Below are 72089 nucleotides of genomic sequence, written 5' to 3'. Positions count from 1 at the left end.
TCTTTTGCCATCTGCAGGTGTACCTGAAGAAATGAATCAATTAAATTTTACCCTGCATCTTAGAAACCTTTACAGTTATTTAGAAATGTGCTTAAGAGGAGTCTGAAACTTTGTGACTGGTCACATGATTCCACCCCGAGGAAGTACCAAATGAAAACCTTTTGGCTTCTTCTAAATGCACAAGTGACTAAATCAAAACAAAATAGCGTAACCCTCTCACTGGGCTCATGTACAAAGTTGGCTTGTTAGCCAGCTCTGCTAAAAGCCTCGTGACTCAGCGACAAGAATGCCACTTTTCATAAGCAATATACGTCTAGGGTCGGTATGATTTGGGGTTCAACCAAACAGGAACGTAGGGATATTCCAATTAAAGGAACTTTGGCGTGAGCGAATGCTGTGTCAATACTGCTGATACGCAATATTCAGTCAGCAGATCGTGCATCGCGTAAAATTATAAAGAAAGTATATTTACCAATTTCAGCTTTATCAAACAGTAAATAGGAAGAAAAAAAGAAAAAAAAATAAAAGGGCCCATTCCAGCTAACCCAGTTCAATGTGCATAGAGAGTTGGAGTTCATACTGGAGTCATCTTTTACTCACGCGCTGGACACATGGTTTGCGTGAAAGCACTCACCATATTCCAAACTTCCGTCAAAATCCATCTCGGATCATTTGGCTCTCTCAGGAGCATCGTCCCTTCCTCCTTGGAGCCATTCATCTGCACAACGCACTTCGTGCAACAGGGACTCTCCTTCCAATGGCATTCTGTGGCATCTTCCCTCGAAGTCCCGCACAGCGCTCCCAAACCAGACTATTGTCCTTCAGAAAACCCTTCACCAGAGCTCTCTAGAACCTTCTCTCACATCCCCCAAACCTGACTGGATCACTCACATTCCTAAGTTGTACTTATCCTTAACACATTTTCCAGCATGGCACACTGCTTTTTGAGAAAGCTGCGAAGATAAACTACCTCACAGCTTAGCAGTAGAAACCTTAACCAGGGTATTACAATAGATTAGCTAAAATTTTTAACTTTAAATGCAGAGAGTTAAGATTTATATAAAAGTATGAAGAGGATAAAGAAGTAATAGGATAATGGGCAGGTATCTTTATCTTTTGTTTTGGCATTTTTCATTTGATAGTTTAAGTTAATATTATACTGGGAATACTGCATTTCAGTTTAAATCTATTTGGTCAGGGAGACAGGTTTATCCATGTATCTGAGAGCAATGTAAAGTTTACTCAGTAAGATAAAGTGGTGATACTTCTAGTAGAATCATTGACATTCCAGCATCAATACATACTCTGAGAAAATGATTCTATGTGCAGTGACTACAAACACTACAGCCCTTTGATGAGCCAGATAATCATGTTTACTTACTTCATTCGCAGAGCTGCTGCGCTATTATTAGGAATATTGATATTGACAGTCCAGGAACAATTCATATACTTTCTAATTTCAAAGATCAAGTATCTCAGAGTGCATGATAAGACTCTATCTAGAATGGTGGCATGCTTGGTATGGTGACCATCCCTTCATCCAAAGTACTGGGTGATCCAAACCACATCTAGATTTGTGTCACATTTAAATATTGTTGACAATCTGCTGTGGCAAATGGGTGTTTTTGTACTAGCTTGCTAGGTACGGAAAAATGGCCAAAAAAATTGGTTTAGGAGTGTTTGAAAGTCCAGGAGAGCCTCTCACGTAATTGGAACAACTACCGCTCAATGACAATGAGGAGTCAAGTGGTTGAGTCTGGGGTCACTGGTCCTGATAATCCTGGTGAATGAAGTGCTGTACATACAGATTACTGGCCATTGATTTAGAACAATGTTTACTCTTCCTTCAGGCCAGTTTCTGGAGAGAGGTGCGATTTTTTAATCAGGCCAGGAGAAGTGGCTCCGAATCTGAAAATTGTGAGGTAGCAAATGGGAAACCAACTCAAATACTCTTCAATTAAGTGTGGATTTATCCTCATGGAAATGTCAGTCATATCAACCTTAAACATGGAAGTGACAAGAGAAAAAAAAGTGCAAAACAAAATCTCAGTAAGTCTTATTGATGCTTCATCCAATATCTGAGGCCACTTCTAACAAATTACAATCAATAACAATCTGGAGTAGTTACAAACTTGGAATGACAAACTTGGTTTGGTTAATGGTTAATGATTTGGACTTTGGAAATCCATGTGTTTGTGACAGATTATGCCATATACCAAGAATGTGTTTATGTTGATTAAGAAAATAGATTGCAAATGGATAATAGTATACTTGCAACACACACAAAATGCTGGTGGAACGCAGCAGGCCAGGCAGCATCTATAGGAAGAAGTACTCTCGACGTTTCGGACCGAGACCCTTCGTCAGGACTAACTGAAAGGAGAGATAGTAAGAGATTCGAAATGATAGGAGAAGACAGGAGGGAGAGGGATGAAGCTAAGAGCTGGACAGTTGATTGGCAAAAGGGATACAAGGCTGGAGGAGGGAGAGGATCATGGGACGGGAGGCCTAGGGAGAAAGAAAGGGGGAGGGGAGCACCAGAGGAAGATGGAGAGAAGGCAAGGAGTTATTGTGAGAGGGACAGAGAGAGAGAGAAAAAAGAGGGAAATAAATAAACAAATAAGGGATGGGGTAAGAAGGGGAGGAGAGGCATTAACGGAAGTTAGAGAAGCCAATATTCATGCCATCAGGTTGGAGGCTACCAAGACGGAATATAAGGTATTGTTCCTCCAACTTGAGTATGGCTTCATCTTGACAGTAGAGGAGGCCATGGATAGACATATCAGAATGGGGATGGGACGTGGAATTAAAATGTGTGGCCACTGGGAGATCCTGCTTTCTCTGGCGAACAGAGCGTAGATGTTCAGCGAAACGGTCTCACAGTCTGCGTCAGGTCTCTCCAATATATAGAAGGCCGCACCAGGAGCACCGGACACAGTATATCACACCAACCGACTCACGGGTGAAGTGTCGCCTCACCTGGAAGGACTGTCTGGGGCCCTGAATGGTGGTCTTCAACCCTCCTCCTCTTCATGGACACTCCACTCTGGTCTTCTGCCTGCTCTGGATCTCTTTATTTCTAACTGCCAATGGGACATCAACCGTCTCGACTTCACTGCACCTTGTTCCAATTCCAACCTCACTCCTTCCGAACGCTCTGCTCTCCATTCCCTCCGCACCAATCCTAACCTTACTATAAAACCTGTTGATAAGGTGGGGGGGCACTGTTGTAGTCTGGCGCACTGATCTCTACCTTGCCGAGGCACAGCGACAAATCGCTGATACCTCCTCTTATTTACCCCTCAATCATGACCCCACTAAGGAGCACCAGACCATTGTCTCCCACACCATCACCAACCTTATCAGCTCTGGGGATCTCCCATCCACTGCCACCAACCTCATAGTTCCCACACCCTGCACTTCCCATTTCTACCTCCTTCCCAAGATCCACAAACCTGCCTGTCTAGGTAGACCCATTGTCTCAGCTTGCTCCTGCCCCACCGAACTCATTTCTGCATACCACGACACTGTTTTATCCCTCTTGTTCAATCCCTTCCCATCTATGTTCATGACAGTTTTCACGCTCTGAACTTTTTCAATGATTTTAAGTTCCCTGCCCCCACTGCTTTATTTTCACCATGGATGTCCAGTCCCTATATACCTCCATCCCCCACCAGGAAGGTCTCAAAGCTCTCGACTTCTCTTTGGATTCCCCTCCACCACCACTCTCCTCCGTCTAGCGGAATTAGTCCTTTTTCTTAATTATTTCTTCTTTGGCTCCTCCCACTTCTTCCAAACTAAAGGTGTAGCCACAGCACCCGTATGGGTCCCAGCTATGCCTGCCTCTTTGTTGGCTTTGTGGAACAGTCCATGTTCCAAGGCTATACTGGTATCCGTCCCCCACTTTCCCTTCGCTACATTGACGACTACATTGGTGCTGCGTCCTGCATGCATGCTGAGCTCGTTGACTTCATTAACTTTGCCTCCAACTTTCATCCTGCCCTCAAATTTACCTGGTCCATTTCTGACACCTCCCTCCCCTTTCCTGATCTTTCTGTCTCTATCTCTGGAGACAGCTTATCTACTGATGTCTACTATAAGTCTACAGACTCTCACAACTACCTGGACTATTCCTCTTCCCACCCTGTCTCTTGCAAAAATGCCATCCCCTTCTCGCAATTCCTCCGTCTCCACCGTATCTGCTCTCAGGATGAGGCTTTTCATTCCAGGACAAAGGAGATGTCTTCCTTTTTTAAAGAAAGGGTCTTCCCTTCCTCCACCATCAATTCTGTTCTCAAATGCATCTCTCCCATTTCACGCACATCTGCTCTGATCCCACCCTCCTGCCACCCCACTAGGAATAGGGTTCCCCTTGTGCTCACCTACCACTCCACCAGCCTCCAGGTCCAACATGTAATTCTCCGTAACTTCCGCTACCTCCAACGGGATCCCACCACCAAGCATATCTTTCCTTCCCCCCCTTTCTGCTTTCCACAGGGATCGCTCCTTACGCTACTCCCTTGTCCATTTGTCCCCCCCATCCCTCCCCACTGATCTCCCTCCTGGCACTTATCCTTGTAAGCGGAACAAGTGCTACACCTGCCCTTACACTTCCTCCCTCACCACCATTCAGGGCCCCAGACAGTCCTCTACCACAAAATGTTTGCCTTATTACATTATAATTAATTATCAATTCCTAGGAAGGTGATACACTGATGTCAGAATGATTGGATTGTTGCTGGTTCCAATTGGTAATGGTCCATTTGCCAAGAGTTTAAGACACCCAATAATAACTTTACAGTTTGTAGGCCAGTTTGAGATTATAACTGGAATCTAGACATGTGATTAAATAAAGGAATAAATGAAGTTTTATTGTTCAATAACACTTAAAAAAGAATTTTAATTCAATCCATTTTTTCTGATTATCGTGTATGCTTGGAAATGAGTTTTGTTCATTTTAATGTAGAACATTTTTTCGAACGTTAAAATGCTGCAAAGAGAATTTGATGTCAGGTTTATATATTCCATGAGGTATAGAAAACTTAGTTACTATGGAAGCTGTTTGCTTTTCTGTATTTTAAGTCCACACTAATTTTGATTCCATGTTTAATTTTGAAGTCACAACTGGTTTCCTTGAGCATTTTATCTTAGCTTGATATCTTCTGTGCTTTCACAATAAAATTAGTATCCCTTGAGATCCTGGACCAAAGACAAATATTCTGTGAGGTTTTTTGTTGATGACAGTCATCATATGCTCTTAATCATCCTGATTAATGGACTAATTACACTCCAACAGAACATATTCCTCAGGGTGAGGAAAAAGGTCAAAACGAACAAGTGAAAGAGTTGATTTTAACTAAACCACGGAAATTATTCTATACCTCACAAAATTCTAATAGACATTTAAATTGTCATGTTTTGTAGGGTCAAGTATCTAAAAGAGTTAGCAATACTTTCTGATCTTCCAAAATTTGCTAGATTTTACGAGGCCTCAGCAGATAGAAAGGAACTAAACACAAATCTACTCTTAAGAAAAGAGGAAAAGAGAGACCAGTATTTTAGGCTAGGTAATCCAACATGAATTAAAGAGACAATTTTAGAATTTGTTATTGGAAACACAATAAAAAAAATAATATGATTGGGCAGTGTAAATACAGAATGAACAGTGAAATTAAGTTTGGAACATTTGTTAAAAGTTTTATGAATTTATAATTAGCAGATTGACAGGGAGGACTCAGTGGATGGACCATATTTCATTTTTCAAGAGATTTTGATGTAGCTCCATGTACAAGGTTAATTAAACAAAATTAGGTCTCATGTGGTTGCAACAATTGGGAAATCACTAGATGGATAAGAGGACAGGGACGAGGGATAAGCAGGTAATTTTCAGGATGGCAGTCTGTAACTAGCTGCTCTGTGCCTGGCCCACATGAGTGATGAAGTGTAATATATTCAGATTTGTTGATAGCATAAAGCTAAACTAGGGGGATGATGCAACAATATAAAGTCCTCCATGACTGGGCAAGAAATTAGCAGATAGAATTTAGTATGTTGCTTGCAAAAGTATAAATGTGGTAAATAGAAAGGAAGAAGAATTTTTAAAAGGAAAATCCTGATGCAGGGTTTCAACCTATAACGTCGACAGTTTATTTTCTCCTACAGATCCTGCCAAACCCGTTGAGTTCCTCCGGCAGGATGCTTGTTGCTGAAAAGTGGGAAACATTGGCATACAGAGGAACCTGATTATCCCTGTACCTGTAAAGTAGTTTAATAACCAGATACACCAAGGAAGTGATTGGAGTATATCAACAATGAAATGTTATGGTACTGTGTGTAGATCTGGCCCCCTTGATAAGGGTGGAATCAAATGTCAGAGATAGAACAGGAAAGTAGAATTATTGCATATCATCACTGAATGACAGAGCAGGCTCAAAGGGACAATTAAAAAACACAAGAAATATCCACTCATAACATTTTTCTCAAACATTTGCAGAATCTAACAGCTAGTGGAGAAATTCAGAAATATAGGCACTATTTTGATGCACAAAATACAGCAAGAAAGTTACATTGCTCCCACAAACATTAATATAATCATGACTAGATTTTTTGAGTGATGCTAATTAAAGTATAAATACTAGAAAATTCAGTGCGATGACAACCTCGCTCTTTTTCTGAAAATTGTACTCACGTTATTTTGGGGATCTGTAATGTGGTGTTTAAATGCAAAATTAGATGTTTATACAAGTACAAAAGCAAATGCTGGAAATTTATCTCTAGCTAATTGTATGTTTTCTTAAACAGGCAGTCACTGAAATAACCTTGATCTGGGGCAATGGTTATAGCATCTTTGGTCTTTGAAGCTGGAATCAGGACAATGGAAGATAACATAAAGATAACCTAATTGCATTTCTCTGAGAGCTAAAGCAGTGTTCAACAAACTAGGAACTCTACAACAGGTTTTTCTTCAAGCAATGTTTATACTTGGATAATAAAATTTTTGATATGGGGGTGATATGCTTCTTGACTTGGGTACAGCCAGATGGCAGTCATCTGCAAAACTTGCTGATCAATCACTTTATCAGATTCAGACAATACCCTTTGAAGTAACATTAATGCAGTAGTCCTGGAGTCAACACTATAAATGGAAGATATTACCTAAGATAATTAGGCTAGAATTCCCTGCACTTTCTGTATTTGTTCTTCACACTCCCAGAATGTTTACCATAAATCCACAATTCAGAAATGCCTGAATTTGTCACTTGGAAAGAAGCAAACCTTCTCCCTAAATGGAAATAAACTAAGGACTCCAGAAATATGATTATCATCAGCAATTGGCTATTATTTTCAATATAATATAATCATAGCAGTATAAACCCCGAACTTTGCATTTTACAAGAGCACACAGGGGAATGTCAGAGGTAGGTTTTCGCACAGAAAGTGCGAGGAGCTTCCAGGGATGGTGGAAGCGGAAAATATATTAGGAAGATTTAAAAGGGTATTCGATAGGCAATGGACGAAAGAAAAATTAAGTGCTATGTGAGAGGAATGGTTAGATTGACAGTTCATTAAGGTAGGTTAAAGAGTTGACACAATACTGTACTGTTCTATGTTCTATGTTTTGTGTTCTACATTAAATTGTAAATGTTTAATATGAGTTTTTGTCTGTAATTATCAAAATATGTGCAAAGTTTAATTTAATATCTTCCCTATTCAATGTTACTCATTCTAAATACAATGTTATTTAAGGCTGTAGACTGTTCAAAGTTTGAAATGTTCAACTTTCAAACTAAATTTATTATCAAATTCATTATACATCACCATATACATCACAACACCTGAAATTCATTGTCTTGTGGGCATTCATAATAAATACAAGAAGCAAGTATAATAGAATCAATAAAAGACTGCATCCAACTAGACGGACAAACAATCAATGTGAAAAAAACAACAAACTGTGCAAATACAAAAAGAAAGAGAAAAAAAGGAATAATAATATTAATATATATTTATTTTTTAACATATATATAATTACACTTAGTTATTATTAACTCCATCAGTTAAGCTAAAGCAATTAATTCAAATAGTGGAACTATTTTCTAAGAATATAAACATGAACTTTGGACTGGATAAGTGCAGAACATTAAACATAAAGAAAGGTGCAAAAGAGCTTGCAGAATACTGAGCAACAGGATATAATACAACCGACAGATGAAATGAACCTTGAAATGAAGCTATATCAACAAGCAAAGAAAACGGATCATAGTGCAATAAAGGAAAAACTTTTGTTAGAATTTACTTCAAGACTTAAGAAAATCTGCCAAACAGAGCTCAACCGTAAAAATATAACATTGACAATAAACACATTCGTTATACCAATATTAATGTTTTTGTTTGGCATAACATCTTGGTCCAAAAATGATCTGGAAAATTTACAAAGAAAAATAAGTACTGAAGTGACAAATTTCAGAAAACAGTATGTACACTCGAATGCACAGAGATTAACACTATCTAGTATAGAAGAGGGAAGAGAAATAACAGACATTAACTATCCACACAACAGTCAGATAAAACATCTGAAGATATATTTTCATCAATGGAAACAGTATTCAGTACTCCACGTGAGCATATGCAATTCTGATAAGAAGTATGCACTGCTAAGCTTAAGTGAGAGGACAACACAGAAACATGAAGAAATTATCACGATTGAAGAAGTTAACCAATGGAACAGCATGATCATGGAAGACATCCCCATGATCGGAACAGAGTAGGTGTCGACAAGGAAGCATCGAACGCCTGGCTTAGAGTTGAAGACCTCTTTCCAGAAACAGAAGGGTTTGTTTTTGCAATAAAAGGCAAGGTTGTTAACATAAAAAATTATTTTTAAAAATACATAATAAAAGACCAAATTATATTTGCTGATCACACCACACTGATTGGCCTAATCTCAAATAATAATGAGGCAGTCTACAGAGAAGAAGTCATCAATGTGACACAGTGATGTCAAGACAACAACCTCTCCCTCAGTGTCGCAAAAACAGAAGGGCTGGTTGTGAACTACAGGAGGAATGGAGACAGGGTAACCCCTATTGACATCAATGGATCTGGGGTTGAGAGGGTTAAATGTTTCAGCATTGATGCACTATCAATAACTCCAAAAGACTGGAAGTAGAGTAAATACTGAAAGGCTTTTATTAGCAGTAAAATGTGACCTCCACCATGCTGAGTATCTGCTCCTGGACTGAGAGGAGGAGCAATGGCACAATCGCCTTTATTCAGGGTCTGTGGAAGGAGCCACAGGAGCAGTCAGCAGAGGGACGTGTCCAGATAGGTAACCCATTTACAACATATATATATGGTTTACCACAGGTATACACATCACCGAGGATCTCATGTGGTCTGTACATACTGGCTGTGTGGTGAAAAAAGCACAACAGTACCGCTTTCACTTCAGACATTTGAAGAGGTTTGGTATGGGCCCCCAAATCCTAAGAAATTTCTACAGGGGCACAGTTGAGAGCATCCTGACTGGCTGCATCACTGCCTGGTATAGGAACTGTACTTCCCTCAATTTCAGGACTCTGTAGAGAGTGGTGCAGACAGCCCAGCCCATCTGTAGATATGAACTTCCCACTATTCAGGACATTTACAAAGACAGCTGTATAAAAAGAGCCCTAAGATTCATTGGGGATCCAAGTCACACCAACCACACACTGTTCCAGCTGCTACCATCCGGGAAATGGGACTGCAGCATAAAAGCCAGGACCAACAGGCTCCGGGAGAGCTTTTTCCACCAAGCCATCAGACTACTTAACACATGTTGGACACAACTGTATTTCTATGTTATATTGACAATCCTGTTGTACATACTAGTTATTATAAATTACTATAAATTTTACATTGCACATTTAGATGGAGATGTAACATAAAGATTTTTACACCTCATGTATATGAAGGATATAAGTAATAAAGTCAATTCAATTCAACTCATATTCAAGATAATGAATGTATAAAATGCCAAGGAAAACCAGAAACAATCCAACACATCACAGGATCCCATTGCACTTTAACGTAATCTGATTTCTCACACAGGCACAATCAAGTAGCAAATATCATTCACCAAAATCTTGCTTTAAAATACAAACTCAAAAGAAATCATACCTTACTATAAATACAAGCCTAATCCGGTTTTAGCGTTAGAATACCAGAAATTATGTGACAACCAATCCATTATTACAGTCCAGAAATAATAACACAGGGTAAACAAGCAAGAACAACTTACGTAACAGATAAAGCCGTTCCAAAAATACATAACTTACAGAAACAGGAAGGGAAAAACACCAGAAATATGCTGAAGTAAAAGAGGAAATTGAAAGACTATGGAATATGAACCCAATACGTCCCAATAGTAATACCTACAACTGGTATCATTCCAAAGTCACGACAAAATAGCATTAAACAATTAGGGCTACACAGCAATATCTATGTAAATCTTCAAAAAGCCACAATACTAAACATCACTAGAATAGTCTGAAAATTCCTAGCAACTGAGAAATGAGGGTGCATGGCTACGTCTGTACCTCAGGTTTCACAAGCATGAGCTGGGAAAAAATAAATTTAAAAAAATGATAATAGCTATATACAAAATTGTATCATGCATCTTGCAATTAATCTGCACTCACTTAGATAACTACAATATACTTACAGAAGAGGAGAAATTATGAAGTAATTCTATGAAAGGATGTAAAGAACAACTGATAATAGATTCTGTAATTCTAAATCAAGCCCAGAGGAAAAGCAGAGATCGTTCGTGTTCTCATATTGGCTACCAAAAAGCATTTGATTTTATTCCACACTCATGGTTAATAAAAGATCTTAATATATATAAACTATACCCAATATTTGTAAAATTCTTTCAATATCTGATGAAGCATTGGCGTACTATAATCAGTGTCTCTGTTAACACCTATAAAGGAGAACCTCCATTCATGAAATAAACCAAGCATTTTCAAGGGGATCACTCTAAGCCCACTATGGTTTTGTCCAGCCTTAAACCTTCTCTCTAATTTAGTGAATCAGATTAAAATTGGTTATCAAATCAGAAACAACCAAACAAATTAAACCCTGGATGATTTGAAATTAAATGCTCCTTCATCAGAAAAGCTAAAGCAATTAATTCAAATAGTATAACTATTTTTTGAAAGATATAAACTTGGACTTTGGACTAGATAAGTGCAAAACCTTAAACATAAAGAAAGGTGCAATAGAGCTGGTAGAATATTAAACAAAGCAGCAGGATACAACACAACTGATGGTTGAATATGAAACATACAAGTATCTGGAATATTAACAAGCAAAGGAAAATAGATCATAGTGCAATAAAGGGAAAACTTTTGACAGAATTTATTTCAAGGCTTAAGAAAATCTTCTGAACAGAGCTCAGTGGTAAAAATATAACAAAGGCAATCAACAGTTTTGCTATACCCATATTGACATATTCTTTTGGCGTAATATCTTGGTCTAAAACCACTTTGGAAAATTTAAAAAGAAAAATAAGAACTTAAATGACAAATGTTAGAGTACACTATGTACAGTCATTGAGTCATGGAGAAGTACAGCACTGAAACAGGCCCTTTGACTTTTATAGTCAATGCCAAAAGCATATAAACTGCCTACTCCCATTAACCTGCACCGGGACCATTGCCCTCCATACCCCAACCATCCATGTACCTATCCAAACTTTGCTTAAACATTAAAATCAAACTTGCATGCACTACTTGTGCTGGCAGCCCATACCACACTCTTATGACCCTGTCAGTGAAGAAATTTTCCCTCATTATCCCTTAAACTTTTCACCTTTCACCCTTAACACATGACCTCTGTACGTAGTCCCATCCAACCTCAGTGGAAAAAGCCTCCTTGCATTTACCTAATCTAACACCCCTCAGAATTTTGTATACCTGTATTAAATCATCCTCTCAATCTTCTACATTCTAAGAAATAAAGTCCTAACCTATTCAATCCTTTCTTATAACTCAGATCCTCCAGACCAGGCAACATCCTTGTAAATTTTCCCTGTACTCCTTCAATCTTGTTTACATCTTTTCTGTATGTATGAGACTGAACTGCACACAATACTCCAAATTAGGCCTCACCAATGTCTTATACAACTTCAACATAACATTCAACTCCTGTAATCAATAAATTGATTTATGAAGGCCAATATGCCAAAACCTTTCTTTACAACTCTATCTACCTGTGATGCTACTTTCAATGAACAATGGACCTGTGCTCCCGGACCCCTTTGTTCTATAACTCCTCAATGCCCTATTGTTCACTGTGTAAAGCCTACTCTGGTTGGTCCTATGAAGTGCAACACCTCACACTTGTCTGCATTAAATTCCATCTGCCATTTTTCAGCCCATTTATCCAGCTGATACAGATCCCTCTGCAAGCCATGATAGCCTGTTTGCTGTCCACTACACCCTCAATCTTGATGTCATCCACAAACTTGTTGATCCACTTAACCACATTATCAGCCAGATCTTTGATATAGATGTCAAACAACAACAGATCCAGTCCCTGCAACACACCACTAGTCACAGGCCAGCAGTGAGAGAGACAACCATCTACTACCAATTTATGGCTTCTCCCACAAAGCAAATTTATTACACCATTTTGAATGCTGAATGACTGAACCTTCCTGACAAACCTCCCTCTATGGCCTTGCTAAAGTCCATGTAGACAACATCTACTGCCTTGCCTTCATCCACTCTCATGGTAACGTCCTTGAAAACTCTATATATGATTGGTTAGACATGACCTGCCATACATGAAGCCATGCTGACTATGCTTAATCAGTCCATGTCTATCCAAATAATTGTATATCGAATCTGATTGAATACCTTACAATAACTTTCCCACAACTGATGTCAGAATCACTGGCCTATAACTTCCTGGTTTATCTTTAAAGACTTTCTTAAACAGCTGAACAACATTGGCTATCCTCCAATCCTCTGGTACTTCTCCTTTCGTTAAGGATGATTTAAATATCTCTGCTGAGGCCCCAGCAATTTATGCACTTGCCTCCCATACGGTCCAAGTCAGAGTCTGGTGATTTATCCACTCTGATTTGCCTCAGGATAGCAAATACCTTGTCCTCAGTAATCAGTACAGGGTCCAAGAAGTTGATGCCACTTTACCTCAGTCTATAGACTCTGTGTCTGTCTACTGAGTAAATAAACATGCAAAAAAAATTTTTAACATCTCCCCCATCTGTTTTGGTTTCATACATGGATAACCATTCTGATCTTCCAAAGGATCAATTTTGATTCCTGCAATCCTTTTGCTCTTAACATATCTGTTGAACCTCTTCGGATTCTCCTTCATCTTGTCTGCTAGAGCAACTTTATACCTTCTTTCAGCCCTCCCGATTTCTTTCTAAAGTGTTCTCCTGCATTTATTATGCTCCATAAGCACCCCATTTGTTCCTACCTGCTTACGCCCACTAAGCGCTTCTTTTTTTCTCTTAACCAGGGTCTCAATTTTTCTTGAAAACTAAGCGTCCCTACATTTGTTATCTATACCTTTGATTCAGACAGGCACATACAAGCTTTGTACTCTCTAAATTTCTCCTTTGAAGGCTCTCACTCACCAAGTACTCCTTCGCCATTACACAGCCTGTCCAATCCACACTTTTCAGATCATTTCTGATACCACCAAAACTGGCCTTTCTTCAATTTAGAATCTCAACCCATGGACTAGACCTATCTTTTTGTGTATTTACTTTAAAACTAATGGCTTTGTGATCACTAGATACAAAGTGTTCCCCTACACGAACTTCTGTCACCTACCCTGTCTCATTCCCTAATAGCAGATTCAGTATCATTCACTCCATGTTGCGACTTTTACATACTGATTTAAGAAGCTTTCCTGAACTCGAGTGTGCTTAGGTTAACCCTCACTAAGACAGATGGAGAAAGAAGAATAGCAGACATTAAAAACTTACAAAACAGTCAGATGAAAGTTCTAAGGATATACTATCATCAACAGCAACTGGATTTAGCACTCCATGCAAGCATATGCAATTCTGATAAGAAATACACACCTCTCAACTTAAATGAAAGCTCAACTCAGAAAAGTGAAGAAACTATCACTATTGAAGAAAAAGTTAACCAATAGAAGAGCTTAACCCTCCACAGAAGACATTCCAACGACCTGAGCAAAATAGATATCAAGGAGGAAGCGTCGAGCGCCTGGCCCAGAGTTGGAGACTTCTTCCCAGAACTAGAAAGGTTCCTTGTGGCAATAGAAGAGTAGGTGGTTAACAAAAAAATCAGCAAAAGTACATGATAAAAGACCTACCAATTCAAGATGATAAATGCAGAAAATGCCAAAAGAACCCAAAACCAATCCAACACATTGCAGGGTCCTGCAGCAGTTTAACTCAAACTGATTTACTTACGCAGGCAAAAAAAAAATCAAATCGCAAATATCATTCACCAAAACAACACACATCAAAGTTGCTGGTGAACGCAGCAGGCCAGGCAGCATCTCTAGGAAGAGGTACAGTCGATGTTTTGGGCCGAGACCCTTTGTCAGGACTAACTGAAGGAAGAGCTGGTAAGAGATTTGAAAGTGGGAGGGGGAGGCGGAGATCCAAAATGATAGGAAAAGACAGGAGGGGGAGGGATGGAGCCAAGAGCTGGACAGGTGATTGGCAAAAGGGATATGAGAGGATCATGGGACAGAAGGCCCAGGGAGAAGGAAAAGGGGAAGGGGGGGAAAACCCAGAGGATGGGCAAGGAGTATAGTCAGAGGGACAGAGGGAGAAAAAGGAGAGAGAGAGAAAGAATGTGTGTATATAAATAAATAACAGATGGGATATGAGGGGGAGGTGGGGCATTAGTGGAAGTTAGAGAAGTCAATATTCATGCCATCAGGTTGGAGGCTACCCAGACGGAATATAAGGCGTTGTTCCTCCAACCTGAGTGTAGTGTTACGAGAATACACATAAAATTAAGATGTTTGCTGGCCTGGGCTAGCATCAGTGGCATCAGCAGTTGGTCTGCCACCTGCCCTCAGGGGAAGGAGAGATAAGGAACAATGGAGCAGCGTCTGGAGATGTGTAATGAAGGGATGTGGGAGGAAGAGCTGTCTGGAGCGGCTCCCCCCTTTGAACCCTGAACTGTTTGAAGTGATGGACAGGCGATACCCCAGCAGGGGGATAAAAAGGGACAGGTTCGCTAAGACAGACACACACGCCACCCGAGGTAACGAGACCCTGGAAGCGGTGCGCCTCTCACGAGTGGTGAGAAGTACCGGACAACGCACAGGGTGGAAAGGTACGATCAGCGGGAACCCGGTGTGTGTCCGCCCTTGCCTGGGTGCCGGGTTCACTGCAGAGGATCGACCGCATCTGGAGGAGGGGTCACAGTCGGTGACCTCAGGTGACATCACCAAGGACCCGCCCAAAAGTTGCTCGTGAGCAATCTCGCTGGTCTGTGAGTGAAGCTGTGCTGAATGATGAGTTGTTCTCTCTGTCTCTCTTCCCCCACCTTGTCCATCGCCATGGCAACGATTACTGCGAACTGAACTTTGAGTCATTTTGAAATTGGTCATTTACCCCTAGACAACGGTAGAGCTTGATTGATGCTGTTATCTTAATTCTGTGCACATGTGTGGTTATCATTGTTGAATTGTTGCATTTATTATCCTTTCGATTACTGTGTTGCTTGTTTCTTTAATAAAACTTTCTTAGTTCTAGTACTCCAGACTCCAACTGAGTGATCCATTTCTGCTGGTTTGGCAACCCAGTTACGGGGTACGTAACATAAGTGGGGTTCTCGTCCGCGATTTTGAACGCTGAATTTGGGACGGAGTAAATTGATTGGGTTAAAATTCCCGAAAGAAAGAAAAGACAAACAGCAGAAATGGAGGTTGAGGAATTTATAAAGGCGCCGACCTTGGAGGCATTAGAGGATGCCAGGAAATCGGAATTGATAGCTGTGGCCAAACGGGTGAATCTTGCTAAGGTGAAGTCGACAATGAGGAGAGAGGAGATACACAGAGCTATTGTAGAGCACTATGTATCTAAAGGTGTGTTTCCCCAAGGTGAGCTGGGGGAGGTGTCTATTGAAAAACCTGCTGGAGACGCGGTACAGGTACAGCTTGAAAAACTGAGACTCGAGCACGAGTTCCGGGTACGGCAGTTAGAACACGAAGAGAAGCAGTTAGAAAGGCGGGAGAAAGAGAGAGAGTTAGAAAGGCGGGAGAAAGAGAGAGAGTTAGAAAGGCGGGAGAGAGAGAAAGAGTTAGAAAGGCAAGAGAGAGAAAGACAGTTGGAGAGAGAGGAGAAACAGAGGGAAAGGGAATTTGAGCTGGAGAAGTTAAAGATAAGGGCCGAGCAGGGGCTCGTGCCAAACCAAGGTGGAGGGTTCCGGGCGACCCAGGAGGTTAGGCTGGTTCCCCCATTTGACGATACCGATGTGGATCGGTACTTTCTCCACTTCGAAAAAGTAGCTATAAGTCAGGACTGGCCGAGGGATAAGTGGGTTGTTTTACTTCAGAGTGTACTGAAAGGGAAAGCCCAACAAGCTTACTCCGCCTTATCCGCGGAAGATGCCCAGAAGTATGAGGTGGTGAAGGAGGCCATCCTCAGGATTTATGAGTTGGTCCCGGAGGCATACCGGCAGAGGTTCCGGAATGCGAGGAAGCGGTGGGACCGCACGTATTTGGAGTTTGCTCGTGAGATGCAAACATATTGTGAGCGTTGGTGCGCCTCGAAAGGGGTAGAGGGGGATTATGACAGACTGCTGCAACTGATTCTGATTGAGCAGTTTAAAGGTTGTGTCCCTGAGGGTATGAGACCCTACCTCGATGAGAAAGAGGCAGCCACGTTAGCCGCAACTGCTAAGTTAGCGGATGAGTATGCGTTGACGCATAAAATGAAGGTTGCCCCGAGTAAAGGCTACCAGAAGGGTAGTCAGGACGGCGGGGAGAGTCCACCGGAAAAGTCAGAAAGTAAGCCGGGGACTAGTGAAAAGGATAAGGTAGACCGGGAGCAGTCTGGTAGGAAGTCTCCTGGGGTCGTCTGTTATAACTGTGGGAAAGTCGGACACTTTGCGTCCAGGTGCTTTGCCCCAAGGAAGGAGACGGGGAAAGGAAAAGCGGAAATTTTGAATGGCTGTATCGAGCTGTTAAGCGAACCGCTAGGGAAGGACAGGTCTGAAAAAGTCCAGGAAGGGCGTGAGAGGTTTATCTCGGCCGGACTGGTGTCAGTGAAGGAGAGGTTAAAACCAGTTCCAGTGCGGATCTGGAGAGACACGGGAGCGTGTCAGTCACTAATACTGAAGAGTGTATTAGAGTTTAGCTCAGAGACCCAGACTGGGGAGGTAGAGGTCAAAGGTGTTGGGGAAGGGACAGAGTCAGTCCCTTTGCACCAGATACACTTACAGAGCAACCTGGTCTCTGGACTAGTCACGATTGGGGTGAGGTCCGAATTACCGATGAAAGACGTGGAAGTCTTGCTCGGTAATGACATCGCCAGAGGAATCGTGTTCCCAGTCGTGAGATTGACGGGTCAGCCTGCCAGCATGGAGGCCCCGCCCGCGATGGTGAATTTGGCTGAAACATTTCTGCCAACCTTGTATGAGACAGGGTGTAGTGAGATAAGAGGTAGTGAGGGAGCTGGGACGGACGTAGCAGTAGCCAGGAAAGAATTTGTGCAGACGCAGGAGCGAGACGAGGGGCTGATGGTTTTTGCAGAGACAGCTCTCTCTGACACAGCCTTGACAAGGGAACTAGTAGGCTATTGTGCGGATGAGGAAGTGCTAAGGAAGAAAGGGAAATCAAGGACAGTATCCGCAGATGAGGAGTGGGGGGTGATGCAAAAGAGTTATGGGGATGAGGTTTTTAACATGGCCCACGAGGTACCCCCCGGTGGACATTTTGCGGTGCTGGAGGAAACAGTTGGTGGAATCATGAAAGAGAGTTACCGGCTGCCCAGGGGGAAAAATGTTATTGATCATGACCGACGCGAACTGAGACGGTCACCGGCTTTTGATATGCTAACAAACCTAGTCGGTGTTAGCGTGGAAATCAATGAAGCTAGGGGCCCCCTGCTAAGAGGAAAAAACCATTTTGAAAAGATTAGGATGGGATCGGTCAGATGGGAGAAGGCTATTGTTTTGGCCAGGTCTACTGATAAGGTCTCTCCCTTAATCCCCGAAGGAGTAATTAAACGACTCGCACCCATGTGTTTGATTGTCCCGAGGAAATGCAAAGAACTGGGACGTTGGGTGATTGTGGTTACAATAGGGCAGCCAAGTAAACAACACCCATATTTTTCGAGTAATTCAGTGACTAAAGGGCTGATGAACACAGAGGTGTGTATTGGCAATTTAATACGGCTGTCTGAAGCCAGCGTGATAGTGAGCCTTGGAAAAAATGAATTCGGCCACACGAAGGTCACTTACCTGGGAATTGTGGTGACACAGGGGCAGCTGGCAGTGATGCAAGCTACAGTGCAGGCTATCGCTGACCTCCCAACCCCGACAGACAAGAGGGCCCTCAGAAGGCTTTTGGAGATGGTGGGGTACTGCAGGAAGTTTTGCAATAACTCTGCGGTCAATACCCGTCCCCCTCCTACTAAGCCCTTGCGAGAGAAAACTGAGTCGGAATGGGACGACCCTTGTTATTGTGGTCCGGGACAAAACCAAATGAGAGGTTACATTGGTCGCAATTCATCAGTGTTTTTGGCCACTATGAAGTTTGCTGAGTTGGAGCCTGGTCTAAGGGATTATTAATAACACGTGTAAAAGGAACAGAAAATGTGATGACTGTCTGTCAAGGTGTTGACAGCTTCAAATTCTCTGTATTAGCTAAATAACTGTTAAAGATGTATATTGTGTATGTATCAGATAATGTAGTCATGTTTGTAATTTTTACCTCCCGGTAAAAATCCTTAAAGGGGGGAAGTGTTACGAGAATACACATAAAATTAAGATGTTTGCTGGCCTGGGCTAGCATCAGTGGCATCAGCAGTTGGTCTGCCACCTGCCCTCAGGGGAAGGAGAGATAAGGAACAATGGAGCAGCGTCTGGAGATGTGTAATGAAGGGATGTGGGAGGAAGAGCTGTCTGGAGCGGCTCCCCCCTTTGAACCCTGAACTGTTTGAAGTGATGGACAGGCGATACCCCAGCAGGGGGATAAAAAGGGACAGGTTCGCTAAGACAGACACACACGCCACCCGAGGTAACGAGACCCTGGAAGCGGTGCGCCTCTCACGAGTGGTGAGAAGTACCGGACAACGCACAGGGTGGAAAGGTACGATCAGCGGGAACCCGGTGTGTGTCCGCCCTTGCCTGGGTGCCGGGTTCACTGCAGAGGATCGACCGCATCTGGAGGAGGGGTCACAGTCGGTGACCTCAGGTGACATCACCAAGGACCCGTCCAAAAGTTGCTCGTGAGCAATCTCGCTGGTCTGTGAGTGAAGCTGTGCTGAATGATGAGTTGTTCTCTCTGTCTCTCTTCCCCCACCTTGTCCATCGCCATGGCAACGATTACTGCGAACTGAACTTTGAGTCATTTTGAAATTGGTCATTTACCCCTAGACAACGGTAGAGCTTGATTGATGCTGTTATCTTAATTCTGTGCACATGTGTGGTTATCATTGTTGAATTGTTGCATTTATTATCCTTTCGATTACTGTGTTGCTTGTTTCTTTAATAAAACTTTCTTAGTTCTAGTACTCCAGACTCCAACTGAGTGATCCATTTCTGCTGGTTTGGCAACCCAGTTACGGGGTACGTAACAGTAGCTTCATCTTGACAGTAGAGGAGGTCATGGATAGACATGTCAGAATGGGAATGGGATATGGATTTAAAATGTGTGGCCACTGGGAGATCTATATATGGTCCATTCCCTCCTGGATAAAGCTGTCCCCATCATTAAGAACATCTACACAGAGTGCTGTCGCAGGAAAGCAGCATCGATTATCAAGGACTCCCACCATCTAGACCATGCTCTCTTCTCTCTGATGCCATCTGGAAGAAGATACAAGAGCCTCATTACTCACCCCTCCAGGTTCAGCACCAGTTATTACCCCTCAACCATCAGGCTCTTGAATCATAAGGGAAAACTTCATTTAACTTCACTTGCCCTATCACTGAACTATTCCCACAACCTATTGACTCACTTTCAAGGACTCTACATCTCATGTTCCCGATATTTATCGCTTACTTACTCACTTATTCATTCATTCATTCTCAGCTCAAGCTGGTAAAACCTGAGGTGCAGCCAGAGTCAAGCACACCCATTTCTTAATTGCTACGAACTTTCGGACTATCCTAGTGGCGCTTAGTATTGTGGCTTTCTGGAGATATACATAAATATTGCTGTGTAGCCTAATTGTTTAATCCTATTGTGTAGTGACTTTGGGATGATGCCAGTTGTATATATTACAAACGGGACAACGCCCTGTTCATAGTCTTTCAATTTCCTCATTTAATTCATCCTATTGCTGGTGTTTTGCACTTATTGATTATTGTATGTTTTGTATATTTGGAATGGTGATATCTATTAAGTAAGCTGCTCTTGTTTGTTTATCCTTTATATCAGGATGGTTATTATAGATTATCCTATCTGCAATAATGGATCAGTTGTAACATAATTTGTGGGACACTGACTCTAAAGCTGGATCAGGCTTGTATTTGTAATAAGGTATGGTTTCGTTTGAGTTTGTATTTTAAAGACTCACAAAATCTTGCTTTAGAGTCAGTATCTCACACCTGGAGGTGTGAGTACTGAGGCTCTTGTATCTTCTTCCAGATGGCATCAGAGAGAAGAGAGCATGGTCTAGATGGTGGAAGTCCTTGATAATCGATGCTGGTTTCCTGCGACAGCACTCTGTGTAGATCTTCTTAATGATGGGCAGAGCTTTATCCAGGAGGGAATGCACCATATATATAGCGTTTTGTGAGGCTTTTCCAGACAAGTTGTTTGTGTTTCCATACCAGGCTGCGATCCGACCAGTGAATACACGCTCCACTACACATTTACAGAATGCTACTAGTGAGCAGGGCCAAGGATAATCCCAAGGCATTTTGAACTTATATTAAGAAACAATACATGGTAGGTGGGTCCATTCAAATATAAAGGAGGAAATTTGAGACAGAGGTACTAAATAAGTTCTTTGTATTAGTATTTATTGAGGAGGAGAAATTAGATGATATGGCGGGGTAGGTAATATGCTGAGACATTTGGAGGAGATTGTGCTGGGTCTTCTGAAAAGCATTAAAATGCTTAAGTCTCTAGGGCCTGATGGCATATGATAGGGAGCATTCTAGAACTATGTAAATATAGCAGATACTAATTCAAACAAAAACCAGGCTTCAGTTCTTATTGTAAATGTAAAAACGGCCAGGAAGCTTGCAAATAGTCTTCAGTTCTTTGTAAATTGCAAGTAGTAAGTTGAAGTTAAAAGCAGAGGCTGCTGTGCAGATTGAATTGCTTAAGCATCAGCCTTACGTCAAGATGATGGCCTTTTGTTAATCGCCCTGCATCAACTGTGGGTTTAAGGATTTTGCACATTGAGGGAATTCAGGGAAGTGTCACAGCCAAGGTATTAGAACATTCAGAGGTGTCTTTCACTGTAGGTATGTAATTCAAAGGAAGCATGGTCAACCTAAAGTATTGAAATAAGCAGTACTATTGTATCTATTGAAACTGCGTTATATCACCTACGGTTAGCATTGACCTTGAGAGTATAAAATTTGTGATATTCTTTGAGCTTGTGAGCTTCTACTAAGAGCACCTCCAGAATGATGCCTGCTTTTTGTGATGAATGAAGACTTCTATGTCACCAATTTCAGTGTCTTCTGTTGACGTAGTTCACAGTTACAGGATTTTGGAGCGAGTCTGAGATACGTTTGTGACCCTCTGTGTGTGTCCAGCAACTTCAACTGTCTAAGGGCGTGAGTATTTTTAAGAACAGAACCCATGCCTAAATTTGTTCAGGTCAACAACCATAGGATCATGGCGACAAGCTGAACTGGTAGATATAAAAATGTGGGGAGTGTACATGTGTTTGTGTAAGGGACCGGCCATTTTTGGGTAGCTTTGTGAGATAGTGCTATGAGTTGCAAAAGGTGGTTAGACTGACTGCACGGGACACAGGGGGGTTCTTATATACGTTTGTACATGTTCGGTGGTACTCTATAGCAGCATATTTGTTTGTGAGGGTGCTTGTGTGTTTGTAAGAATAAGTTTGAAACTTTGCAGTAACAGACTTTTATATGAAAGGCCAAAAAACAGGCATCATGATTTCAGTGGCTCAGAAGCGGAAAACTGCAAAATACACACGCTCTGTTTTTTAAGTATGTACAGATTAATTTTTATCCAGTGACATAGGTAGGAAAAGGGAGAAGGTCCTGAAGAGAGTATTTAGGGAGCTAGGTAGAAAGCTGAAAAGCAGAGCTTCCAGGGTAGTCACCTTTGCGCTGTTGCCTGTGCCACACTCCAGTGAGGGTAAGAATAGAATGGTTTGACAGATGAATCTATGGAATGAATTGCAGTGTAACAAGGGGACAAAACTGTAAAAGGTGACAAATATAGGACTGAATGTGTTATATCTGAATGCATCCAGTATATGGAATAAGGTAGATTATATTGTAGCACAATTACAGATTGGCAGGTATGATGTTGTGGGCATCGTTGAGTCTTGACCGAAAGTAGATTACTGTTCGGGTTTAACATCAAGGGATATACATTGTATCAAAAGGAAAGGCAGGTAGGCAGAAGGGTGGTGTGTCTCTGCAGGTAAAAAATGAAATCAGACCCTTAGAAAGAGGTGACATAGGATCAGATGATGTATATCCATTGAGGATAGAGTTAAGAAACTGCAAGGGTAAAAAGACCCTGATAGGAGTTATATCCAGGCCTCCAAAAAGTAGCCAGGATGTTGGCTACAAATTACAGAGGGAAATAGAAAATGCAATGTTATGATTGTCAAGGGGGATTTCAACGTGCAGGTAGATTGGGAAAATCAAGTTGGTGCTGAGTTTGAATCTATAGAGAAAGAATTTGTAGAAGGCCTATGAAATGACTTTTTAGAGCAGCTTGTGGTTGAGCCCACTATGGGATCAGCGATTCTCAATTAGGTGTTGTGTAATGAACTGGATTTGATTAGGGAGCCTAAGATAAAGGAACCCTTTGGAAGCAATGATTAAAATAGGATAGCATTCATTCTGCAATCTGAGAAAGAGAGAAAATAAAGTCAAGTGTATAAGTAAGTATTACAGTTGAATAAATCGAATTACAGAGGCATGAGAAAGGAATTGGCCAAGGTTCATTGGAAGGGAACACCAGCAGGGCTGATGCAGGCTACTAATGGTTGGATTTTCTAGGAGCATCTTGGAAGGTGCAAGACAGATACATCCCAAAGAAGAAGCATTCCAAAGGCAGGATGACATAACTTTGGCTGACAAGGGAAGTCAAATCCACCATAAAAGCAAAAGCAATGGCATATAATAGAACAAAAATTAATGGGAAGTTAGAGTATTGGGAAGCATTCAAAATCCAACAGAGGGCAACTAAAAAAGTCATAAAAAAGGTAAAATATGGAATACAAAGGAAAGCTGACCAACATCAAAGAGGAAAGATACCAAACATTTTTTCAGATATATAAAGAGTAAAAGAGAGGTAAAAGTAGATATCGGGCCACTGGAAAATTATGCTGGGGAGGTAGTAATGGGCAAACGAGCTGAATAAATATTTTACATTACTCTTCACTGTGGAAGACACTAGTAGTATGCCAAAAGTTTGAGAGTGTCAGCGACTGAGTGCAGTTGTGATTACTCGGGAAAAGGGGCTTGGGAAGCTCAAAGGTGTGAAGGTAGTTAAGTCACCTGGACCAGATGGACTGTACGCCAGAGTTCTGAAGAGATTGTGGAGTTATTAGTCATGAGCTTTCAAAAATCGTTAGATTCAGGCATGGTTCCAGAGGACTAGAAAATTGAAAATGTCACTCCACTCTTCAGAAAGGGAGGGAAGCAGAAGAAAGCAAATAAAAGGGCAATTCGTTTGAAGTTAGTGGTTGAGAAGATGTTGGAGTTGACTGTTAAGGATAAGGTTTCGGGTACTTGGAGGCTCATGATAAAACATGCCCAAGTCAGCATGGTTTCCTTATGATGAAAATCTGGCCTGACAAATCTGTTGGAATTCTTTGAGAAAATAACAAGCAGGATAGACAAAAGAGAATTGGTGGGTGTTGTGTTCTTGGGTTTTCAGAAAAACTTTGACAAAGTGTTGCACATGACATTGCTTAACAAGTTAAGAGCCCATGGTATGACTTGAAAGATTCCAACATGGACAGAACATTAGCCGATTGGCAGGAGCCAAAGAGTGGGAATAAAGAGAACCTTTTCTGATTGGCTGTCAGTGATTAGCAGTGTTCTGCAGGGACTGCTTCTTTTTATGTTGTATGTCAGTGACTTGGATGACCAAATTAATGGCCTTGTGGCCAAGCTTGTAGATGATACGGAGGTAGGTAGAAGGGCAGGTAGTGTTGAGAAAGCAGGGAGGCTGCAGAAGAACTTAGACAGATTAGGAGAATGGGAAAAAGAATTAGCAGATGGAATACAGTGTTGGGAAGTGTATGGGCATGCACCCAGGTTGCAGGAATAAAAGCATAGACTATTTTCTAAATGGAGAGAAAATTCAAAAATCTGAAGTGCAAGGGGACTTGGGAGTCTTCATGCAGGATTCCCTGAATGTTGACTTGCAGGTTGACTTTGTGGTGAGGAAGGCCAATGTAGTATTAGCATTCATTTTGAGAGGACCAGAATATTAGAACAAGATGTAATGCTGAGGCTTTATAAAGTATTGGGGAAGTCTCATTTGAAGTATTATGAGCAGTTTTGGGCCCCTTTTCTAAGCAAGGATGTACTGACATTGGAAATGGTTCAAAGAAGGTTTATGAGAATGATTACAGGAATGAAAGGCTTATCATATGAGGAGCGTTTGACGACTCTGGGCCTGTACTCACTGGAATTTAGAAGAATGAGGTGCCATCTCATTGAAATCTATTGAACGCTGCAAGACCTTGATAGAGTGGATATGGAGAAGATGCTTTCGATAGTGGGAGAATCTAGGACCACCCCAGAGCACAGCCTCAGGAAAGAGGGACGTCCATTTAGAATGGAGATTAGGAGGTAGTGAATCTGTGGAATTGGTTGCGGCAGAGGAGGCCAAGTCATTCGATGTACTTAAGGCGGAGGTTTATAGATTTTTGAAAGGCAGGCGTGAAAGGTTATGGAGAGAAGGCAGGAGAATGGGATTGAGACAAAGATGGATCTGCCGTGATCAACTGGCAGAGCTGAGTCTATGGGCCTAACTCAACTCCTATATCTTCTAGCCTTATGGTCTTATCCACCCCTTATATTTTGCTTGATATGGAAATTACTGTGGAAATATTTGAGGGGGACGTTATACCCAAATATATCTGTTGGAATTGCACCCGTTGAGGACAGATAATGGCGGGTGAAGAACCCTGATGACCCCTTGACTCATGACCACCATCCATAAGCCATTCACTCCCGGGAAGAAACAGGGTGTTTTTGTCAGAGTTGCCCCCTTTTAAAGGCGCTTGTGAGAATTCAGAATTCTGCCGTAAGCTTGAGGAAATGATTGAAATTCATCAGAAGCACCCAAAAGATAGACACGTGTTAGTAAAAGCAAAATGCCTGAGGAAATTGTGGAACCATGGCCCAAGGAGTGAGGGATGGTACATGGGCAACTAGCAAGAATGACAGTAACGAGGAGAGATATCATTGCTTTAAGAGGAAATTGAGGCAGTGACTGGGGGGAGGTGAGCATAACTGGACAATGATGATGTCAGTGGTTTAGAGAACTGATGAGATTGCCATGGATTATGCAGAGTGTAAAAATCAGGTATATGAGGAGTATTCAGGTTTGGACCCCAGGGGAGATGTTTCAGTCTTCCTGACAATATTGAAGTACAGCCTCAACACACCAGTATTTTAGATTTGGGGATAGCAGTTGGATCAATCTACCCAGTGATAGTATCATGGGATGGAGAAATAGACCGGGGGGAGGGGGGGTGGAGAGAAGTCATAAAGTGACTATAGTGGAATTAGCTGTGATATCACAGAGGATTTGTTTTGTGCGCCCGCGATCATGGCAGCTAGCAAGGAACTGCTGACCTGGACATAGAACAGTAAAGGAGATGATATGTTACAGCTACGGCCTATCAGATGCAGTGTCATCTAAAAGAAGGAATGTGTGAGATTTGTTCACCAAAACAGGCAGAAACCACAACAGAAGTGCAATCTCCCACCTCATCAGCACCCTGTCTAATTTGACTACCTATCAGATTATAGAGCCAGTGAGGACAGTATCCAGTTCAATCAAAAGGCAGATAGCAGCCTCCATTGCCAGTAGTGGCCACCCACAGATACACACAAGAGGTTTATTAGGGGACCGGCAATGTGAAATGTTAGTGGACACAGGGTCGCCAGCATCCATAACTGATCTATCATTGCCCATGACCCATGCAGAAGCTGAAACAATGAGAGCAGAGAGAAGTGAGCCTCAGGTACTAAGATGGAGAGAGTATAGCTTCCTGTGGATTTTAGGGTTTGTCCAAACAATGAGCGTTCTGTCCTGGGATAGTCACACTAAGTAAGGCAGATGCTATCATAGACTCAGGAAAGGAAGAAATAAGATGGGCAAGGCAGAGACAGTGAATATGTCTGATCCCCAGAGCAGACAACACAGCCCACAGAAAGACAGAGGCTCCATGCAGGGACAGGATACATGATGATGTGCATGAATCATGTCAGGAAGTCCCAAGGGTAGGGCCAGGCTCAGTTAAGAAGTGTTAAAAACAGTGTGGCTTCCTGCAGAGTTAACAGCAATCAAAGTAAAGACACAACAGAAAGGGGAGAGTAAGGAGCAAATAAAGGAATGAGTGTGTAGATCAAAGGGCAAAGAGAGTAACAGAGAATCATGAGATGACAGCAACAGAAGAGAAAGAAACTACTAGGGCCAATAACTTAGTAAGTTTATTTGGGAGGGTGAAGAACCATTGTAGCCAGGTTAACATGCTGAGAGACCGAGCAAAACAGCAGCAACATATTACTGATCAGAGAAAGCTTGAGGGAGGGAAGATAGCTCTCTACAGCCGGGTGACCAATTCATGGTAAGAGAGCTGCCTGAAAAGACAGGGTTCACTCCCAGGTGGATAGGACCACAGGTGGTGCTTCTGACAAATGACATCTGTGTCTGTGTGTAGACCTAGTGAGGCAGCAGGAAGAAACACTAGACTCAGGTTTAAACTGTATGACTCCTCTTCTTGTCACCCTCAGACAGAACAAGGGATCAATCCTATCCAGTAACAGTGTCATTAGAGAGAATTAAACTGATGAATACCAGCTTGCTGTTTCACTTCTGACCTCTCTTGATGGAAAAAGACCTGCAGATGAAAAGGAATGGGAACATGACCGCAGCAAACACAGAGAAAGTGTCTCAGCTAGAAGTTAACAGTATGTTAAAGTATAAGGTTAACTGTATTTTGTAATGAAGGTTGATTTTGGGAGGTAGATAATTTGTTAAAGGATCAGGATAGAAAGATATTGACAAAATGGGTGGGAAGGGATCTGAGTTCTGGCAGGCAAAGACGCATGATATGTTAGTCATTGGGAAAGGGATCCAAAGTGAGGGCATTTTTGCTGTCCTACTTAATTAGATCCTCCTTAAAGTTTTGCTTTCCTCGGACAGATTTCTGTCCAGGGGCCAAGACGAGGGTATGTTAGGGAGTATTCTGCAGTTATGTGAGTATAACAGATATTAATTCAAACAAGAACCAGGCTTTAGTTCTTATTGCAAATGTAAATAAGGTCAGGAAGCTTTCAATTATCCTTCAGTTTTCTTTGTGTGTAAATTGCAAGCGGTAAACCAAAGTTAAAAGTAGAGGCTGCTCTATAGACTCAGATTGCATGTGCATCAGCTGTACATTAAGACAATGGGGTTGTGTTAATAGGCCTGCATCAACTGTGGGTTTAAGGAATTTGCACCATTGTGTAAATTCAGTGATATCTCAGCCAAGGTATCTGAACATTCGGAGGTGTCTCTCACTGTAGATATGTAATTCAAAGGAAGCATTTTCAACCCAAAATATTGAAGTAAATGATTATTGAATCACCTTCTGTTACCATTGATCTTAAGGGTAAAAATTGGGATGTAATTTTGATAAGAATCAGAATGAGGTTTAATATTACTAACATATGTTGTGAAATTGGTTGTTTTGTGACAGCAGTGCATTGAAATATATCATAAAAAACTATAAATTACAGTAAGTATATATAGAAAAGAAAATTAAATTAAATAAGTAGTACAAAAAGAAAGAGATAAAAAGGAAAATATAACTAGGTGGTGTTTATGGGTTCATTGTTCATTCATAAATCAGATGGTAGAGGAGACGAAGCCGTTCCTGAAACATTGAGTGTGTCTCTTCCGGCTTGTGTACCTCCGCTTTGATGGTAGCAATAAGAAGAGGACATGTTCTGGGTGATGGGCATCCTTAATGACGGATGCCAACCCTTTGTGAAATGTATTTTGAAGGTGCCCTGGCTGCTGGGGAGGGTAGAGACCATGATGGAGCTGGACGTTGTAAGCCTCTGCCTAGAGAGCCTGCAGAATGATGCCTGCTTGTTGTAATGAGTAAAGACTTCTATATTACCAGCTTCAGTGTCTCTCTGGTGACTTTGTTCACAGTTACAACAGCATATATCCCAGAATATTCAAAATGCAAATGAGGAGATGGCTGGGAATTTTGTATCCTCACTATCAACAGGGAAGGTCGAGGAGGACTGGTGAGTAGCAAATGTTGTGCTTTTGTTCGAGAAGGGAAATGGGGATAATCCAGGTTATTACAGGCCATTGGCCATCAGTTTAAAGAAAGCTCTTGGCGAGGATACTCAGGCATAGGATTTGTGAATATTTGGAAAGCCATTGCCTGCTTAGGAATAATTGGCATGGCTTTGTGCGGGCAAGTCATGTCTTACAAACTTGATTGATGTTTCTGAGATGGTGACAAACGTTCTTGATGGCAGAAGGCAGTAGATGTTACCAACATGGACCTTAGTAAAGCATTAGACAAGATCTCTCACAGTAGGTTGATTCATAAGATAAATATGCATAGGACCTAGGGTAAATGGAAAGTTTGGACTCAAAATTGACTTGCCCATAAAAGACAGAGAGTAGGGGTGGAAAGCTATTATTATGGCTGGAATTTCATGACCAATGGTGTTCCACAGGTCAGGTGGTGGGACCTCTGTGCTCATGCTATATATCAATGATTTGGATGAAAATGTAGATGGGTGGATTAGCAAGTTTGTGAATGATACCAAGCTTGCTGGAGATGTGGACATTATGAAGGGCTATCAAAGAATACACTGGGATATGGGCAGTGTAATTCAGTCATGGATATGGGCAGAGAAGTTGCAGATGGAGCTTAATGTTGGTAAGTGTGAGCTGTTGCACTTTGGGAGGTTAGATGGAAGGAGAAAGTATACAGTTAATTGTAGGCCCTGAATAGCATTGTGATACAGTGAGATCTTGGGGGTTCAGGTCCATAGTTCCCTGAAAGTGGCTATGCCAATAGATAAGATGGTAAAAAAGTTTTATAAAATGCTTGCCTTCATTGGTAGGGTTATTGAGTAAAAGAATGATGAAGTTATACGGCAGCTTTATAAAACTTTAGTCAGACTGCACTTGGATGCAGTTCTAGTCACCCCATTATAGGAAGGATATGGAGGTTGTGGAAAAGGTTCAAAACAGGTTTACCAGCATGATGCCAGGATTAGAAGCTATGAGCTCTAAGAAAAGGTTGGATTTTGTGCAAAGTTGATGCATGAAGTCATAACTGCTGAAAACATAGTGCATTTCCAATGGTGTGGAGCAGGAAAATTTTAATAATAGAATGAGGTGAGTCTATATTATGTGATAAGGTTGGAGCCGGAGGTAACTGCAGATTTGTCCATTGCAGGGTGAGCCTGACCCTACATAATCAAGCCTGCATCATTGTTCTCAAGAAGCTGGTCAAAACTACTTTGAGAGTGTAACCTAGTGGCCAGGTGTGGTCTCCTGTATATTGATGAGACCCTGACATAGATTGAGAGACTGCTTCACCGAGTATCTATGTGCCATCTCCCAAAAAATAATGGAACCTCCCAGCGACCACTCATTTCAATTCTACTTCCCATTCCCATTATGACATGTCAGTCCTCCTCTACTGCTACGATGAGGTCACAATCGGGTTGGAGAAGCAACACTTTATATTCTGTCTGGGTAATCTCCAACCTGATGGCATGAACATTGATTTCTTGAATTTCCTGTCATTGCTCCCACTGTCTCCTTCACCATTCCCCATTCTTGTTTCCTTTCTCACCTTATCTCCTTAATGGCCCATCACCTACCTCTGGTGTTCCTCCCCCTTCCCTCTTCTACACTCTCCTATTACATTCCCCCTTCTCTAGCCCCTTATCTCTTTCACCAATCAACTTCCCAGCTCCTTACTTCACCCCATCTCTGGTTTCCTCACCCACCATCCCACTAGCCTCTATGCCCACTACATAATTCTCTGTAACTTCTGCCACATCAACTCGAAAAGTCAACTGTTTACTCTTTTGCATTGATGCTTCCTGACTTGCTGAGTTCCTCTGGCATTTTGTGTCTGTTGCTTAGATTTCCAGCATCTGCAGATGTTCTCACGTTTGTGATGCTAAATTTCATGCCACCAACTCACATTGGAGAAGAAAGCAGGCCATGGTTTAGCCCCTCGAGTATGTTCCAACTGATTATTCTCTAACTCCAATTACGCAAATACCTAATCCTGTTAAATCGACATTGAGTTTGTTCTTGAAGATTCTGAGGGACCATTATTCCACGATAGTTCAGCATATTCTCACAAACCTGGCCATCAGATAATATTTTCCCAACAGCTGGCATAGTGACCTTGCTTCTACAGAGTGGCTGGGGAATGAATCCCAAAATTCTGTCAGCCTTTGTGTGAAGAAATGGTTAACCGGGCTCTCATTTTAAAAATATGTTTTTTTTTAGATCCCCTGTCAAATGTAATAGATCGTATAACATCCTATGGAATCCCTTTGGTGTTTTGAATGATATGATTATAACATCTGTGAACTTCTAGATGCAAAATTATTCAAGATTGTTTAATGTTTGATGTCATTCCTTGTACACAAGTATAAGTCAAATGAAATAATTGTTACTCAGGTTCCAATGCAGTCCAAAAATACACAAAAGATAAAGAACACAATAATAATTGTGTTGTTGATAATCATAGATAATTCATCATTTAATAACTGTTAAAAACTCTGGAGCACTCAAGGATATGTATGAGTTCTGACTGGTAGATGTAATTGGTAGGTGAAGGATGCCGATAGAGAGATCTGACTGGTAGAGGTTATTGGCAGATGATATAAAAAATTATGATGTGTCTGAGGTTTGTTCTGCATTTAGTGAGCACACTCACTGACTTTGACCATGACTATATATGGTGATTGAATTTCTTAAGACATGTTCAAATCATTGATGACTTTTCATTCCATTTGTTCCCCTTCCTTATGAGGGTATCTTCCAATGATTATCTAGCCCCTACAGTAACAGAACTTCCCCCAATCTCCTTCCTGTAACAAGACTCCTATGCAACAAAATAAAAGTATGGAACTCATTCTTCATAAGTTGAGTCTGATCACTTACAATTGTGGAATGAAAATCAAATGTGATGGAAGATTTTTGACCTCCGACCTTAACTCAGTTTCTCATACAATAGACACAGCCAGATCTGCTGAGTATTTTGGTACCTTCTGGTTATATATTGGATTTTGAATGTTTATTAACAGCTACTCCAGTAACAATGCATGTTATAGGTTGACTTTACTTATTGCAGGCTGGTTTTCATTGGTGTTAGCTAAGTGGTGCTAGGTTGGGCTCACTGCAATGACAATCAATCAACGAACGGTGCTGATAGAAACAGATGCACAATGAAGGCAATGTAACCATCAGACTGTATGAACTCAGTAAAATGCATGGATTACAATCAACAGCTAGTTTCACATCATGGTCCTCATGAACATTTTTCAGAGGCTTCCTAATTTAGCATTCAGAGTGCATACACCCCATTGTGTATAATCAGATATAGATATCACAGTAGACATAATCATGGGGATGCTAAAGCAAAATACTGCAAATGCTGGAAATTTGAAAAAAAAGCAAAAATTCTGGAAATATTCAGCAGGTTAGGCAGCATCTAGCAAGGGAAAGAGTTAACACTTAAGGTCAATGACTTTTCATAGCAATGTGCTTCTTTTTTCAGATGTCAGATAATAAACAAATACTACAGACACTGTTCTATTAAGTGCCTGCAGTGTGGTTCCTTTTTTTGAATTAAGAGCAAGTTCCTCTATTTTTGTAAAAAACAACTATAAAAGAAGAACTGTCCATATTTGCAAATTTTGTGACTGCAGCATGACTCAGTAGTTATATACAAAGGGAACAAAGAGAACTATAATTGAATTTTGTCCATAATCACCGTCCAGTTATTGAATTGTTCCACTTACTTGCCTGGATATTTTGCAGACTGTCCTTCTATAATAACGCAATGAATTGCATATTAGATTGCTGGCAAATATGACTTTCAGAGTTGCATCTGCCAAAGTGATTTAGGCAAGAATGATCAAACTATAAACCTACAAATCTTTAACACTTTCTAAATCTGCATTAGCTCCGGTGGTAACTCTTACTGCCAGGTGGTCCCTTGGGACTGAGGATTATTTGCTTCCATTCCAGTTCTGTAGGCTCTGAGATGGCAAACAAGGTGACTGTGGGTTCAGCAGATAGTGACAGAGTGCTTGCTGAGGTGGGTAGTTTGGGAGGCATAATCAAGTTATACTATAGTATAGTACAGAAAAAAAAAATTCTGTCCCGAGCCTTGTGGCCCATCAGGCTGGTGCTTATGCCGGTTTCTGTGGCGTGAAGCGACTGAGAGTACGAGACTAACCACCCCCCCCCAGATATGACGCCAGTCTATCGCGAGGTTAACCCCCAGCATTTGCCGGTACCCATTTTCAGCTGGGTGGACTGGAGCAGTGTGTGGTTAAGTGCCTTGCTCAAAGACACAACACGCTGCCTTGGCCAAGACACGAACCCAACGCCCTAACCACTTGGCCACGCGCCACATAGTACAGAAGCAAGCTACTTAATCTAATACAAACACGCCAAACTGTGGGCACCATTCTTTATTAATCTTATTTCCCATAGCCTTCTAAGCTGTAGCATGGTTTGTAGACATCTAGACCACACTGTCAGGCTGTGCATTCCAGTACTTTACACTCGCTGGGTGAAGAAGCTTCCACTTAGGTTCCTTTTAAATTTCTTCCCCCTTGCTCTAAAGCTGAAGTCTGCCCTATCAGTATCTCTCAGGATGTTATATACCTCAATTTTGTTCTACTTTGCCCTGGGGAGGACAGGTCTAGCTTCTTCTGTTTCTCCACAGAAGTGAACTGCACTATCCTAGATGACAACCTGTTGAACCACTTATAACCATATAACAATTACAGCACGGAAACAGGCCATCTCCGCCCTGCTAGTCCGTGCCCAACTCTTACTCTCACCTAGTCCCACCAACCTGCACTCAGCCCATAACCCTCCATTCCTTTCCTATTCATATAACTATCCAATTTGACTTTAAATACCAACATTGAACCTGCCTCTCTGCACCTTCTCCAGCACTATCACATCCTTCCTATAGCACGATGAGTACAACTACACACAACATTCCAGATGAGCTCTGACCAAGGTTTTATAAAGTTGGAGCATAACCTCCCTACTTCTGTACTGAACGCCAATATCCAATTTTTACACTACCTGTGTTGCCACCTTCAATGATTTATGGGCATGTAATCCGACATCCCTCTGGCCCTCCATGCTCCTTATGATCTGACACCATATACATCCTAGACTTATTGGTACTCCCAAAATTAATCACTTCACACATCTCTGGATTAAACCACATCTGCAATTTTTCAATTCATTTCACCAACACTTGGACATCCCTGTTCAGCCTAAGGCTACCTTTCACATTATCAACGTTTCTGCCAATTTTCATAGTATCATAGAGCCATAGAGAAGTGCAGCACGGAAACAGGCCCTTCATCCCATCTAGTCCATGCTGAAAATGTTTAGACTGCCTACTCCCATCAACCTGCTCCAGGACCACAGCACTCCATACCCCTACTACTTACGTATCAATCCAAACTCTTTTAAACGTTGAAATCGATCTTGCATGCAGCATTTGTGCTGTCAGCTCATCCCATACTCTCACAACCCTCTGAGTGAAGACGTTTCCCCTCATGGTCCCCTTAAACTTCTTACCTTTCACTCTCAACCCATGACTTCTGGTTGTAGTCCCACCCAACCTCAGTGGAAGAAAACCTGCTTGCATTTACCCTATCTATACCCTTCAGAATTTTGTACACCTCTATCAAATCTCCTCTCAATCTTCTGCATTCTAAAGAATACAGTCCTAACCTCTTCAATCTTTCCTTATAACTCAGGTCCCCCAGACCCAGCAGCATCCTTGTCAATTTTCCCTGTACTCTTTCAACCTTGTTTACAATCTTCCTGTAGGTAGGTGACCAGATACTCCAAATTAGGCCTGAACAACATCTTATACAACATCAACATACAATAAAATCCCATCTCCTGTACTCAATACATTGATTTATGAAGGCCAATGTGCCAAAAGCTCTCTTTATGACCCTATCTACTTGTGATGCCACTTTCAACAAAATATGGACCTGTATTCCCAGATATCTTTGTTCTACCACACTTCTCAGTGCCCTACCATTTACTGTGTAAAATTTACCCCGGTTGGTCCTACCAAAGTGCAAAATCTTGTATTGTCTGCATTAAAATCCATCTGCTATTTTTTCAGCCCAGTTTTCCAGTTGACGCAGATCTCTCTGCAAGTCATATTAGCCTTCCTCGCTGTCCACTACAGCCCCAATCTTGGTGTCATCTGCAAATTTGCTGATCCAGTTAACCAGATTATCATTCAGATCATTGATAAAGATGACAAACAATAATATTGATATAGATGAAGAAGTTCATGTCATCCATGAATTTACTGATCAAGCCTTCAACATTATAGAATGCCTGTGAGGTGGCTTTCTAGAGCCCACCAGTGAAAAGGCAATTCTGGATTGGTTGTTGTGTAACAAACCAGAATTGATTATGGAGCTGAAGGTAAAGGAATCCTTAGGAGACAGTGATCATAATATGATAGAATTCACCCTGCAGTTTCAGGGGGAGAAGGTAAAATCAGATGCATTTGTTTTACAATGGAGTAAAGGGAACTACAGATGCATGAGAGAGGAGCTGGCCAAAAGTGATTGGAAAGGGACCCTGGCAGGAGCAACAGCAGAACAGCAATGGCTGATGTTTTTGGGAGCAATTTGGAAGGTGCAGGATAAATATATCTTAAAGAAGAAGAAATACTCCAAAGGGAGGATGAGGCAACTGTGGCTGACAGGGAATGTTAAAGACAGCATAAGAGCAAGAGAGGGGATACAATATAGCAAAAATTAGTGGGAAGTTAGAGGATTGGGAAACTTTTAAAAACCAACAGAAAGCAACTAAAAAAATCATAAGGACAGAAAAGATTGAACATAAAGTTAAGTTAGAAATAATAAAAAAAGAGTATACCAAAAGTTTTTCCAGATATGTAAAGAGTAAAAGGGAAGCAAGAGTAGATAATAGACCACTGAAAAAAGATGATGAAGAGGTAGTAATAGATGACCAAGAAACACCGGGCAAACTTAATAAGTATTCTGTGTCAGCCTTCTCTGTGAAAGAAACTAGCAGTATGCCAGAAATTCAACAATGTCAGGAGCAGTAGTTGGTGTCGTTACTATAACTAAAGAGAAAATGCTTGAGAAGATGAAAGGTCTGAAGGTAGATAACACACCTAGATCAGATGGAAAACACCCCAGAGTTCTGAAAGAGTTAACTGAAGAGACAATGGAATCACTATTAGTGATCTTTCAAGAATCACTAGTTACTGGAGGACTGGGATATCACTCTACTCTTTATGGAGGAAGGGAGACAAAAGACAGAAAATTGACCAGCCTGACATCAGTGGTTGGAAAGATGCTGGAGTACATCATTAAGGCTGTGGTTTTGGGTCCTTTATTTATTTATTTAATTTATTTAGAGAGGCAGCAAAGAACAGGCCCTTCCAGCCCAGTGAGCCACACCACCCAGCAACCCACTTATTTAAGCCTAGCCTGGTTACAGGACAATTTCCAACAACCAGTTAACCTACTGACCAGTATGTCTTTGGACTGAGGGACTAAACCAGAGCACCTGGAGGAAACTCATGCTCACACTGGAAGAACATACAAACAAAGGATGCTAGAATTGAATTCCAAACTCCAACACGCCAAGCTGTAATAGCATTACACTGTCCGCTACACTACCACGGTGATCCTTGGGGTGCATGATAAAATAGACCAAAGTCAACATGGCTTCCTTAAGGGGAAATCTTGATAACAAAACTGTTGGAATTCTATGAGGAAATGACAGGCAGGATAGATAAAAGAGGGTCAATGGATGTTGTTTACTTGGATTTTCAGAAGGGCTTTGACAAACTGCTTCAGCTGAGGTTGCTAAGCAAGACAAGAGCCTATGGTATTACAGGAAAGATACTAACATGGATAGAGCATTGGTGACTGGCAGGAGTGGGAATAAAGGGTGCTTCTTCTGGTTGACTGCGGGTGGCTACTGTTGATTCTTTTTACACTATGATTTTGATGACAGAATTGAAGGGTTTATGGCTAAATCTTTGGACAATACAAAGATAGGTGGAGGGGCAGGTAGTGTTGTAGAAGCAGGAATTCTGCAGAAGGACTTAAATGATTAAGGAGAATGGAGAAAGAGATGGCAGATAGAGTATAGTGTTGGAAGGTGTATGTACATGCACTTCAGTGGAAAAACTAAAGGTGGAGACTATTTTCTAATCAAGGAGAAAATTCTGAAATCAGAGATGCAAAGAGACTTGGGAGTCCTCGTATCAGATTCACTAAAGGTTAACTTGCGGGTTGATTCAGCGGTTACGAAGGCAAATGCAAAGTTAGCATTTATCTGGAGAAGACTAAAATATAAAAGCAAGGATATAATGCTGAGGCTTTATAAGGCATTGGTCAGACTGTACTTGGAGTATTGTAAGCCGTTTTGGGCTCCTTATCTTAGAAAAGATGTGCTGGCATTGGAAAGAGTCCAGAGGAAATTCATGAGAATGTCCCCGGGAATGAAAAGGTTGGCATATGAAGATTGTTTGGTGGCTCTGAGCCTCTACTCACTGGAATTTAGAAGAATGAGGGGGACCTCATCAAAACATATCAAATACTGATAAACCTCAATAGAGTGGACATGGAGAAGATGTTTCCTATAGTAGGGGGTCAGGAATGCAAGTAATATTGTCTGTGTACCAGAGCTATCCAAGAGTAATTAGAGCATCAGTGATGGGAATGTTGTTCTGAAAGGATGCTGATAGTTGTTCATTTAGTCTGCCTGTGGATTGGTGGGGCTATTGTTGGTGATTTCTCTCCAGTGCAATCAAATATCTACTGCAATTAGTTTAGGTTTCACAAGCGTACAGGAAGGGCAGGGATTATTGCTGCCCAATAGGCAATAGGCTTGGTGTTGTTTTTTATTCAGATGGCCAAAGGTTGCACTGAGGGATTCAACACGATCGTGAATTTCATCATCTCTGCCTGCTTTTGTTAAAAGATGGCTACAGTTAGAGCATTTTTGGGGTTAGGACATATAGCAAACAACTTCAGCAACTGACTTCAGCCACCAATCTTCAGATCTGTGTCTCATTTGGTTGAATAAAAAACACATCTACCAGCTACATCTCTCCGGTGACTTTACAACAGCTCCCAAGATATATAAATAATTTCCAGGAATTTTAAGATCAGCAGATAGTGTTGTCGAGCAAGTGCACAGAGGTGTCTTTTTTCAGATATTAAGTAATAGGATTGTCCTGTTACGTGCTTTATTGAAAATGTAAATGTTGGCTTGGAGGTCAGCCTCTGAACACATGCATGCACAAGCACAGTTCTCAAGTTCAATGACTAAAACTGGTTCTGTCCTTAGTTTTAGAGTGGAGGCAACAGAACTTGTACAATTCTCGCAATTCCTCCTTCTCCGCCGCATCTGCTCTCAGGATGAGGTTTTTCATTCCAGGACGAGGGAGATGTCCTCCTTTTTTAAAGGAAGGGGCTTCCCTTCCTCCACCATCAACTCTGCTCTCAAACGCATCTCCCCCATTTCACACACATCTGCTCTCACTCTATCCTCCCGTCACCCCACTAGGAATAGGGTTCCCCTGGTCCTCACCTACCACCCCACCAGCCTCCGGGTCCAACATATTATTCTCCGTAACTTCCACCACCTCCAACGGGATCCCACCACTAAGCACATCTTTCCCTCCCCCCCGCCCCCCAGCTTTCCGCAGGGATCGCTCCCTACGCGACTCCCTTGTCCATCCGTCCCCATCCCTCTCCACTGATCTCCCTCCTGGCACTTATCCTTGTAAGCAGAACAAGTGCTACACATGCCCTTACATTTCCTCCTTTACCACCATTCAGGGCCCCAGACAGACCTTCCAGGTGAGGCAACACTTCACTTGTGAGTCGGCCAGGGTGATATACTGCGTCCGGTGCTCCCGATGTGGCCTTCTATATATTGGCGAGACCCGATGCAGACTGGGAGATCGTTTTGCTGAACACCTACACTCTGTCCGCCAGAGAAAGCAGGATCTCCCAGTGGCCACACATTTTAATTCCACATCCCATTCCCAGTCTGATATGTCTATCCACTGCCTCCTCTACTGTAAAGATGAAGCCACACTCATATTGGAGGAACAACACCTTAAATTCTGTCTGGGTAGCCTCCAACCTGATGGTATGAACATTGACTTCTCTAACTTCCGCTAATGCCCCACCTCCCCCTCGTACCCCATCCGTTATTTATTTATACACACACATTCTTTCTCTCTCTCTCTCACTCTCCTTTTTCTCCCTCTGTCCCTCTGACTATACCCCTTGCCCATCCTCTGGGTCCCCCCCCCCCGCCTTTCCTTCTCCCTGTGCCTCCTGTCCCATGATTCTCTCATATCCCTTTTGCCAATCACCTGTCCAGCTCTTGGCTCCATCCCTCCCCCTCCTGTCTTCTCCTATCATTTTGGATCTCCCCTTCCCGCTCCCACTTTCAAATCTCCTACTAGCTCTTCCTTCAGCTAGTCCTGATGAAGGGTCTCAGCCCGAAATGTCGACTGTACCTCTTCCTAGAGATGCCGCCTGGCCTGCTGCATTCACCAGCAACTTTGATGTGTTGTTTAAATTTCCAGCATCTGCAGAATTCCTCGTGTTTACGTTGTACAATTCCCCATTTGCCCTGTGGAGTAGCTCCACTCTAGAAGGCAGTTTGGTGATAAGGTGCAGTACTGTAGTGATTGATAGACATGTTAAGTCGATGTCACAGCCTTTCTTTACACCATTCTGCATTGGAATTTGGTCTGCTATGGACCCGTTAGTTCAAATTCTGGTTTAAATCACTTCAGAAACTTTTTGATGTGAGGTAGTTGAGATAAGTTATGCAAAATGGTCAACAGGGAAGTTATTTTTAGCAAAGAGATGATTGATAGTACTCTTGTATGATCATCACAAAGCTTACAATATGACCAGTGGTGTTGTTCAATAGCCTTGTAGATTGTGGTATCAATAATTCTCAGGAATGATGATTTCTGATTACATCCTTGTTGTCTGTGTTGGCCAGAACATCTCTATTTCACACAAGAAAGAACTAGAGAGAAGAACACATTGGAAGAAACTAAACCAATCACATAGAACAGTTATTCCAGAAAAGTATTAATTCTGGAACTTGGCACATTATTTAAATCTGAAAAATAGCAATTCAACAGAATAAATATTGAATTACAAGAATATATTATGTGGAAACTCTAGGTAGAATTTGTACATGAACAAAATCCCCAGAAAACGATTTAATTCTGAGTTTTAATGTCAGACTTCCTGCTTCCCTTTTGTACAATTTAACCAAGCAGTTAGAGTACTAAACAGAAACAGAAAGCTGAAGTAAATTTTAGTATCAAGAACAGCTTAAGGGAAATTTTGATCGTAGTCCACTCCACATCAAAACTTCTCTGGTGGAGCCAACTGGCGTCAGATGGGAAGACAGTGAAATAACTATTAGTTTCAAAATAAACAATAATACACTTTTTGAACTGAATTCAATCACAAAAATGATATATTCATCTGCATAATACAAACACTTAATCTGTAGCTGAATGTTCTTGAAGGGAAGTAGACTCCAAAGGCAAAAACCAAGCAATTTGTATAGGTCTACTATAAAGGCATTGCTCTTTTGTGCAACTGACTGGGAACTCAATACTAATTCAGATCAACTGCCAATAAGTGGACGAAGCATTATTCAGTTAGGCTATAAGCTTTGAAACCATAATTTATATCACGATCTGGTTCAGTAATTCCACTCTAAAGGTATATCACTGTGAAGAGCTGTCCTGTTTAGTTGTAGAGATACAGCACAGAAACAGACATAGCACAGAAAATTTACATTTCCTACTCTGAATATGCTACTACAATGCTTTTATATTATTATGGGTGTTCAGGTTTGTAATAACACACATACTTTATATATTGTCCATCTAAAGATATATTCCTTGCTGGCTGCACTGCTTTACTGCAATACCCCTCAGTGTATCAAAAATGATATCTTAAAATAAGTTTTTACACTGATGGAAAGCATAACACCTTATCAGTAATTTCAGCTAATCTTGCTGGTTCCATTATCTTTGTTAATACCTAACCCAATCAATTGCCTATTGCCATTGGGAAGGATTTAAAGATGAAAATTAAGATATTCAGCTGATATTCTAGAATAAAATTTGAAAAGATAATTTTGCATCTATTGTTGTCGTATAAGCAACCAACAGTCTAGACCACATAGTGATCCAGAGTGCATGGTGATCCAACTCATAAAATTCTCTATATTAATAGGTTGTCATATTTAATGAAGTACAAAGTAGGATTTCCCATTTTATAATCACAGCATTATTTACAGTAAAATTATTTACGTTCAGAATCTCACTTCTTGAATTGGGAAATCCCTAACTAAGTCTAAACAATTCTAACAGTGTGGGTTTCCTGCGGGTTCTCCGGTTTCCTCCCACAGTCCAAAGACGTGCCAGTTGGTAGGTCAATTGGTCAGGATAAATTGTCCCAGGATTGAATCAGGGGATTGCTTGGCAGCCCAGCTCAAAGTGCTGGGAGGGAGAGAGAGGGGGAGAGAGAGAGAGAGAGAGAGAGAGAGAGAGAGAGAGAGAGGGAGAGAGAGAGAGAGAGAGAGAGAGGGGGGGGAGAGAGAGAGAGAGGGGGAGAGAGAGAGAGAGAGAGAGAGAGAGGGGGAGAGGGGAGAGAGAGAGAGAGAGAGAGAGAGAGAGAGAGAGAGAGAGAGAGAGAGAGGGAGAGAGAGAGAGAGAGAGAGAGAGAGAGAGAGAGAGAGAGAGAGGGGAGAGAGAGAGAGAGAGAGAGAGAGAGAGAGAGAGAGAGAGAGAGAGAGAGAGAGAGAGAGAGAGAGAGGGAGAGAGAGAGAGAGAGGGGGGAGAGAGGGGGAGGGAGAGAGAGGGGGGGGAGAGAGAGAGAGAGAGAGAGAGAGAGAGAGAGGGGGAGAGAGAGAGAGAGAGAGAGAGAGAGAGAGAGAGAGAGAGAGAGAGAGAGAGAGGAGAGAGAGGAGAGAGAGAGAGAGAGAGAGAGAGAGAGAGAGAGAGAGGAGAGAGAGGAGAGAGAGGAGAGAGAGAGAGAGAGAGAGAGAGAGAGGAGAGAGAGGAGAGAGAGGAGAGAGAGAGAGAGAGAGAGAGAGAGAGAGAGAGAGGAGAGAGAGGAGAGAGAGGAGAGAGAGGAGAGAGAGGAGAGAGAGGAGAGAGAGGAGAGAGAGGAGAGAGAGGAGAGAGAGGAGAGAGAGGAGAGAGAGGAGAGAGAGGAGAGAGAGGAGAGAGAGGAGAGAGAGAGAGAGAGAGAGAGAGAGAGAGGGAGAGAGGAGAGAGGGAGAGAGAGAGAGGAGAGAGAGGAGAGAGGGGAGAGAGGGGGAGAGAGGGAGAGAGGGGAGAGAGAGGGGAGAGAGGGGAGAGAGGGGAGAGAGGAGAGAGAGGGGAGAGAGGGAGAGAGAGAGAGAGAGAGAGAGAGAGAGAGAGAGAGAGAGAGAGAGAGAGAGATAGAGAGATAGAGAGATAGAGAGATAGAGAGATAGAGAGATAGAGAGATAGAGAGATAGAGAGATAGAGAGATAGAGAGATAGAGAGATAGAGAGATAGAGAGATAGAGAGATAGAGAGATAGAGAGATAGAGAGATAGATAGATAGATAGATAGATAGATAGATAGATAGATAGATAGATAGATAGATAGATAGATATAGATAGATAGATTCTTTTTTTTCCAGATATCACCAGGACAAAGATCAAAGGAGTTTAAATGCACTGCCTGTCAAGTTTATCTTCTAGCATTACTGATATGTGCAAGAATGTCTTGATGCTACAAGAAAAGATCCTGGAGAGCAGTGGGACTGGAGAAAGTAGGGATTGGTAGTTGTAGGGCAGAGACAGTGGGAGGAGGCTGGAAAACAATCTTGGTGTCAAGAGAGGAGGCTGGGAACAATGTGGGGTTGGGCACTGGTATGGAGACAATTGGGATCTGAGAGGAAGCCAGGGGAAGAGATATGTGTGGTCTGGGTTGATTGCATTCTGCTTCCTGTTTCTTTATCTACAGAATCAGAATCAGGTTTAATATCACCGGCATATGTCGTGTAATTTGTTCAGAAGTACAATGCAATACATGATAACATACAAGTATATCAATTACAGTAAGCATATATATGGCTATTAAATAGTTAGATTAAAATAGTGCAAAAACAGAAATGAAATAAAAATGTGAGGTGGTGTTCATGGGTTCAATGTCCTTTTCAGAATCGGATGACAGAGGAGAAGAAGCTGTTCCCGAATCGCTGAGTGTGTGCTTTCAGTCTGCTGTACCTCCTTCCTGATGGTAACAGTGAGAAGAGGGCATATCCTGCATGATGGGGGTCCTTAATAAGGGATGCCACCTTTCAGAGACTCTGCTCCTTGAAGAGTCTTGGGTACTATACAGGCTAGTACCCAAGATGTACAGCCACATCTGTACACCAGTTGGCTCTGCTCTTTCTGGCCAACCTTTAGTGTAGGCTCATCAACATTCTTGATCTTGCTTTCAGATCTTTTCACTGGGTTTCTGGCTATCTTCATAACTCACCCAGCCCTGGGACTATAGAGTATTCTATATTACTCCAGTACTGAATTACTAAATGTCTCAAATATTTCTTCCCCTACACTGCCTTTAATTGTGTGGATTCTAAACTCTCCATTTACTTCCCCTGTGTATTCTTTCTATTCCAGTAAGAACCTATTCAACTCTATCCCTTTTATTAAGTTTTAATCACCCCTCCTAATCTCACCTTCTGTCTGATTATGTTCCTGTGAAATGCAACTTGTTGTATTATTAAGTGAAACGAATTATGGAATCTTACTGTAAGTGTTAATTGGGAGTTTTGGCAAAGGTTTCAGATGACTTTCCAAAACAAAAGACCACCTATGTATTAATATGACAAAGGGAGTGTAATCTTTTATTTCATTCTTCTGTCTCTTGGGCATTTGCTTTAGGCCTAGTAGTGAAACTTAGTATTTTGAGATGGCTCCAGACAGCAGGGAAACACAGCCAGATTTTAAACTGCAACATGCTTTTGTAATATTTGCTGGAACAAGTCCTGAATGTTGACTTGATTAAGTGTGTATTTAATTTATTGTTAGAAAAGGGTAGGATCTCATGGAGATATAGAACATCACAGTAGCTACCATGCATGGTAATGAATCTCTATTGTAATCCTTTACTGTACTTCTGTTTGCCTGGATACTAAGCGGAAAAGAAGTACACCTCTGAAACATGTGACATAAAAATGCCAGATAGATTGGGGATGGTGGTTAATAAGCTTGGAATTTGCTCCTAAGTCCCATTGAATTCACTTAGGGAAATGCGATGAACTATGCATAGGCAAAAACTGCCGAAGGTTCAGAATAAAATATCATTGCAATTGAAAGGCTCCTAGATACACAACCTTTTTAAGAGCAGAGTGGTACAGTAGTGTGGTGGCTGGTACAATGCTTTACAGTGGCAGAGCCCTAGGTTCATTTCCAGCCAATGCCTGTATGTTCACCCCAGGACCATGTGCATTTCCTTCAGATGCTCCGGTGTCCTCCACAGTCCAAGGACCCACTGCTTGATGGGCTAATTGGTCATTGTAAATTTTCCCATGATTGGGCTAGGGTTATCTTAGTGGTTGTTAGGCAGCACGGCTGGAAGGGCCGGATGGGCCTACACCATGCTGTATCTCAATAAGTAAATAATAAAAATAAACATCTAAGACTCGCTCATGGCAGTGTAAACAAAATGGTGGATTATTTCTTGCTGGGAAACTGAACTAGACATGATACAGCACAAACATGAGAAAATCTGCAGATGCTGGAATTCCAAAGCAACACAAATGCTGGAGGAACTCGGCAGGCGAGAGAGCATCTATTGAAAAGAGTAAACAGTTGATGTTTCAGGCCGAGACCCTTCATCAGTATTGAAAAGGAAGGGAGGAGGAGTCAGAGTAAGAAGATGGGGGGAGGGGAGGAAGAAGTACAAGGTGGCAAGTGATAGTGAAAGCAGGAGATGAGGAGGTGGTGATGTAAAGAGCTGGGAAGTTGATTGGTGAAAAAGACAAAGGGATGGAGAAAGGGGAATCTGATAGGAGAGGGCAGAAGATAAAGGAAGAAGAGAAAGGGGGAAGAGCACCAGAGGGAGGTGATGGGCAAGTAAGAAGAGAAGGTGTGAGAAACAGTGTGGCCTCACTGCGGCAGCAGAGGAGACCATGGACTGACATCTCAGATTGGGAACAGGAAGTCACACCGGGAGCACTGGATAAAGTAGATGACCCTCACGGACTCACAGGTGAAGTGTTGCCTCACTTGGAAGGACTGTTTGGGGCCCTGACTGGTAGTGAGGGGGGCAGGCAATTATTCCACGTGCAAGGGTAAGTACCAGGAGGGAGATCAGTGGGGAGGGATAAGTAGACAAAGGAGTCACATGGGGAGTGATCACTGAGGAAAGCGGAAAGTGGGGTGGGAGGGAAAGAGGTGCTTGGCGGTGGGATCCCACTGGAGATGGTGGAAGTTACAGAGAATTATATGCTGGATTCAGAGGCTAGTGGAGTGGTAGTTAAGGACAGGAGAAACACCATCCCTGGTGGGTGGGGGATACAGCAGTTCTGAAGTTATAACTTTGTTAGGGCAAATCAGGCCTAAAGTAGTTAAGGTTTATATAAATCAAATATCAAAAATACAAGAAATATGAAATTAAAAGCAGCAAAGGGTAAGAAAAAAAAGTCCTTTGTACGTGAGAAGAGAAGAAACAAATCAACACTTTAGGTCTAACCTATTAGAACATAAATAGCATTACATGAAGGGGTGACTGCTTGGCCTTCTCCTCAGCTACAGTGACTGATCTGCTTTTTCTCACTTACGATTAAAGTTCTGAAGCTCAAATGGTAAGTTTTCTGATACCTCAGCTCTTAAGAACTACTTGTGAGCAGCAAACTGTTTCTCTTTGATGTTTGTGGTTTTGCATTTGCAGTAAAAACTGTGCTTGCACAATAACCTGTATTTAAAAGTTGAAAGAAGAATAAATAATTCATTGGTTCTCTCTCCCAGACCACCAGTGCTAAACGGTGTCTGTAAATGCCGGTGTTGTAACTAATACAAGCCACTTCTCGCTGAAGAGATTTGGAATACTCACACGTTACCACACATGCAAAACCTGTTCAGCAACCTATGCAATAACTCCTTGAACTATCAACCTTCTTATTCACTCAGCTAATACTGCACATAATTCTGGTATATAACCTATTCTTAAATGTGCTTTCAAAGATCAAGATATTATTTCCAAATCTGCAAATCAATTTAATTGGTAAAACGATACCACTTTGTTTTTACATTGAAGGAATCAACATAAAGTTATGTCAATAAGAATTCTTAATGTTCTGTTTTCCTTTAATTTTTCAGTATATGTAGTCCAGAGAAAAGAAGAAATGAGGCACTGAAAAATAGAGTATACCAGCTGCTATACATCCTGGCCAATTTTCTCTTCAGTTAGCCCTGACAGACACAAAAGAAATGCAGTAATTGTAACCAAATCACAAAGCCTGGTTCATCTCCTGGCAGTAAAATTTAGACTCTACTTCTGTACCTCTATCAGCATGAGTGAAATAATGCACAAAACATTTATCATCTGTAAACTAACATCCATGTATTAAGTGAAAGGTTATCACCATTTATCAATCCCCTCGAAATAACTCACTCATTTATTTCCCTTAGTTTATTTTAGCCTCTCATAATGGATCAATTAGTGATGTTACCCAGGGAAACCCTGCTGTACAAATCAAGATTCAATCTCTTTTCTTCTCTCAGCTGGTTCCTAGCTCGCTTCCCACCAATACTAGGCTGCAGAGGAGATAATTATCACACTTTCTACACTTGAGGGCAAAACTGCAAGTCACACTCAAAATCCGTGTGTGGTAATATATGCTGAGTTAGTTGATTTCAGCTGGGTTTCCAGTGAGAGCATTATAATTGGAATAAGATGGAGAACGTCAGTCAGGTCCTCAGCACTATCTGTGATCCCTCTAGGGAAATGTGTCTGCACTTGCTGCGATTGAGGACATGTTCAGACGTGATTCTAATGTGGAAATTTAGAAATCCAATGCCCATAGATTTGCAATCCTCCAAATTAATAGTTAGAAATTCTGCCCAGCCCAGCTACATGAATAAACTCTTACATCAAACAACTGACAGGATTCTGTCCTCGATTCAATCACATGACAACTGCTGAAAACATGTTTGTGGAGACGTGTTCAATTCTGCCTGTGCAGACCTTGGTAAATGTGTGACCTTTGAGCAAAAGCCATTATTAAAGTCAATATTAACTAATGATAATGCTATTAAAGATAGCAGCAACAGTATTAATTTGATAACAGAGAGAAGCGTTACCTCTGATTAACCTGAAGCTGATCAGACCCTGCCTTGCAATAAGGGAGGTGGGTAATCTGCTTAAAAGCTCTTAAAATAACATTCCACTGGCCCTAAATAACCTATAGGCCAAGACCTAATTATATCAGGCAACGGCCCTGACAGGACCTTACTTTTCTGCCATTGGTTGGTTGCAAGTGCCTGCTTCTTGTAGCTGTAAACTCAAATTTAACTTGCCCTGTGCTGTTAGTAATGCACACAGACATCAATCAGCTGTAAACAGACAGAGCCTGGCAGAAAAATAGTCCATGAAAAATCAGTTTTAAAATGAGGAATATGTGAAAACACAGTAAAAGACGTTTATAATAATATGATTTGCTTAAAGAAGAATCAAAGTGATATTACCTTGATCAGTAGTTAATCTCATCTCTGCACCTTACAGACCCAGAAAAGCTAAAAGGTGAATTGCTTTACTGAGATGTTGTTTGTAAAATATACCATTGAAAATACTGGATGGTGACATTATGCATTTGGGGGTTCTACACACGTAATCTCTGACTTGTGTCTTGTGCTTTTTGGTCATAGCACAATGAGGAATCTGCACTACCAACGAAGAGGTAGACAGAGATTGTGTTCAGCGTTTTGAATTTTACCCCAAACTCTCAGGCTTCCAACTCTACAACAATTTGATATAATCATTATTAGGTCAAGAGACCTAATGAGACCTCTTCCTTTCACAAAGTTAAGTCCCTCTTTGATAGCTCACATTAAAAAGCTCAATAGACATTAGCCTGCCTTCTTCAGAAATATACCCAACGTTCGTACTTTATCATTTATATTAACCAAATTATCTCAAATTTTTCATGTTGTAATTGAATTAACGTCCATCACTATCTTCTGCAAACCATTTGGAAGAAAAATTATTCTTCTAATCTCTCCAGTATAAATCTTGGGCTTATCAAAAGTTAGCCTCTGGTATATCCAGAAATTATATGAAATACTGTAACTTTGTCAATTTCTTTCATTGTGTGAAATATCTCTATTAAGCTTTTCCGGAAATGACTTAGAGCTGGAAGCTATCTTTATGGTTGTTTTAATCTTTCCCTGTAGTTTTGATTCCTTATATCTGATCATTTATTCTCCAGTGCCATCTCTTTATTAAGTTTGCACACAGTATCCCTTAACATTGTCTTCATCAGCATCCTTTCATCTTTGAATGATTCCTCCTACTATCACATCTGATCACTATATCCTGTTTTCAACCTGACTATTTCACTTTTCAGGATCAGTGCTAATCAATGTCCTTTCCCTGGTCACTGCATTAAAATGTTTACTATCCAAAATAATTTCCTGTGCTTTATTTTTGTGTACCACTTTACAACTGTCCTGCTTGGGTGGTTTTTGCTGGTTATCTGGTGATGATTTTTCCCATTTCTTATCTGTTTTGTTTTGGTCCCTAACTAGGGTCATCAGACAACTCGTGATATTTGCTGATTGTCATAGAGGAACCCTGAAACCAGTTTAAAAACAATCCATCTCAACTATTAAAGTTCAAAATTCCAAGGTTGAAATAAATTTATTATCAAGGTACATATACAACCCTGACATTCATTTTCTTGCGGCCATACTCAATAAATCCAATAACCCATAAGAGAATCAGTGAAAGAGCATGCTAACAGGGTGGACAGCCAGTGTGCAAAGACAACAAACTGTGCATATACAAAATGAAAGAAAAGAAAGAAATAATAGCAACAATAAATAAGTAAGCAATAAATATTCAGAACATGAGCTGAAGGGTCCTTGAAAATATGTCCGTAGATTGTAGAAACAATTCAGTGACGGGGTAAGAGAAGTTAAGTGAAGTTATCCCCTCTGGTTGAAGGGCCTAATAGTTAAGGGGTAATAACTGTTCCAACATGGGTGGTGAGATTCCTGATGCTCTGTACCTTCCTTCAGGTGGCAGCAGTGAGGGGAGAGCATGACCTAGGTGGTGGGGGAAATTGATGATGGATGCTGTTCTCCTACGACAACACTCTGTGTCAATGTGCTCAGTGGTGAAGAGAGCTTTACTCATGATGGACTGGGCCACATCCACTACTTTTTGTAGGATTTTCCATTCAAGGGCATTGGTGTTTCTATACCAGGCCGTGATGCAGCCAGTCAATATACTCTCCACTACGCCCCTATAGAAGTTTCTCAAAGTTTCAGATATCGTGACTAATCTTCGCTAACTTCTGCAGAAGTAGAGGTGTTTTCATGCTTTCTTCATAATTGCACTTACTTGCTAGGCCCACGACAGGTCCTCTGAAATGATGACGGAGGAATTTAAAGTTGCTGACCCTCTCCACCTCCGATCCCCCGAGGAGAATTGGCTCATGGACCTCCAGTTTTCTCCTCCTAAAGTCAATAATTGGTTCTCTTGTCTTGCTGATATTGAGTAAGAAGTTGTGTGGCACCTCTCAGCCAGAACTTCAACCTCCTTCCTATATGCCAATTTGTCACCACCTTTGAATTGGCCTACCAGGGTGGTGTCTTCAGCAAGCTTGAATACAGCATTGAAGCTGTGCTTAGCCACACGTGTGAATGTGTGTGGCCTCCATCAGTCGTGGTCGTGCACCTCTGGTAGTCACTGGTTTGTCGAGCAGCGGCGACTGTGGCTATTGAGGCTGATCCTGGAACGGCAGGCTCTGCACAGTTGCCGCATGTGTAGAGTGTCATGGAATTGTCGTCCGCTGTCCGCTCCTCAAACTGACTCAGGCTCACTCTTTCACCTCGCTCTAGGTGTTGCTGAAGAGTACCTCGCCATTTGTTGCGGTCATCTGCTGTATCCTCCCAGTACTCTGTGTTGATTTTTAAGGCTCTCATGTCACACTTGCAGAGGTCCTTGAAGCGAAGCTGGGGTCTGCCACAGTCATAAGTGTAAAGAAGTAAAGCAGGGGCAAAGCACACAGCCTTGTGGTGTTCCTGTGCTGATGGAGGTTGTGGAGGAGATGTTGTTGCCAATCCAAACTGACTGAAATCTGCAAGTGAGGAAATAAAGGATCCAACTGCACAAGGAATATTGAGGCCAAGGTCTTGGAAGCTTATTGGTTGCTTTTGAGGGGATGATAGTATTGAATATCCAGCTGTAGTCAATACAGAGCATCCCAATGTACGCATCTTTGCTGTCCAGGTGATCTGGGGTTGAGTGAAGAGCCAATTAAATGACATTTGCTTCTTTTTAGTTTGATGTTATCCTGTCTGCTGTTGCATTTCATTAAAGATGTTTCCAAAATCATAAAAGATGGAAGAAACCATGCTCTCTATCTTCCCATTCTATTATCAATTATGGATTAAACCATCAACAAGATGCATCACATTCATCAATATTTCTTTAGTTGAAGTAAAGCCAATGGGTATTTCCCTACATATCAGACTGCTGAATTGACTATGTATAGAGAATGCAGATCTAACATGCAGTACGATAACTCCATTGTTCCGATGTGCACTAGGTGAGATCTAAAACCATGAACAATTTTACAGGTTGTGTGTCACGTAACTTGTCCCTTGTGCTTGTTCCATGTATGGTATGTTACGTACCCCGTAACTGGGTTGCCAAACCAGCAGAAATGGATCACTCAGTTGGAGTCTGGAGTACTAGAACTAAGAAAGTTTTATTAAAGAAACAAGCAACACAGTAATCGAAAGGATAATAAATGCAACAGTTCAACAATGATAACCACACATGTGCACAGAATTAAGATAACAGCATCAATCAAGCTCTATCGTTGTCTAGGGGTAAATGACCAAATTTAAAAGTGACTCAAAGTTCAGTCCAGTTTAGTAGTTCGGTTCGCAGTAATCATTGCCCTGGCGATGGACAACGTGGGGGGAAGAGAGAGATAGAACGGGAACAACTGATCATTCAGAACGGCTTCACTCACAGACCGGCGAGATGGCTCACAAGCAGCTTTTGGGCGGGTCCTTGGTGATGTCACCTGAGGTCACCGACTGTGACCCCTCCTCCAGATGCGGTCGATCCTCTGCAGTGAACCCAGCACCCAGGCAAGGGCAGACACACACCGGGTTCCCGCTGATCATACCTTTCCACCCTGGTCGTTGTCTGGTACTTCTCACCCACTCGTGAGAGGCGCACCGCTTCCAGGGTCTCGTTACCTCGGGTGGCGTGTGTGTGTTGCCTTAGCGAACCGGTCCCTTTTTATCCCCCTGCTGGGGCATCGCCTGTCCATCACTTCAAACAGTTCAAGGTTCAAAGGGGGGAGCCGCTCCAGACAGCTCTCTCTCCCCCGTCCCTTCATTACACATCTCCAGACGCTGCTCCATTGTTCCTTATCTCTCCTTCCCCTGAGGGCAGGTGGCAGACCACTTGCTGATGTCACTGATGCTAACCCAGGCCAGCAAACATCTTAATTTTATGTGTATTCTCGTCACAGGTATTATCAATGATGCAATAGCTCTAATAGAGTCTTTGTAAGTCTCATTCAGTTCAAAGTTCAAAGTAAAATTTATTATCAGAGTACATACATTTCACCGCATACAACCCTGAGATTCCTTTTCCTGCGGGCAAATCTATAGAACAGTAACTGTAAACAGGATCAATAAACAGCAAACTGTGCAAATGCAAATAGAAATAATTATCAATAAATGACAAGTCTGAAATAACATGAAATGAAAGAGTATGAATTGGCAAGATAAAGTGAGACTATTGGTTGTGGGAACACCAGAAATAGAATGAGTGTAGTTATCTCCTTTGGCTTGGCACTTTCTTACTTCCTTTCCTTCCTTTGGAACACTTTCCTTGCTATACTTGACTGCTTCATTGAACCTTAGGAATGCATATACAGGCCCTTCCAAGGTTAATGCAGGGTTCGATTCCTGTGAGCTATTTGTAGCCAGTGGGAAAAAGATGGACTGATATGTAGGTAGATTATGGAAAGATAAAAGCAACAGGTAGTTGTAGTGAGTGACTTAATTTCCCCAGCATTGACTGGGACTCCCTTGGTGCCAGAGTCATAGATGAGGCAGAATATGTTCGGTGTTTAAAAGAAAGATTAGCTTTATTTGTCACATGTACATCGAATAATACAGTGAAATGCATTGTTCTGAAACAACGATCAACATAGTCTGAGATCTGCTGGGCCAGGCAGGCAGGCTGCGAATGTTGCCATGCTCCCAGTGCCAACATAGAATGCCCACAACTTATTAACCCTAACTCGTACGTTTTTGGACTGTGGGAGGAAACTGGCACACATGGAGGAAACCCACATGGTCACAGGGAGATTGTACAACTCCTTATAGACAGTGGTGGAATTGAACCCTGATCTTAAAGTGGGTGCTTTATATTGTTACGCTAACTACTATATTAGTTCAACCAAGGAATAGCCATACTAGACCTTATGTTGGGAAATAAACCTGGCTAGGTGTTCAGAGTTTCAATAGGACAGCATTTGTGCAACAGTAATCATAATCCATAAATTTTTAGGTTGAAGGGTCTTGGCCTGAAACTTCATGACATATTTCAATGAAAATAAGCCTGTTTCTTAGTTTTCTCCCCCCACCTTTTAAATCTGCTCCTCATTTTTTTTTCTCCAGTTCTGCTGAAGGGTCTCAGCCCAAAACGTCGACTGCACTCTTTTCCATAGGTGCTGCCTAGCCTGCTGAGTTCCTCCAGCATTTTGTGTGTGTTCCACAAATTTTCAGCTTGACCCTGGGGAAAGTGCTAAACTGGGGAAAGGCTTTGAGCGGGAGCTGAGGAGAGGAGGCTGGGGATAGCTGTTAGTGAACAGGTCAACATATGATTTGTGGGAATCACTTCAAGGCCAGTTGTCCAGAATTCAAGCCGAACATGTTCTTGTGAAAATAAAGACTAAGATTTCAAGGTTTGAGATGATAAAAGATGCTGCAAATTTAGTTGAAAAGAAAGAAGAAATGTTTATGGTTCAGGATCAGAATTCAAGACTCAAGTTTATTCATCACATGAACATCAAAACATATAGTGAGATGCATCATATGTGTTAACATGACCAAGGGTAAGCTGAGGGCAGCTCACAAGCGTTGCCACACGTTTTGGTGCTAACATAGTGTGCCCACAATGCTCAGCACGAAATAACAGCAAAATTCCCCATTCCATTCCACCACCGCCCCCCCCCCCCGCCCCACCACACACATATACAATCCTCTAATACCGAGACAGGCAGTAAGTGGTGTTCACATGGACTTTATAGGCATCCATTAGTCTCGTGAGACCATGGGTTTGCACCTTGGAAGATTTCCAGGGCACAGGCCTGGGCAAGGTTGTATGGAAGACCAGCAGTTGCCCATGCTGCAAGTCTCCCCTCTCCACGACACCCATGTTGTCCAAGGGAAGGGCATTAGGACCCATGCAGCTTGGCACAAGTGTCGTCACAGAGCAATGTATGGTTAAGTGCCTTGCTCAAGGACATACACGCTTCTCGAACTAGCAACCTTCAAATCACTAGACAACGTCTTAACCATTTGGCCACGCGCATGGACTACAGTTAAGCTTTCAACAAGGTCCCTCATGGCAAGCTGATACAGATCATAAAGGATCACATTGGATCAATGAAGACTTGGTAGAGTGGATTCAAAGTTAGCTTGGCCTCAGAAAAGAAAGGGTAGTGGTGGAGGTGTGATATTTTGGCTTGAGCTTTGTGAACAGTGAGGCTCTACAAGGATCAGTGCTAGGATGCATATAAATGATTTTGACAAAAATGTGGATGAGCTGGTTAGAAAGATTGCAGATGACATAAAAATTGAAAGAAATGTGGTTCATGAAGAAGGTTCTCAAAAGATTCAGAGGGATATAAATCAGATGGAAATGTGAACAGATATGGATAGAGTTTAACCTGTATACATGTGAGGTGTTGCACTTTGGGAGGTCAAATGTAAGTGGAAATTATACAGTAAATAGTTGGACCCTTAGCAGCATTGAACTACAACTCTCAAAAAGTGGCAAAAGTAGTAGATAGGGTCAGGAAGGAAGGGATACATGATACTTGCCACATTCTGTCTGAGTGTTGAGTACCTAAAAGTACACAAGTCATGTTGCAGCTGTATAAATCTTTGTTTAGACCATATTTGGATTCTTGTGTGTACTGCTGGTCACAGCATTGCAGGAAGGATGTTGAAGCTTTGAAGAAGATGCAGAGGATGCATGATGTTGCCTGGATTAGGGAGTATTAGCTATTTGAAGAGGTAGGACAAACTTAGATTGCTTTCTCTGAAGTATCAGAGACTGAGGAGGTCACATGATAGAAGCATAAAATCTCAGGAGGAGTAGGTAGGGCAGGTGTCAGGAGTCCTTTTCCTAGGATGAAAGAGTCAAATACTAGAGGCATAGCCTTAATGCAAAAGGGGTATATCTTTAAAATAGGTTAGGTCTTCCACACAAAAGTGGCAGGTGCCTTGAATGTGCTGGCAAGGGAACGTGGTAGAGTCATATACGATGGCAATACTTAAGAGGGATTTAGACAGACACACGAGCAGGCAGGGAATGAAGCATATCGACCACGTGCAGGCAGATGGGATTAGTTAGGGTCTCCATAGGCATTGTGGACCATAGTGTCTGTTCCTGTGCTGTACTGTTCTATTGTCCATGTTCTATGAATGATCATGATTGAAACTGACTTCCTGGAACGATGAGGCAACAGACCACTCGCTGCTCCAGTGTGCCGCCCAATGTAACAACTGTGTGGCTTCTCAGAAGTTACACATTTCAGGTTTTCAGTGCTTGCAATCCAGCTTGTCCACTTCCTTATCAATATATTCAGTTACCCTCTGAAAGATTAGTCAAACGAATCCCATCCCATGCAAAATGTGGTTGTGATTCAGCCTATTGTTCTTTCCCTTTAGTTCAAAAATGCTTGAAAGAACTTTACCAGCTTGTTCAATTTCATTGTCAGAAAGACTAGCTGTATAATGTAAAATGCATACTAATCTAAGTGAGTGTGCTCTGTAATATTTTATCATTTACTTTAAAAAATATTGGTGCACAAAGGCCATCCCAGGTGAGTCATCGATCCAACTACTTAACATTTCATCTGTTAAAAAGCTGAAAACCCATTTTAATACATAATTGAAATCAATAGGTTGGTGGGTTAAGTTATTTAATCAGAGAAATAATTTTAGCTCCATATCAAAGAATCTTTAGTGGAACAAAAAGCAGAAATCTATTATGGCAATTGCAAATCTTTTGTTCTAGTTCTTGCATGTTCTGTTTGTTAAAATCCATCAGCATAGCCTGATCTCCTAACTGTGTCTGCCAATGGGATATCTGTCTATATATACCAGCAAAATGTACTCTCTCTCCAGAACTCCAGCCAATTGAAAAACATGTATTTCTTTGGCTCTAAGCAGAGAAACAGTCCAATTGGTATTTTTGGTCCAGAAAAGAACCATTTGGGGTGAAATAATTATCACAAATTGTGATGCAAATTATACTTACAACTAACTTTAACTCTAAAGTCAATGGAGGGCCTTGAGAAACATTTCCAGCAGTAGAAAAAACATCTTAGCAATGATCTGGTCAAGGGGCTTAACATGTTAGAAAGACTACTACGTTCTAAGCTGCATAAGATCATCCCATGGAAGTTGTAGCCAAACACTCTCCCAGTGAAGAATGGGATGCTACCAGGTGTGTTATAACTGTGGCTGTCTGATATAAACAATAAGGTGACACACCTCTACATGAAATGCACATTTTTAATTGGCTAGAATTCTGGAGAGAGAGTACATTTTGATGGTATGTGTAGATGGATATCCTATTTCTTCATCCTTTTGTCAGATTTCTAAAGGGCACTAAAAAGCTCAGTATTTATTACTACTTAACTTGGGCTTCATTGGAAAGAACTTCTAAAAGTCATACAAAGAAAAAGAATTCAGAATTATTCCCCTGCCTTCATTAAGAGCCGTATGCCTTGTGAGCAATGCAATCTGGTACCCTGCTGTGACCAACTCATTATGGGCAAGCTGCTAGTTAATACTGGAATAGTCAATAGAGCATCATAGAGCTAAACTGACCAACAGAAATAGACCCTTTGACCCACTGAGTGTGCATCAACCATCAAGCATCCATTTACACCACTCCTTACACTAATTTCAATGTATTCTTCCTGTACTGTTCTGTACAGCACTGTACTGCTGCCATGAAACAGCAGATGTCATGACTTATAAATCAGTGATAATAAAGCAAGTACTGATACTGATTCTCATCCTAAATTTCAGCTGTGAAGTTTACCTGCAAATTGCATTCTGGGGTTCTTTCGTAGCAATTTATTTTCTTAGCAATTGACCTCCCATATTCAAAATCAAACTTCAAGTTCAATATTTTTAAAAATATTTCTAAGATTCAAACTGAGACAGTAACTGTTTCTCTTATTACCCACCTGAACTGCAACTGAACTTTTATTCTTCCAATATCGAGCACCAAGAGCTTCTGTGGGTGGTTCTTATTATGCATAAATCCACAAGCTGTTCTGGCCACTAGATGAAAGAGAGTCAGACTGTAAACATCCATCTACAAAATGGTTGATTTATCCTCTCTAGTGCTCGCCATTCACTTTGTTTCTCTGAGCTAACAATGTAAAGATCTGGAGCCACACTTGAGAAGGAAAGTATTGCTCAATAATCTGAATCAAGACTCGTGTTTTAACTTTTAATCAAAGTGTAACAGAATATAATCATAATCTTTAAAAAAAGCATTTTCCATTTTTGCATAACCTATATTTATTTCTAAACAAAAACTCATCCTGTCTCAGTCAGTTAGAAAGAGGCTGTAAATTACATGCTAAGGTGGACTTTCTTTCTGTTTTCTAGCCTAGTGTTGTCTATTTTCTTTTTATGAAAAAGCTCTGCATTTTGTTATAGATCAGATAAAGGCGACTTTTCAATGATACTGGAACATTGTGGGGGTGGGGGGGGGTGCGGCAGGGCCATGGTGGTGTGTAAGTAGAGACAGAGGTGTAATATTCATCCCCTACTGCTCTTGACAATAACCCTGACAAATTCAAAGTGCAAAGTTCAAAGTAAATTCTGAAGGAACTCCACTGGTCAGCCAGCATTGATAGAGGGAAATAAACAGTGAATGTTCTGGGCTGAGACCCGTCGTCAGGACCCAGCCTGAAATATTGATTGTTTATTTCCCTCCATAGATGCTGCCTGGCCCGTTGAGTTCCTTCAGCATTTTATGTGCGTTTGTCAAGATTTCAAGTATCTGCAGTCTCTCTTGTAGCTAAGACTGCCAAATTAGCTTTTTTAATGCTTTGAGATCGGTGCACATTTATTTTCCATCCCAATTGCCCTTGAGAAAGTGGAAGGAAGATTCTTTGTAGAACAGTTGCAGTGCTCTGATAAAGGTATTCTCACAGTGTTGTTGTGCTGGCACTTCCATGATTTACTGATGATGCAAAAAGGGTAGTGTATTTCTAAGTCAGGATGACGTATGCCTTAGGATGCAACTTATTGGGGGTGATGTACTTGAGGGCCTGTAGTCCTTGCCTTTCTTGTGGTGGAGGTCACTGAACATCTCAGAGTAGTCTACTTGAGCTGTATTGTCCTGGATGGTCTCAAGCTTCTTGAGTGTTGTTGGAAATCACGTTCATCCAGACAAATGAGAAGATTTCTATCACACTCCAGCCTGTGTGACATTTGCTGCAGAATACCCAGTCTCTGGTCTTCTCATGCAGCCAAGGTATTTATATAGATGGTCCACTTAAGCTTCTGATTAACCCCCACGAAATTTATTCTGTGGAACTCAAATTTAGATGATTTGTCTATCGATATGGAGATGTCCATTGCCAGGGAGATTTGTGAGATAAAAGTTAGCTTTCTAGTTATCAGCTCATGTCTGAATGTTGCCTTGGTCTTGATGCCTCCAGGTATTCTGTCTCATTTGTTTAGATGTAACAAGCAGAACTCAATATTGTACACTCAACTGTGAACATCCCCAGTTTTGATGATATAATGGAAGGAAGGTCATTGATGAAGCAATGAATGGTCAAACTAAGTTTTTAAAACAAGTATTGAGCAAAGATGACAAAATTCATAAGGATTTTTATATATTGGATACCCTTACAAGTACCATTGTAAACTACATTGGTATTTCTCATTAATAATGGATACCTTTTATATGTAGAGTGGATATTATCAAAGAATAAATGGTGACAGTTCCTTATATTAGATCTCTGAGAATATTTCTCTTATTCAATTACACAATCATTGTTACAGGACCAATTTAAATTCAGGTGGTATTATCAGAGCAATAAATTATCCCAGTCCTCTTTCCAGAATACTTGTAATGACATCAAGCTTGGACAACTGTAGTGTGTCTGAGAATGTCAGTTTCTGTCAGTTATGATATGATCAATTTCTGAGGTAAAAATTATTGGATAATTAGTGAAGAATATAATTAATAAGTACATTAAGATGGCTAATTTCACACACATGTATAATTACATTTGAGCATTGATGTACACAGAAATATATAATAACACTCATCAGCATATTTCAGGTTTCATAACATTCTGAGATCTTTTCTTCAATGCTGATGTGCTCAGCATTTCCCACACATCTGCTTTGGATGCTGACAATGATGATGGGCTGTCCACTCTAGACATCTCTTTGATTCTGTGTCATGCTTTCTCTCGGGCTTACAGGGACCTGTCCCTCAGGATGTTCCTGCAACTCCTCAGGATGTTGCAATGAGGCGTTTGGAAGTGGACCCAAGAGCAGGGCACAGCCACGGTGAGCAGGTTAGGATTCTTACGTGGACTTAAAGGTTGACTTGGACTCGGAGCCAGGACTTGGACGTGACTGGAACAAAGACCTGGAGCTCGGAACTTGGACTTGACTGGAACACGAAGCCTGGACTTGGACGTGACTGGAACACGAAGCCTGGACTTGGACGTGACTGGAACACAAAGCCTGGACTTGGACGTGACTGGAACACGAAGCCTGGACTTGGACTTGACTGGAACACAGAGCTGGAGCTTGGAACTTGGACTTGGACATGGAGACGACAACACCAAACAATGACAGACAATTCGTATCACAGCTCGGAGCAGCGGCAAACGTCCAACAACACTCAGCCGGACAAAAGACGACAAAAACAAACAACGACAGACAATTCGTATCTTGACTCTGGGTAGCAGGTGAAGTGACAAACGGCCGGCAAAACTCAGCTGGACGGCAGGCTCTCAACTCGACCCAGGAACAGCGGATGACAGGCTTTCAACTCGACTTATTCTTGGCGGCCCAAAACGAGCATAGCCGCACTGCTGAGGTGGTGAACTGAACCCCTGAGTAGATGTAAGCTGGAGTTTTATGCTGCCGGTTCGAATGAGGATCAGGTGCCCTAATCAAGGAGCCCAGTGGAATACAGGGAAAAGGAAATTAACTGAAATGAGGAGTCAACGGACTGGACCCTGACAAAGGCTGGTCATCATTCATATTCACTGATAAATGCATTTGTTCCTTTGGGAGAAACCTGCACATTTAATGCAACCATTTCTCGATTGGGGAACACATCCTCTGCACTCCCATTTGTGCCATTAGCATTTGATTCTCATGCACCTGCGCTCTTCCTCTCTGCAGCTTCAACTGTCTGGCTTTGTCCAGAACAGTCCATCTCTGATTGCTCCTTAGAAGCATTTTCCATGGCATTTATTTTTACCAGAGTGTTCCAAGCATGGTTCTGCTGCATCAGAGTGACTGCATGCTGAACAAACTACCAGCATCTGCTAGCTTGTCTCTGCTAAGCATCCCGTACTAAGCATCTTACAACTTGCTCAATGGCACTTCAGTGCAATTGAAACCTTTCCTGCGTCTGCTGCTATTTTTTTTTTAATTAAAAGAAGTTAATTTTTAAGTTGCTATATATTACTTCCTGACTTAAACATCATAATAGAAATTTGCATTTTCCAGTTAATCTTTGTAAATGAAAACTGTGATAGGAGAAAATCTTGAACTGTTCTTTAAAAAAAGCTTTATATTTGCAGCATTTCTGTGAAAACGTAATACAAGCACTGTTTTTACTGACTGTCTCAGTTGGCATCATTGTAATAAAATAAAATGCATTTCTTTTGCTTTGCAGTCTCCCCAAAATTTAAAAAAAAGTTTTTTCACTGCGCTGAAAAGTATGGTTCTGAGAAGTGATCTGAACTGAGCTCTAGAATACAGTAATCAGTTACCTCACTGTACCACTTGGTTTGTCAACCCACTGCCTAGACAGTGGGAGAGCCCTGGGTGCAGTTTACCACTGCTGCTTGGGGTAGTCCCTTGCTTCTGGTTATCACTTAATGAATGCAGCAAATAAGAAACTGTGCATTAACTCTTGTGACATTTTGAGTGTGGGAAAGAATGCCAGAACAAAGTTTTACAAACCAAAGCCAGGAGAGTTACATTAAAATGAAGCATGATGACCAGGGTTTGCTAAGACATGACATGATTAAAGTTTTGAAGAAAATGTGCACGAACCAGGTTTTATTCAGATACCAAAATGAATATTTTGACTCATTCAGATTATAAACATTGCGATGTTCTGTTTCTACTTTACTCATAAAAGGCATCAAAAGTCCATTGTATCAGAGAATTTCTCATTCAAACAATAAATTATCTATTTGAAAGGATTTTCCAGATTCAGATATTCACACACTTGTAAAGGTAACTGCTGACATTCATAGAATCAGAGAATGACTACATTGCAGGAGGAGGGCATCATCCATACCTGCTTTGTATCAGACCAATTCATCTCATTGCATGATCTGTCCTGTCCTCATAACCCCACAATGTCTTTCTTTCCAGATACTTATCCAGCTCTCTTTCAAGCACTACAATTGAAACTCCATGGCAGTTCATCCCAGACTTGAACGACTGGTTGTGTCAAAATGCTGCATATTTATGTGACTCTTGTTCCTTTGGAATTCTAGATTTCCAGATTTTCTTGTGTTTGTGAGGCAACCATCTACTAGCAATTTCTAGCTTCTGCTACAAAACCAATGCATAATCCAATTTACTACCTCATCCTGAATGCCAAGTAATTGAACCTTCTTGACCAACCTTGTCAAAGACCATGCTAAAATCCATGCAGACATCATCCACTGCCTTGCCTTCATCAACTTTTCTGCTAATTTCCTTGAAAAACTCTAAGATTGGTTAGACACGACCTAGCATGCACAAAGCTATCCCTAATCAGTCCCACTCTATCTGAATACTTATATATGTAAGTCCTTAGAATAATTTATCCACTAATGATGTGAGGTTAACCAGCCTATAATTTCCTGGCTTATTCCTTGAACCTTTCTTAAACAACAGAACAACATTAGCTATCCTCCAATCCTTCGGTACCTTACCTGTTGCTCAGGACATTTTGAATATCTCTGCTAGGGCTTTTCCATTAGTGAAAATGCACTAGTGTTAGCTGGGTCCACTACTTACCTGAAATTAAACTTAATTTAAATACAAATTATTGCCAATGCTGAAAATTCTGAAATATGAACAATAAATGTTAGAGATATTGTCAGAGAGCAGAATTTGCTGCTCTCTACAGATTTTGTTTGACCTGTTATTTACTTCCAGCATGTTCTGTTTATATATTCAAATTAATATTACAACTCTTGTATTTTGAAAATACTGCCATTGAACTTCGAAGGTCCAAAGGTACAATTTAATGTCAGAGAAAGGTATACAATATACATCCTAAAATGCTTTTTCTTCACAACCATCCATGAAAACAGAGGAGTGCTCCAAAGAATGAATGACAGTTAAATGTTAGAACCCAAAGTCACCCCCCCGCCACAGCTCACCCCCACGCTTAAGCGGTAGCAAGCAACAATCCCCCCTCCCCCCACCGGCAAAAAAAACATCAGCACTGCCACCAAGCGAGCACTCAAGTGTGAGCAAAGCAATAGCAAAGACACAGACTTGCGGTTATCCCAAAGACTTCGCGTTTCACCCAGTATTCGACATACCACAGGCTCTCTCTCTCCCTAATGAGGGAGAAAGGGATGTCTCCATTTTCCCACTAGCCTAAATGATAGAAAATGCATATTAGTGAATGAGTAATGATGAAAGGTGGCAAACTCACTCTTAACTCACATTATACTGAAGGTCTATGCAACTCATTATTTGCTTCATCTCAACACCTTGATTCCACCATAACTGGTGGGGATTTTCGATAATGCAGTAATAAGGAAGCCTTCTTAAGGAGAGAAATGTGGGGAAGAAACAAACAGCAAAAAAACCATCTCCTAACCCAGAAACCCCCGAAGGATTTTACCATAGTAATACCTTTTGCTTTACTGTTACCACGCCTCTGCAAACCATTGTTCCAATTTTTACTGTTAGAGACTAAAAAAAACTGGACCTGTTGACTGTTGGTCTTTCTTGTTTAGCATAAACTTAAGTCACAAGCAAGAGGAAACCTGCAGATGTTGGAAATTCCAGCAACACACACAAAATCCTGGTGGAACTCAGCAAGCCAAGCAGCATCTATGAAATAAAGAACAGTCCACGTTTCAGCCCGAAACGTCGACTGTACTTTTCTCCATAGATGCTGCCTGGCCTGCTGAGTTCCTCCAGGATTTTGTACATGTTGCTCTTAACTTAAGTGGTCCTTTTTCTTCTCGGTGTGGGTGACCAGGGAGTGAAATATATTGCACAATTAAGGCACTTTAGCATTTCCCTTCAATGTCCTAATGTCCAAATACTTTTAACACTGCGTGAGTGCAGCATATCAGATCAACTCCTTCCTGTGCCTACACCTATGCGTTTACATTTATAATTTTATTTCTCTTATCTTCTTGAGTCACTGGGGAGGGATCCAGAGGTACTGACTGTGCTGTAGAATGAACCATCCCAGCTAAGGCAATAAATGATACCAAGCAACTCAAGCATGGAATAACCTGCCTAAACTTCATCCCGTAGCTTTCTCCAAATCCCTATTGCATCATTTCCAAAAGACATACTGCAGAAAGTCGGTGCTTGCCTTTCTGATGATAATTTTGCTACTCTGGTATTTCAGCGGCAATCAGAATCAGTGGCACATGTTGTGAAATTTGCTGTTTTGCATAATGATAAAAACTATAAACTACAATAAGTATGGATAAAAATGAAAATAAAATTAAATAAGTAATACAAAAAGAAAGGAAAAGGTACTGAGGTAGTGTTCATTGAACACTCCTGTCAGCTGGTTAGCAAAGGTTTTCAGGGCACTGCCAGGTACACCATCAGGGCCTGACACCATGCAAAGGTTCATCCTCTTGAAAGGTGTTCTGATGTTGACTTTCGAGACAGAGGTCACAGGGTTACTAATGCTGCTGAGATTCACACTGATGCAGTTTAATACTCCCTTTCAAAGAGTCTATAAGAAGCATTGAGCTCCTCTCGGAATGAAGTACCACAACTATTCATAATGTTAGCTTTCACACTGTCCGACGTAATGGCCTACAAACCCTGCCAGAGCTGGTATGCATCTGATTGTGTCTCTAACCTCAACTGGAATTGACTTTTCACCCCTAAAGTAGCTTTCTGTAGGTCTACCTGGACTTCTTGTATGGCTCTGGATCATTGGTCTTGAATGCCACAGATCTAGTCCTCAGTGGTTCATCCACAACTTTTGTTTTGGGTAAGAACCGGAGTGTTCTCGAAGGGACGCACACAGCCACACAGGTCTTGACGAAGTCGGTGACAACTATAGTGTATTCATTCAGACCTGAAGATGAATCCCCGAACATTACCCAGCCCATCGTCTCAGAGCAGTCCTGCAAGTATTCCTCTGCGGGATCAGTATGGTACGTGGCTTGGAAGGAAAGCTGCAGGTGTTGGCAGGCCTGTTTTGGCTGCCCTCATCTTTCCTGGTCGTCGAGATTACGTGTTAGGAAGGTGCAGTTGGAGCAGCAGAGATGAGTAACTTCAGTGCATTTTGTGAATGAGAAAATATATTATGAGACGGATTCCACATGCCAGCAACTGCAGATTGCCACCATCGTTGGTCTGAATGCAGCTACATGAATTGATACTGAAATCCAACTCACCCCTTTTTAAACAACATGATATCTATGCTGCAACATTTTATGCAGAAATATATTGACTCTCAGAACATTTCTTTACTTCCAGTCAGAAACATCTTTTGAGCATCCCACACTAACCACACTAACTCTAGAAATCAGACGTCCACTAGCATCCTTCACTAGTGGGATTTTTTATTCGTTTATGAAATGTGGGCGTCACTAGCAAGGTCAGAAGATACTGTCCATGCTGATTACTCAAGGAGGTGGCGATTAGCTGGGTCCTTGTGGTAAAAGCACACCCACATTATCATTGGGTGGGAAGTTCCAAAATTCAGATTCAGTGAAAGTGAAGGTACATCGTTAGAGTGCATGCTACTTAGAGAAGAGCTTGGTGACAATTATTTGCCTTTGATGGAAATGGTCACTGGTTTGGTCTTACCCCATAACTTGAAACTGTGACCCTTGGAACCCAGCCAGAGGAAGCACCTTTCATTTTATTTCTAGTCTGTCAATCACTGATAGAATTGAATGTATTTCAGTGAGATCTGTTGTGTATTTAGTATTTCAGTAATATTGTAAATATATTGTTTGATTAAGCATTCTTTCTCATTAACATAATTCATTAGAGGTTATATGTAAAAGGACATGAATGGCATATATCATCACGTCACCACATCATACGTGTGCTCCTCACTAATAATAAAAATAAAGTTCACACATTTATCCCCATGCTCCCCATGTTTTTCTTTCGATTAATTTTTGGAGTTACAAAACCTAACAACATTCCCTTTCATTTTGGTGAATGATGAAATACTTTATAAAACACTCTAATGCATACATGGCTGGTTGATCCATCTTGTATATAAAACTCCCAGTGTAACCTCATCAAGATCCTATACAAACATAGCCAGGCATTTTGTACTCAAAATCCTTTTCAATGAAGACCAGCATACCATTTTTCTTCCTAACTACTTTACATGGCTGATTCTGTTGTGCATCAATATTTGCCGATCAGCACATTTTAAATAATAATCTACATTTTTATTTTTCCCCTAAAAAGGATCATTTCACATTTTCCATGTAAAATTACATCTGGAATGTATTAGCCTTAACATACGCTCTGTAAATGGTGGTAAGGCTTTGGACATTCAGCAGGCTGGCCATTCACTTATTCCTGGTCTTATGTCAGGATTATATCAGCACTTATAAGTCTTGGCCCAAAACTCTGACAATTTATTCCCCTCCACAGATGCTGCCTGACCAGCTGAATTCCTCCATTGTTTTGTTTGAGCTGCTCCAAGACTCCCAGCATCTGCAGAATCTCTTGTCACTGAACCTGGGTTGTTAGCTGCATTTAAGGATGGTTTCGATGAGCACTTGGAATACTTAGTCATGGAGCAAGTGCTGGGAAATAGGATTAACATGGAAGGCTGCTGACTGGTTGATGTGGACAAGCTGGGCCAATTGGCCTGCTTCCAAGCTGCAAGCCTCTGCGACTATGATCCTGTAATTTGTATCTGTAACATAGTGAGCGAGATCAAAGATGTTTTGACTTTTGTAATGGTTCACCACCTCCTGTGGGTCCTAGACTGGCAGTTATGTTTTGGTATGGCAACTGCTGTGCCCGAGACTGCAAGAAATTGCAGAGAATTGTGGACACAGCTCAGTCCATCATGAAAACCAGCCTCCTATCTTTAGACGCTGGACTCTGTCGACTTCCTGCTACCCTGGGAAAACAGGCAACGTAATCAAAGACCCTCCTCCCTCTCTGGAGATTCTCTCTTCTGCTTCCTCCCATCAAGCAGAAGAGACAAAAGACTGAAAACCTGCACCACCAGGCTCAAGAACAACTTCTACCATGGTGATACAGGCCTCTTGAATGACAGAGATGAACTCCTGATCTCACAGTCTACCTCTTTATGGCTTTTCACTCTGTTGTCCAGCTGCATTGCACTTTCTTTGTAGCAGTAATCATAACACATCCCTGTGTTCTACCCCTACAGGTTTTAAATTATTTGTATTGATAGCATACAAAATATATTTTACACTGTGCCTTGGTACTTATAACACAAATAAACATGTTACCAATTATAATCCCTCAACAAGTTCTCTTCAGTTTGATGCCACCCTATGATCTCTCTTACCCAGTTCTGATAAATGGTTTTTGTTCTAATTTCCCTCTAGTTTATCTTTCCACAGGTGCTGCCAGACCCTTTCAGCATTTTGTGGGCCCTTTCTATTCTGACCAGATCATTCAGTAGTGCAGCTCCTGAGACATTCTTGTTAATGGACATTGCAGTCAACCCACCAATATAACAGCCTGGTATGAGAACACCAATGCCAAAGAACAGAAAAGCCAACAAAAAGTAGTGGACACTGCCCATTCCATCACGGGAAAAATCCTCACCACTACTGAGCATATCAATAACAGAACTGCCACACAAAAAGGAGCATCCATCATCACCGCCACCATCCAGGCTATACTCCCTTCTTGCTGCTGCCATTGGGAAGGAGGTACAGGAGCCTTAGGTCCCACACCACCAGGTTCAGAAACAGATATTAGCTTACATCCACCTGTCTCTTGAATCAGCATGGATAACTTCATTCACTTCAATTATGAAGTTATTCCACAACCTATGGGCTCACTTGCAAATACTCTTATTTAATTTGTTTATTATTTGTTTTCTTTTTGTTTTTGTATTGTTTATATTTTGCACATTGATTTTTTGGTCCATCTTTAATTATATATATTTTTTTCAGTGATTTTGTTGTACTTCTTTGTTCTACTGTGAATGTCTGTAAGAAAATGATTCTCAAGGTAGTATATATTGACATATACATACTTTGATAATAAATTTACTTTGAATTTGAACATCTTGTTATCCTCAGTGGTCTTGTTCTCCTCAGTGCTTCTTCCAGGCCACATTCAACATAGATCTATACTGATTAATCAGCCAAGGGAGGGGAATAATTACCAGGAGATTTCCTCGTGCTGGCTTAACGCATTAAAACATCGGATACTGGATATCATATCATTATTCAAGATCTGGACCTGAAGTTATGGACTCAAAAGGTTAATCCTCTTCAGTATAAATCACTATGCCACTAACTCTGGATGCTGTGTTGAAATGGTGGGATAGGGCAAGAGCTTATGACATAAGAATGTCATCCATAAGTGAAAAAATAATAATGAAAATAAAACCAGAAAATGTTGGAAACACTCAGAAAATTGGGCAAAATTTGAGAAAGGAAAACAAAGTTGACATTTCTGATAAAAAGTCTGAAGATGGTCTTTGGAAAGCTAACTCCACTTGTCTCTCAGTGGAAACTGAATGTTGCCCTCATTTTTGGCTTTTAATTCCAATTTTCAGCAATTGCACTTCTTTATTTTAGTTAGTAATAAAATCCTGTTATTTCTATTTACTTAATATGGTCTTTTAATCCAAAAGGCATTCTATTATTTTTGAAAATCAGGCTGTATTTTCTTGTTGAAATATTGACTGCGGCATGCAAGTTCAATGGTTTCTGCAAGGGGTAATTACACTCAAAGGACTCACGAATTGTTTGTAGGTGTGCTTTAATGTTGCTTTACTGCAATTCATGCAAATAGTTGGTGGCTGAATCTTTGTAAGATCTTTTTAACACCTAATGAATGAATCATTATTTAAACCTGTGAACCAATTCAATTAACAAATGATCCAGCAATCAAAAAGAAGCCACGAAAATTCCCCATTATGAGCCCTATTATTCAAGACTTTCCTGATTCTCAGAACCATTGCTTGAAGAGAATATACTGAAAATTTGCTGTTTTATCCACAAGATTTAGGTAAAACGTGTTTCTGATATAACAGTAAGAGGGGCTTTGATGGGTGAACTTTGTTTTGTAGTTACCAGAATCACAAAAGTTACACAAAAACACAGTACACATGCTGGAAATCTAAAATAAAAAGAGAAAATGTCAGAAGTGCACAACAATATAGCTGGAGGGAGAAGTAGAGATGATGGTTTGACTAGAGATGAGTGATGGCTACCAGCCTGTATGGAACCAACAATGAGTCACAGTTGATCTTGTCTCACTTGAACTGAGGTGGGGTAGTAAGGTCCTGAAGTGAGGTTTTGGAAGCACTTTGCACCTGACCCTTAACCTTACAGCTTGGAGAGATAATGAAGTATTAGTTAAATCCCTCTCTCTTGAATGGTGTCAGCAATCCAGTGGAAAAGGATAAGAAACAGGAAGGGGTCAATAACTCTACAGGGTGTTTTTTATAGACCACCCAATAGTAACAAGGACATAGAGGACCAGATAGGGAGACAGATTCTGGAAAGGAGTAATAATAACCGGGTTATTGTAGTTGGTGATTTAAATTTCCCAAATATTGATTGGCATTGCCCCAGAGCAGGGGGTTTAGATGGGGTGGAGTTTGTTAGGTGTGTTCTGGAAGGTTTCCTGACACAGTATGTAGATAAGTCTACAAGAGGAGAGGTTGTACTTGATCTAGTATTGGGAAATGAACTTGGTCAGGTGTCAGGTCTCTCATTGAGAGAGCAATTTGGAGATAGAGTCATGATCACTATCTCCTTTCCCATAGCATTGGAGAGGGATAGGAACAGACAAGTTAGGAAAGCATTTAATTAGAGTAAGGGGAAATATGAAGCTATCAGGCAGCAACTTGGAAACATAAATTAGGAACAGATGTTCTCAGGGAAATATAAGGCAGAAATTTGGCAAATGTCCAGCGGATACTTGCATGGTGTTTGGCATAGGTATGTTCCAATGAGACAGGGAAAGGATGGTAAGGTATAGAAACATAGAAAATAGGTGCAGGAGTAGGCCATTCGGCCCTTCGAGCCTGCACCGCCATTTATTATGATCATGGCTGATCATCCAACTCAGAGCCCAGCCTTCCCTCCATACCCCCTGACCCCTGTAGCCCCAAGGGCCATATCTAACTCCCTCTTAAGCATAGCCAATGAACTGGCCTCAACAGTTTGCTGTGGCAGAGAATTCCACAGATTCACCACTCTCCGTGTGAAGAAGTTTTTCCTAATCTCGGTCCTAAAAGGCTTCCCCTCTATCCTCAAACTGTGACCCCTCGTTCTGGACCTCCCCAACATCGGGAACAATCTTCCCACATCTAGCCTGTCCAATCCCTTTAGGATCTTATACGTTTCAATCAGATCCCCCCTCAATCTTCTAAATTCCAATGAGTACAAGCCCAGTTCATCCAGTCTTTCTTCATATGAAAGACCTGCCATCCCAGGAATCAATCTGGTGAACCTTCTTTGTACTCCCTCTATGGCAAAGATGTCTTTCCTCAGATTAGGGGACCAAAACTGCACACAATACTCCAGGTGTGGTCTCACCAAGGCCTTGTACAACTGCAGTAGTACCTCCCTGCTCCTGTACTCGAATCCTCTCGCTATAAATGCCAGCATACCATTCGCCTTTTTCACCGCCTGCTGTACCTGCATGCCCACTTTCAATGACTGGTGTATAATGACACCCAGGTCTCGTTGCACCTCCCCTTTTCCTAATCGGCCACCATTCAGATAATAACCTGTTTTCCTATTTTTGCCACCAAAGTGGATAACTTCACATTTATCCACATTAAATTGCATCTGCCATGAGTTTGCCCACTCACCCAACCTATCCAAGTCACCCTGCATCCTCTTAGCATCCTACTCACTGCTAACACTGCCACCCAGCTTCGTGTCATCCGCAAACTTGGAGATGCTGCATTTAATTCCCTCATCCAAGTCATTAATATATATTGTAAACAACTGGGGTCCCAGCACTGAGCCTTGCGGTACCCCACTAGTCACCGCCTGCCATTCTGAAAAGGTCCCGTTTATTCCCACTCTTTGCTTCCTGTCTGCTAACCAATTCTCCACCCACACCAATACCTTACCCCCAATACCGTGTGCTTTAAGTTTGCACACTAATCTCCTGTGTGGGACCTTGTCAAAAGGCTTTTGAAAATCCAAATATACCACATCCACTAGTTCTCCCCTATCCACTCTACTAGTTACATCCTCAAAAAATTCTATGAGATTCGTCAGACATGATTTTCCTTTCACAAATTCATGCTGACTTTGTCCGATCATTTCACCGCTTTCCAAATGTGCTGTTATCACATCCTTGATAACTGACTCCAGCAGTATCCCTACCACCGACGTTAGGCTAACCGGCCTATAATTCCCCGGTTTCTCTCTCCCTCCTTTTTTAAAAAGTGGGGTTACATTAGCCACCCTCCAATCCTCAGGAACTAGTCCAGAATCTAACGAGTTTTGAAAAATTATCACTAATGCATCCACTATTTCTTGGGCTACCTCCTTAAGCACTCTAGGATGCAGACCATCTGGCCCTGGGGATTTATCTGCCTTCAATCCCTTCAATTTACCTAACACCACTTCCCTACTAACGTGTATTTCACTCACTTCCTCCATCTCACTGGACCCTCTGTCCCTTACTATTTCTGGAAAATTATTTATGTCCTCCTTAGTGAAGACAGAACCAAAGTAATTATTCAATTGGTCTGCCATGTCCTTGCTCCCCATAATCAATTCACCTGTTTCTGTCTGCAGGGGACCTACATTTGTCTTTATCAGTCTTTTCCTTTTTACATATCTATAAAAGCTTTTACAGTCCGTTTTTATGTTCTCTGCCAGTTTTCTCTCATAATCTTTTTTCCCCTTCCTAATTAAGCCCTTTGTCCTCCTCTGCTGAACTCTGAATTTCTCCCAGTCCTCAGGTGAGCCACTTTCTCTGGCTAATTTGTATGCTACTTCTTTGGAATTGATACTATCCCTAATTTCTCTCGTCAGCCACGGGTGCACTACCTTCCTTGATTTATTCTTTTGCCAAACTGGGATGAACAATTGTTGTAGTTCATCCATGCAACCTTTAAATGCTTGCCATTGCATATCCACCGTCAATCCTTTAAGTGTCATTTGCCAGTCTATCTTAGCTAATTCACGTCTCATACCTTCAAAGTTACCCCTCTTTAAGTTCAGAACCTTTGTTTCTGAATTAACTATGTCACTCTCCATGTTAATGAAGAATTCCACCATATTATGGTCACTCTTACCCAAGGGGCCTCTCACGACAAGATCGCTAATTAACCCTTCCTCATTGCTCAAAACCCAGTCCAGAATAGCCTGCTCTCTAGTTGGTTCCTCGACATGTTGGTTCAAAAAACCATCCCGCATACATTCCAAGAAATCCTCTTCCTCAGCACCTTTACCAATTTGGTTCACCCAGTCTACATGTAGATTGAAGTCACCCATTATAACTGCTGTTCCTTTATTGCACACATTTCTAATTTCCTGTTTAATACCATCTCTGACCTCACTACTACTGTTAGGTGGCCTGTACACAACTCCCACCAGCGTCTTCTGCCCCTTAGTGTTACGCAGCTCTACCCATATCGATTCCACATCTTCCCGGCTTATGTCCTTCCTTTCTATTGCATTAATCTCTTTTTTAACCAGCAACGCCACCCCACCTCCCCTTCCTTCATGTCTATCCCTCCTGAATATTGAATATCCCTGAATGTTGAGCTCCCATCCCTGGTCACCCTGGAGCCATGTCTCTGTGATCCCAACTATATCATAATCATTAATAACAATCTGCACTTTCAATTCATCCACCTTATTACGAATGCTCCTTGCATTGACACATAAAGCCTTCAGGCGCTCTTTTACAACTCTCTTAGCCCTTGTACAATTATGTTGAAAAGTGGCCCTTTTTAATGCTTGCCCTGGATTTGTCGGC

Source organism: Mobula hypostoma, chromosome 12, assembly GCF_963921235.1.
Source record: "Mobula hypostoma chromosome 12, sMobHyp1.1, whole genome shotgun sequence".
Lineage (NCBI taxonomy): Eukaryota > Metazoa > Chordata > Chondrichthyes > Myliobatiformes > Myliobatidae > Mobula > Mobula hypostoma.
The sequence above is the reverse complement of the archived record's forward strand: the minus strand, read 5'-3'. Positions refer to the sequence as shown.